Source organism: Cygnus olor, chromosome 2, assembly GCF_009769625.2.
Source record: "Cygnus olor isolate bCygOlo1 chromosome 2, bCygOlo1.pri.v2, whole genome shotgun sequence".
NCBI classification, from domain to species: Eukaryota; Metazoa; Chordata; class Aves; order Anseriformes; family Anatidae; genus Cygnus; species Cygnus olor.
Window position 1 is genome coordinate 97,874,048 of NC_049170.1, and position 72,089 is coordinate 97,946,136.

The window sequence follows — 72,089 nt, forward strand, 5'->3', positions numbered from 1 at the left end:
GTGTCACAAAGATTGAAATTGCATTTGAATAAGAAATATCAATGAGTTCAATCATTTTCAATTGACTTTTACCAGCCTGAATAGAGTATCATACCTCCTGCATTTAGGTACTAGAAAATGAAAAATTTTTTTATATTAGTTAAGTTTTCATAAGGGTATTTTCAACCTATAACAACATCTAGTCATGAAAGTCTGTTGAGTATCACATACACTATTTTTTTTCTGGATTTTTTTTCCTGAGTACACCGCTTGTTTTCAAATATTGTGCTAACATTTTGTAAGAAAACGGGCTTGGTATTTCGTATTATGGAGAGAAGAAAAAACAATACAGATCTATTGAAAAAATCACTTGAAAATTCAAGCAAGGTACAGTATATCTTAGAACAACTGCATGTTACTTTACATTCATTATACACTGAAACAAACACAGAATTTTAATTTCCTGGTCTTCAACATTTGTATGTGTACTGAATATATAACACAAGCACAAGCTCTGTAAGGTAGAATTGGATCTTTTCTCTAATTTTATCTTTTCCCAAAATACAACAAATACCATTAAGTACAATGTGACACATCATACTGTGAAGAAGCCATGAAGATAATGATGTTTAAAATAATGCATTTCCAACGTTACTTTATATAAAGATCCCTCACTTTCCCCTACAATGTGGAATGTAAAGTAAGATTTATTTTACTGTAACATTAAATATACAAAGCTTTATCTCTTGGAGAAAATGACTTTTTTTTTTTTTTCAAATTAGTATATAATATATTATAAAAAGAATAATAATAATATTTTAAGAAAGAGATGCATGTGTACAGTGAAAGTGAATACATACCTTGAAGCATCTTAACTTAAAATGTCATTAAAATGTCTTATCTTTGGAAAAAAATAAATGTTTTTGAAATATATGTTTTTCTCAATGTTTAAATTTAGAAGAGACTTCAGAACAATTGGTAAATAATCAATGATCCAATTAATTTAATCATACAAAAGGCTGAAAGATCTTTAGCGCTAAAGATGGGAACACAACTGTAAAATTAAAGTTTGCTCCTTATACAGTCGTAGTAATTTCTTGCATGTAATTTCTGCCAGTTTTGTCAGGTTTATTGTTTTCATATTCTTTTGTTACCTACCTTAGACACAAGAAAATGCTAGGAACTTCTCTATTTTTTGATGTAAGAAAGAAATTTTAAGGAATTCTGAATGTTTCCATTATTGCATATCATAAATGTTTAGTACATACTTCTGACTGAAACCTATACGTAATTTTATGACTCACATAGAAGAGGCCATTAAGTGTTATCTTCACTTTGAACTAAAATTATCACCTCCTTTTGTTAAAATTTGCTAAATGGGTGATACATTTACCTGTCAAGTTAGGACAGCTGGATATATACGAGAGAAAGTTCCCATCCTTTTTCGTCATGTTTGTAGATGACGAATAATATGTTTGTTAAGTGCTGTTATTTATTTATTTTTTTTCATTTTGGATATGGGTTCCAAATCTTGTTTATGTATAATCATACACAGTGTGCATATGGATCCTTACATCTTGAAGACTGCACTTATATCTTGAAGGATGTAAAATGTATTTTAGGCTGTATTAGCTGAAGAAGAGCATTGCTATAATTTTTTGTTCAGCTGACAACTTTTATTGTACTTTAAACACTTACTCACAAATAGGTAGGCTAACCTTGAATGAAGAACCTCAATGGAATTGTTTCCTGACCTCCTTAAACATAAATCTTTACAATTTCCAAGTTCCACTGATGCAGTGTTTTAATGAAATTTTCACATCTTTTTAAGGCAACAACTGTTAAAAACAACAACAACAACAACAACAAAAACAAAAAACACTGAAATTATAAAACATAAAATGCAAGGTTGGCTAGAAACCTGCTGAAATGTCCTAGTACAACCCCAGAAGACGGACAGAACTAAGCTCCTCTACACCCCCTGCTAAAAGTGTGCAAGAAATGAGACATTCTCACGTAAGCATGAGGTGCTACAGAAGTGCTACCATTCCATGGGTGTTTAATACACTCTGCAGAGAAAACTGTGGAAAGAAAAGACTTCTGTTTCTCTACTAAAGCACAGTTTTAAGAAGGACTGAACAACTCTTGCTACTTGATTTGACGGGATATACTATTTCTATCATCAGTGTTAAAATGCATAATATATTTTCAACTTTTGGAGATACTTGTGAAACAGCACAAAGAGGTAGTATTTTGACAAAATACATAAAATAAAATTTTAGGGAGTGTATAAATTAATATATGAGTAGCTCTTTCTATTTGAGGTCTCTAATTCTCACAATTTTTAAGTATCATTTAAGACATTAGTATAAATTTAAGTATTTTTTAAATTACACATAAGTACCCTGCTTTAGTTTCAGAGGAATTAGAGAAATCATGCCTGTTATTTTATTATTTATTTTAATTTGTATGGAATAGTATTGTCCCATTAATAGAAGAATATGGTGGAACTCACTGAGATTATTGATCTGAGTGGAAAATTCAGTCCTAGTTAGAGAAAATATCCAAGCAGGCATTTAGTCATCAAAGATAATTAGTGCCCATTTGCTGATTTTCTGCCCAAATTAGCTATATTTCTGGCACAAACCCCTGCTACTCAAGGGTTAGTTGCAGTTCACAGCATACATTAACGCCATTTTTACATTAACATCCTCTGGGTCACAGCTGAATACATCGAAGCCATGGTAGAGACACTGATTAAAAAGGAGTGTGCTTTAGTCAAGAAACCGAGTTTTGGAGTGGCAGGTGCTTGTTAAAGTTTCTCTGAGAAGAGAGGCGGAAGTTTTACTGGCACTCACCAAGAATCAGGCAGGGTTTCAAAAGTAAATCTTACTGCAGGCCTTCCCCACTCCCTCATCCTCAGAAATTCAAACAGATGAAGTCCCATTGCTGACTATCAAGCAACTGTGTTTAAGATTATTTACAACTAAGAAAAAAAGACTTCCAGATGAAACCATAAACTCACAATGTTAACTTTATATGATTTTTATATTTACATTTTATTTTTTATTTAAAAGTAAAAGAAAAAAAAAGCGAAATTTAAAAAGGAAAAAATATATAATTTTCAAAGCTGTGGAATCACCTAATATGTTATAAACTCATTTCAAGTCTGATAGTGATTTAATAATCTGATTAGGACATGAAAAATCTGAAAGCTCAAAGGAACTGCAAAATTGTGCTAGACTGTTTCCTAACCTCAAATTTAACCCAGAAAATGGCTTGCTGCACAGATAAGCCCTTCTTCTCCAATTAATTTTTTTCATATATTTTGTGTTCCTAGCAATAACATCATACTGTTTCTTCATATGAAGGAATTGACACAATCATGCATGCAGTATTATTCCATTATTTTTAATTCAACATCTTCAATTTTATTTTACTGGTTCCAAGCAGATAATAATTGCATGTAAACATAGGCATTTTCATGATATGGAGAGACTGTCCCATAGTTATCTTTCACCACACCAAACTATTTTTTTTTTTAAGCAAGTTTGTGGAGAAAAAAAGAATCTGACAGAGTATCTTTTCGACAATACTTAACATCTTCATCAAAAACCTGAACAGGGAGCAGGAAATGCTCAGCAAGTTTGCAGATGACACCAAACCTTGGCAAGTGCTAGATACACTGAAAGGCAAGACTTCCTTTCAGAGGGGCCTCCGTAAGCCAGAGGAATGGGACAATAGTTATCAAATGTATAAAGTTCAACAAAGCCAAATCCAGAGTCCTGAAACTTGGGCTTGGACTGACTGAATGTAATTCTGCAGAAAAACACAGGGTCTAGGGAAGCGATTAGTCCCCTCTACTCAGTGCTGGTGAGACCACACCTGGAATATGCCGTCCCATTTCAAACACCCCAGTATGTGAGAGGGATGGCTGCGCTGGAGCAAGTGCAGTGGAAGGCCAGGGGGCTGGAGCACAACAGATGAGATACAGAGCGCCTCATTTTTTCAGGTTGGTGACGAGAAGGCTGAGAAGAAATTTAATTGCCATCTTCGATTACACAGTGATTGGTTAGAGAGAAGACTCTACTGGATTGCACAGAGAAAGGACAGAAGGCAATGGTCACAAGTTACATCATGGGAAATCTCAGCTGCACATGATGAGGCAGTAGCAGGCTGACCAAAAGTTGTTGAATTGCCATCCTTGGAAATTTACAAAACGTGCCTAGATAAGGAAGTGATCCAGATCTGAAGGCAGCCCTGTCTTGAGAGGATGTCCAGAGGTTCTTTCAGTTTGATTTATCCTATGATTCCATGGGTCATTAATATAAATGGTAAATCACATCATTGTCCAGCTAACAATAATGTTCTCAAAGTACTGAGTACTCTTCCACTATTTCTTTAGAGGTTTACTGCTTAAGGACATGTTAAGAACATTTATAAAATTGCCGAAATCACTCATGATATTTAAGAATTTTCAGAATTCTGCCATTTACCTTCTATACTTTGTATTGATTTTAATACATCCTTCTGAAATTTTCCATTTTAGAGTTTCATGATATCAAACCCCTCTTAGAACTTTTAATGGATTGCTGTTTTAAAACACTTAAACATTGCTTGGAATTTCTTTATGGAACATAGTATTTTAATATTAATACAGATATTGCACATTTAAAACTGTAGCTCCATCTCAAAGTCTATAAAGTTAACAAAACATGCACCCCTACACACGCACACACACGCAAAAACTATAGAAAAGCTTCCCTCAGACAAATCCTCATTTTGGTACAACTACATACAGGCCATAAACAAAACCTTATATAGCGTACACAAAAGTTCTGTGTATGCAGTAAGGTAGGCATACAAAGTAGTAAAAAGTTCATCATCACTCAGTGTTTTACATTAAAAAGACAGCTGAACAGATAAAATCAGCATTGTCTCTCTAAAGCAGTTGCCTCAAGTTGTACATGGGTTATTTCAACTCAGCATCATAGCACATCTTTACTTTAAAAAGAGAAAAAGCATTGTCAAAACAATCTGATGGAGATAATGAAAGTTTTCCTCTCTGAAATCATAGTACCACAGTATTTATCATCTCTAAGTCAGAAAATTCAGCCATCTCTTCACTTCTACAGGGTAAGATGTCGGAAAGTTAAGTGACTTGTCCATGTCAACGTATCCTTGTATATATACATGAATGTTTATAGAACTTATGCTTAGTGAATAAGAACGCAGACATATCACCAACATTTTTACTGAAGTATCTTTTAAAGGTCCAGGAGCTTTATTTGGCAAAGCTAAGATACAAAGGACCAGCTCAGTTTTCTTTCATACCAGTTTCATGAAAGTTTGCTACAAATGTAATTTCAGTACATTAAATAGCTTATTAGCAATTAGCTTTATCAAGAAAAAGCTAGGATAAAGCTCATTGTGCTTTGTTTTCTAGAAGTCTTGATCACACAGCTGAAGAGCCAACGTACAGGACTTTCTGAAGTTCACATGTGTGTACAGTTGGTAGTTGGTGGTGTATCTATCTGGCTCTTATTTTCTTTAGCATCATTCAGAGGTGATTCATTACCTATCTGGCACTTGAAGACTTGTTTGTAGGCCTTCCTAAAATTTTCAGAGAGAAATGCATATATAATCGGGTTCACAGAAGAATTGCTGTAAGCCAGGCAGTGTGCAATTACCCTGAAGATAAATGAAGCTTGAGTCAGTGGAAAAACTCCAAATTCAGCCCAGAGATGAATCACGTGATGCGGCAGCCAGGAGATGCCAAAAACCACTACCACCGCCAACACAGTCTGTGCTGTCTGAGACAGGGAAAGGAAAACACAAATGTCTTATAAGCACTCACAGAATTAATTTTAAACCTGCTTTAAAAGCATTGTTTATAGAAAAAAAAAAAAAAGTACACAAACATAATACACTCTTAAATATTTATTAACAATAATATTTATTAACAAATGAACCTCATTACCTATATGGCTTTATTTTGAAGTAATGCAAGAAGAATGCTAGCCTTGAAAATTCTGCAGCAAAAGGGAAATGCATCACCTTGCTCAAAAATAAAGAATGATGTACCTCACACCCTACACAAAATCCTAGCCTTTTCTGATGTGCATACAAGCCTGATGTAACAAAATAATAATATAGGTCTTTGGGGACTCTCATTCAGATCTAAGTTATATTTTAATTGGGTGCACAAGGATTTCTGACCAGAATTTCAAGAGAGATGTATTGTACATGAAGGCAGCTAGTGAAAGAGCTTAGAGCAGTCAGATTAAATGTTTGCTGAAGAATCTAAAGAGGAGCAGAATTATTTTGAAAATTTGAACATAAAATTTCCATGGGGGGATCATCCAACAACGTTCTGGAATACAACAATACAACTAGGAAAAAAAAAAAAAGACAAATAAGGAAGGAACTTGAAATTTCTGGTAATTGTATATTGAACTCAAGGAGCAAAATATCCTTGGTGCTGCCTCATCTTTCAGTATTTTCACAAGAAAGAGATATAAAGCTCCTTAGATCCCTTCTGACAGCCACAACTGACAGTATCAGTCATTATAGACTTTTCAGGTGCTGTAAGTATTTTTCTAAGGCAAAATGAAGTTTGATTGTTAATGTTTTCTTTACCTTTTGCTTACTTCAGAATCAGCTGTTATTGCTTTGCAGTTGCTGAAAAAATTAATACATGTATGGCTCTAACAAGTGCCACTTTCCCGATAAAAGCCTAATAGCAATTCCAAAGCATATTATGTTATTGGTCATTATAATTACTCTATTAACACTTCATAATTCTGCAGACAACTTCAGCTCTTCTTCACAGGCCAAACTAACCCACAATGTGATATATACTACAGTACAGACAATGCCTCCTGGACTTTTTGCTAATTTATTGACCCTAGTCTATACTTTCTTGAATTGATTAATGCTTGGTACTAATTCTTTGACCTAAACAATCACCACGTGACTTAACATAAAGAAACTTGCAGGGAAAATCTTAATTTCTGTGGCAACAGGCTGAAATAATCTATGGGAGATATTGTGGCTGGTTAGCAAAATCTCACAACAGAAACCAAAGGACATACCTGTTGTAAATATAATTTTAGTCTCAAGGGTTCAAATGTCTTCACAACCTTTTTTTTCTATTTAGCCCTATTTAGTTTAAGTCAGCTGATGCTAAAACAGCCACACAAATATTTTCTCTTTCAGCTGTCATCAGGAAAGTAGTCTTCCTTGTGCTAACAAAGAAGTATAAATAAAGAACAGTTCATGCTCTGATCCATTTAATGCATTAATATTCTGGCTGAAAACACTCTGTCTGGATATTGCATGCACAGTTACTTCTTAAAAGGTGTATTACTACACATTTTTTTTCAAAATTAAGACAAACAAACAACAACAAGCCTGGCACCAGGAAAATCACTGACTTTTAATAGACTGTATACACTGAAAGCTGAGGTTGACCATGTGTCTCTTGTAACTATTGTACTTAAGGTATTTCATATCAGCAGCATAAGTAGCTCTGCATAATGGATCCTCACAACTTCTGTTTTTTTCCCATTATTCCTCCTAAGCTGCACTTCAGAGCTTACCTTTCCACTATGACTATAATTTGCAACCAAGGTAACACTAAAGGGCAGCCCTTTTTTACCTAATGGCATCTTGCTTATGGTTCCTCATTAGCAAATAAAAACCGCCTGAAATGAATGATGCTAATATTGCTGCTTTGTGACCAAACAGCACAAAGAACAGCATTTAGGCACATTCATAATTTAAATTTACTTTTTTTTTTTTTTTTTTTTTCCAGACATATGACAAATTAATTTTAAGATTCTACTACTAAAATTTTATAAAGCTTTGAATAAAGCTAGAAATGTAGAACTGGGTCTGAAATGCATTATTGTTAACAAAATAGCAGCAGAAGAACACACAGTAACCAGATAGATAAAACATACTAATGAAAACAGAGTTGCTTTGAAAACATGAGTTATGGCCTTAGGATCAGAAATTTCTAAGTCAAAAAAAAAAAAAAAAAAAAAAGTTTTATGCTTCTTTTTGTTTGCCCTTTGGTTACTGAACCCTGAGGTGCCCAGGCAGTCTCGGACTTAGCTGCAATGCCTCAAACTATTAAAGCAAGTTCATAGCTAGATCTGATTTTTATTTGAAATTTCAAGAGCTAGTCCTTAGAGAAAATGCACAGATATTTCCAGTTTGAGAATAATGTACATGAGAATAGAGACAGCAACATAGAGAACGCCTTTGAAAACTACACCTTTGGCCTTGATGAGAGCAAGTGCAAAATATTTATATTAAGTGTTCTACTGATTCAGGGATGTAATATTTTTAATTCTAGAAATTAAAATCTATGACAAGATTTTTTTTTTTTTAATATAGAGAGTGCATAAAGAATAGATTATTTATTCCCTGTTGAGCCCATGTATATCTCATCTACATTGCAGATAGTCTGCATGCCCATATGGTAATAGTGATCAGATCAAATGAAGAGCTGTAGCCTAAGGGTTTTTTCTGACTCCACATTCATAAACCGAGAAGTTAGTCAAATGATTACTGTGGTCAAATCTGCTCAAAAATCAGGACCATATTATATTATCTGTCAAATTCTCTACATAAACACATCCTTCAAATATTGCTGTAAATTGCAAAGCTAATATTCTGCTTTAAAGACCCTTCACAATTTTACTTGTAGCCAGTATATAACTGAAGTCTTGAACTTAGAAAAAAATGTTTTATGGAAAATCATAAAATCATTAAAGTCTCTTTTTAGCCTCCTATCCAGAAGTACAATTAATGTCAGTTGTAAGTCTCATCATACAAGCTAGGAATTCTTCATTAAAAAAAATCAGCTAGTTTAAGAAAAAATATTTACAAGATAGAGAAAAAGGCTGGTAAGGCAAAAGAAACATTTACATTAAAGAGAGGTGGTCTCTCCATATCTAAATTTCAGATGTTCCAATATTTAAAATACAAGGATCTCATGTAATGGCTTGACCCACTATGGTAGAAAACCCAGATCAGAGAAGATTCCCATCCTGCTGAGTTCAGTGAGAGACTGAATATGTCGTTAAATACTTCATTTCAAATCCTCCTCTCAATTATGGCTTTGGCAACAAGCAATAGAATACCAAATTATCTTACCCATAAAACTAAAATATAAACAAATAGGAATTGTTAATGAAAGCAATCTACCTTTTTCTTGGATGCTTCTGACTTCTTTGACATGTTTCTCAACTTTTTATGCAGATGATTAAGGACCTGAAAAGATTAATTTGCATCTTGTATTTCACCATTTTCTAAAATTCAAAAACATTGTTTTTAGAGTATATTCTCCAGTACTGCATGAATTGCTTACAAACATCAATGACACAATTTACACATTTCAGAAGAGCATTGTATAAAATCTAAAGGAATTGTATATCTGTATCTGTGTGAATCAACAAATACAAAGCACATCACAGCTGAATTCTTGTATCAAAATACAGATGTATTACATAACAAATACACATTATGATTGAACAAGGCAATAAATTGAAACCTATCCTGTAACAAGAATTAGCAATCATTCTTCTTTCATAAAAATGTCAATGCTTGTTAATTTAGAATGACCTTTACTGCATGTAACATAAAAAGTGTATGTTTTGAGTCAGAGCTTTTCTGAGTCACCTGCATAATTTGCTTTCTTCAGATGGATGTTTGGTTAATATAATCAGGATTTTGGCACTATTTGAACTTCAAAAAAGCCTAAGCTTTTTACAAATAATTTATAATAAGATGAATCTCACATGAGATATGACCTTTATGAATAATTTGATGACACCTGTCATATACCTTTCACAAGTAATTTTTCACTATGTCTCAAAATGATATATCAACCAAGCGTAGGGTCCAAATTTTAACATAAATGTAATGATTTTCACATAAGGTTTTGGATAGTGGATGCATAGTGAAGCATGCCCTTTTTCTGTAGTCATTGTTAACTGAGTTTAATATATCCATATAACATGATTTATAGGTATGTGGGGAGGCAGGGAATATGCTCTTCAGCTGCATATATTTAACCAGTAGTAAATCATACAGAATCAAGAAAGGGAAATACTTATTAAACTCAAGTGTTTAATTATAATATGGTAAGAGAGTGTGTGTGTGTGTGTGTGTGCACATTTTTGCAAAAATTCAGAGTGAAGAGCTCAGTTAGATGATGACAATGTTACGGTTAGAGTTTACATAGCTCTAAGATGAACTGAGAGCAATTAAACAGATAAGATCATCCAGAGTTAAAGTAAGTATGCATTAAAAAGATCTTTTGAAGGAATATAGTACTATACGTTAGGGTTTCTAAGGAGATTTCCTGAGGTGTGGAAAAAGTATAAATTCTCTCTTTTCTCTGATTTCTGGAATGTTTTCTCTGATTTCTTTGGGATGCATGGCTAACCACTACCAGGACAGGACAACCAGAGAAGATGATGCAGAGATTTGATTCCACTGTGGCATTTAAGTCTTACAAACATACAGAATAAGCTAAGGAAAATAGGATGATATTTGTGAATAACCACGTATCACCAGTGGATTCCATTTTTTAAAAGTCTGCTCTTATCTATCAGCAAACCACAAAAATATACAAATAAATAAAATTGTAACATAACATTTGAAGTGCAGTTTTGCTTATCTGTACACAAATGTGTTTGTGTGTCAGCCCTGCACTCACTCCCTACTCTGAAATGCCAGCCTGGCTGCCACCAGGCTAACCTGAGCCCCAGAAAAGCAGGAAAAAAAAATGGCTTTGGCTGGATCCCAGATGTTCTTCCTTCTCCAGGACGAAGAAAACAAACAGAAAAGCATAGAAGAGCCCCTGAGATGCATCAGAGAAGCAGAAATGTGTCCCCCTGGCTCACACATTCTTTATTCGCCTGCTGTCACCATGTACAGCAGAGCTGAGTTGTTTACTCTGTGGTTGTAAAAACAAAAGAGCATGGGAGAAATACAGTGAAGTTCACTTCCCATCACTTCTGCTTAAATTATTGCCCCATTCACATAACTTAAATAGATGAGCTTTTTCTATTGGATCTTTGCAAATCTTGTCTCCTGCCACCTTGATACTGTACTAGACTGATTTTCACTCAGAGTGTAACACTAAAGTTAGACGTGCTCTTCCCAAAACTTAGAACTGCAAAATCTTCTTTTAAGGATATAAACTTTCTTTTTCTTTTGTTCTGAAACTTGTAACACAAGCTTTTGCATTGCATCTTTCTCCGTTCCAAAGAAAGATGCAGTAAAAAAAAGATATTATTGAATATTTTGGGATGTTGAAGATTTAGGTGATAGCCTTCCAATCAATCCTTCTCAAGTTTCTCTATTTCGGGTTATGTATGTATGTCATGAAATAAGGATGTACAGCCTCTGCAGTGAAAACATGCTGGCTCTGTGTGGTAGTGTACCAGATGGTATGCAGACCAGCAGGAAGAGAAATAGGCAGAATTTAATTACCTATCAACAGCCGTGGAACAGTACTCAGAGACCTACATGGAAAGCTGTAGAGCGATATTAAGAGCCATGTTTATGCACAAACACTACAAGGCAAATCAAAGACACCACTCCTCGCTGCCCTTTTCAAATTCTCTCTTCTTTGGGCCAAGGAATAATCAATTGTTCCTCTTACAGCCACTGTCACTTCACCTGAATGAATAATAATTCTTATATTCCTCTTATTTTATCTCAAGTTATTCTTCTAAAGAAAGTGTTCTACAAAATATCCACTAATGCATTTATACATGCGTATTTAACTCACAGAATAAAATATGACCCTTGCTAGAATAAATAAATAAGTCACAACCTGTTCTAATCAGATGTTACATTTCAAATAAAATAAAGTAAAATAAAATAAAATAAAATCAACTCTGTGGAAAATTAGCTCTTTACATGAAACTGGTAACTCCAGCTTTCATGTACCTGTTGACCAGCAATCATGTTTGGCTCTTGGGGAGGGAATAGCTTTCCTGTGTTCTGAAGATGAGGATGCGGTTCTGGGGGATGAGAGATATGCTGTTGCACCAGAGGGTGTAAGGAGTCTTGCAGGATTATGAAAATAGAAGAAGTTCCAGGCTGGTCTAGACTGTACTACCAAAACCATCCCAACGGCATTTGGGAGGTCCTTGCTTTTGCCTTCAGACTATTTCATTTTGCTCGCAGCTGTTTCAGAGACAACCTTCAGATGGTTTGAGAGTACAGGCTAAGGGATGATGACTAAATGAAGCTGGAAGAAGGATTTTCAAATAGGGAAAGGAAAAAATAGCCAAAACTACCTTTGCTTATTCAAACAGGTCTGCCAAACAATATAAAAGTTTGAAGTCTGCATTGCTTCAAAGCATGTTTCTTGTCTGGCTGTAAGCAATCGTTCCACTGCCTACACCTTCCTTATTTGTTAGTTTATCCATTTAAAATCATGCAGCAGGAAAGCCTGCCCAAGGTCATTATCTAATAAGAGTGAACTGCTTGTTTAACAGAGCCATAATGTGAGCATTACATTCTGAACCATATTTTATAATATGAACCCGATTTAAATTCAAGTGCCTTTGACTGCAATCCATTTTTTGAAGTAATGCTGCTACTTTTATTGTCACAACAGATCCTTCACCCTCTTTCATTTAATAGTATGTCACTAATATGTCATACCCTTTATTTCTCTTTTCAGTGTAGTTTAGCCTTCTCCAATAAAGTTTTCCCTCTCTGTTCAGCAAAATTTAAGATATATTATCTTATGCCAAGAACCATGTAAGCTTGCATTTTATCTTGACTCCTATTTTTTATGGCTTATTTTTAACCAACTCTGTAAATCATACGTGACTTTCATGAATTCAGAATGTTCAGAATGATAGATAATAATGGAAACATTCTTCAGGCAAGAAATAAATTGAAAAAGTAGCTTTTAACATTATACCTCTATAAAAGGAAACGTTTGCTAATGATTTTAGGTCTCCAACCTAGAGGCTTGAAAGAGGTCTGATGTTGAAGGACTGAAGCCTCATAATTGGGTACTCAGAAGCAGAGGCACCCAAAATCAGTTGTCACATTGCACTACCATGACAGATGTCAATTGGTAGAAGCTCACTGTGCATCATCTATCACTTTGCCCTTTAAGAGCACATTAGTGAGCAAACATATTCGTGTTATGAAACACATACTAAACATCTGTAACAAATAATATGCCAAGTAACACTATAAGCTATAAAAAAGAATACAGGCTGTCTATAAGTATGCAGTGCTGTAACTCAACTAATAACTATATAATCACCACTCCTCTGGCTGAAGTAGTAAGCTCCTTTACAGAGTAGTTCTGTGAGCTGTCTGGAGCCAGTTACAGCTGGCTTCCTAAGGATTTGTGATTTCTTGACTGCATGATCCCAAAAAGCCGAGCCTTCTCCACGAGCAGGCACTACACAAGACCTCTTCCCCATGTGGCTTGTCTGGTGTTCAACAACTGAGTGCGAACTGACTCTCCTTAAAGGACAGAGAAGATTGAGCCTCTCCATCTTCTGTGTTGGCTGTTGTTGTCATGAAACTAGGGAAATATCATTCCTTCTCAATCCCTCTCATATTTTCACTTCTGTTCCACATTTGGTTAAAAGTGACACAAAGGTGTTTTTTTTTTTTTTTTTTTTTTTTTTTTTTTTTTTTTTTGTGGGAGAGAGGAAAAGCAGAGCTGCACACACATGACAGAGCGTGGTCTCTGCCTTAAGAATGTATTATATGAGATTGCCAGTTCAGATTTTGTGGCATATACCATTATTTAAGCACTTCCGTAGTTTCCAACAGTATTGCTCTCCACTGGGGACAACACCCCCTGAAAATGAATGTCTCTTAACATAATTTAAGAGAGACTGGGAGAGGAAAAGAACTCAATCCTCCATTAGAGTGCCTTAAAAATGAGACTTTCAAAACTGAAAGTTCAATTGCAATTTGCTTAGAAAGGAAACAGAACTGCCTTAAAGGAGCCTGGAAAAGGCAATATATTCAAACAGAGAAATGCATCTCCTTTGTCTTAATCTACTGTATCAGAAAACTGCATTATTTAGCTGATCCACAGTTCATGAAAACCAGGGAAGTCCATAAGAAACTAATGTGTTTAGATTTGTAATACTTCTGAGACTATTACACAGCAACTATCCTCTAACCATGCATGCATTAAGAAGCCAAAATATCAGTTGTACTAGTGACATCAGGAAGAGCTCACAGCAGTCGCTTTGCTGGACACCCAGGAGAGCAGCAGTGACTTGGACAAATGTAAGACTTCAGCTCTGATTTTCAACTTTTATCATTCTTAATTTCTCCCTTGCTTTACCTCATGTGCCCCGCTATACTGCAGTTGGAGATGTGTCAGTGGTTCCGAAATGGGGGCAAGAACAAGCCTTTATGCTGCAGGGTTCAAACACCTTCAATATAGCCTCTTACGAATCATGGCATTTTTCAGCTTTATTGACACCAGTGGGAATACAAAACGTCTCCTAGAGTTCATCCTTTCACGTTGGATCCTCCAGCTTGGCGCTGCAGCAAGCAAGATTGTATATTCAGGCTCAAAACACATCAATCCTCAGACCAAGCAAGGGTGAGATCTCAGCCTGGCAACAATCAGAGCACAAGATTTTAGTTGTAACTTGGAGTGGCCTTGTTTTTATTAATTTGTTCTGGGCATGTATTTCACACAGGGTTGTTGTTTTTTAGCTACACATATTCATATTGATACTGAGATATCTACTTTAGTATAAGGGCTTTGTAGCATGGTGTGTTCTGCTTAGTATGCTTAAATTTCCTTTAGGTAAATTTCCTTTATTTATTTTTTTTTTCTATGCTACGCAAGTCTGTCATAATTTTTAAAGACTTGCTTTCAATTTTCAGTCACATAATTATATTTTGAAGGCTGGTAATCTATGCTGAAATTGAAGACACTTTGGCTTTTAAAAATAAAAGAATTCTTAATGGCTGGAAAGCTTCCTCTACACACATTCAGTAATAGTCTCTCTGTAATATTCATTATTTTCTTATAGCTCCAATGATCTTAGGCTACAACAGGTTTCTTCCCTCTCACAGCTCAGTCACATTCACCACTGCAGAAGAGATGCCAGTGTATTTACCGAGGGAAAGCAAAATTCAGTTTATGTATGAAAACATACCTTTTCTTCTCCCTTTGCTGGGTTGGACTTGTTTCACTACAAACAGTAGTTTAGAAGCATTGTCCTTTGAGTTCTGCATAACTCAAAGTTTTAGCAAAGTTAGATGTCATTCCAGCCTGCACTTACTTCCACAATTAAACTGACATAATGTGTATAGCACATACAACTGAATAGAACATAAAATTATTTGTTCACATTAAATACATTAACTAAACCTATTTAATTTGCTAATTAAAGTCATTTCTCAACACCTAAGCAGTCGTTATCTGCAAGAGCAGACCTATCCTCGTGAACACAAATTACTGCCCAAGGATGAATCTGGACTGGAGGCTGCTGTCACAGAAACAGGAGGATCTGGGAGGATCTCTGTGCAGCTCAGTAGGTCACAGCCTGTGCTCCGGGTCTTGTCAGAGAGCTGTGGATGCTACACTGAAGGCTGCAAATAACATTTGTAGAAAAACATGACTGTTCCCTGAGCAGAAAACCCTTAAGCACCTCTATTCAGGCAACCTTACTAATAGCTTTTTCCTACCCAGGTCCTCAGTCACTGCTTCCTAGCACATGCCCGTGCTGAATTCAGAGGTAAATCTCCCATTCACTTCAATGGGGGCAAGACCGGGCTCAGAGCGACCAGGCAACACAATGAGTCTTTTGCTCTTATCATGTATTAATTGGATCAGACCAGATTGGCAGGCTTGTGTCATATTTTCTCAGCACGTTGTACTTTAAGGAACTGAAATGCTGTGTTTGAAGCCTGAACAACTTGTTGCTTGGTTGCACATGACTTGAGTTAAACTCCTTATACAGCACTGCAAGGAAAGAGTAGAGTTGCATTCACAGAGAAAGATTCTGGGGCTTCTCGACACTTTGCAAGGAGGACGTCAGGCAGAGGGGTCCCCATAATTGCAGGAACAACACCCGCCACCTGTCCCCCGCCCCATGCAATCCCTGACCTTTCTGTGCCATACCTTGTCCCCCCCCCCCCACCATCCCTCAACTGTAAAACCTGCCCCATCCTTCTGCAGTGCAAACACCCCTGCCCCATCACCTCCTAACACTGCTGGCTCCTGCCAGTGCCATGTCCCTACATGTGTCCAGAGATGTCCCTGAGGCTCATGGACACCCACCACCGTGGTCACCCCCCCCGCTCCTTCCACATGCCCTCCACCACTACCTGCCTTGCCCCACCTTGGCGTAGCAGAAGGAGATGAGCAGCAGCGGGAGCAGATAACCAAAGATGAACGTGCAAACCACGTAGACCTTCTTGTGGCGTGGGTTGGGCCACTGCTCCCAGCAAAAGGTCTGGTTGCTGTTCTCAGGGTGGAAGAGGCGCTGGTGGTGAGCCACAGGTGAGGCCATGGCAAAGGAGAGCGCCCAGATGAGCCCAATGCCCAGCAGCGCGTTGCGGGAGATGCGCAAGGTCGAGGAGCGGCGGGAGTGCACGATGGCCACGTAGCGGTCCACCGACATGGCCGAGAGTGTGAAGATGCTCACCAGCATGGAGACGGTGAAGAAGTAGTGGATGAACTTGCAGATGAAGGCGCCCAGCACCCAGGCGGGCAGCACGTAGACCGTGGACTGGAAGGGGATGCAGAAGAGCAGGTAGGCCAGGTCGGCGATGCTCAGGTTGAGGATGAAGATGTTAGTGGTGCTGCGCTGCTTGCCCGGCTTGCTCCGAGACAGCACCGTGATCACCAGAGAGTTGCCCAGCACCCCCAGGGTGAAGATCAAGCCAAAGACGATCAAGACGATGAAGTTATCCCTGCCGATGCCGAAGAGGGGCTTCCCCTCCGCCTCCGGCAGCCCGGAGAGGTTCAAGTCCCCGCGGGGCGGCTCTACCCCAGCCCGCGACCGGTTGAAGGGCTCCCCGGCCTCCATCCTCCCCCGTTCCCCCCGGCCAAAGTTTCCTCGGGCTGAAGGCGGAGGCGAAGCCCGCCCCCCCCCCCCCCCCCCCCCCCCCCCCCCGGCCTTTCTCCCCCCTCCCCGCAAGCTCCGGGCAGGGCTGGAGGGGAGGAGGCAGAGGAGGGAGGCAAGGAGGAGGAAGGCGCCGCCGCCTCCTCTCCGCTCCGCTTCGCTCCGCGCCGCTCCGCCGCGGGGGGAGGCGGCTCCGAAGGCTCCCCCCGAGCCCCCCCAGATGCTCCCGGGCCCGCCCCGGGGGGCGGCGGAGCCTCCGCTCCTCGCCGCGATGGGAGGCCGCCGGCTCGGGGACGGAGCGCAGGGCGTGGAGGGGGGAGCAGAGGAAGGAGGGTTGGCTTTTCTTCCCCGGTTTAGCTTCTTAATCGCAGCCGCAAGCCCCCCGCCGTGGCTGCCGTGGAGCGGAGCCCACCTCGGGAAACTTCTCGTTGCTTTTTGGGTTCGGGTTTGGGAGGCTCGGGAGGCAGCGCGCAGGCAGGTGGCTGCTGCAAAGCCTCTCCAGAGGACATGTGTGGAGGCGCCTGCATGAACCTCCAGCAGCTGGAGGATAGTAAGAGTTGGTCCGGGCCAAACGCCGCCTGGTCTCGCTGTTTTCACCCCCCTCACAGGCTGCTGTTAAATATCCCGTCATACGCGCTGGTTCACAGGATGAAAAGTGGCTGTAACTCCATCCAGCAAGGAAAGAAAAGAGAGTTTGGCCACTTTTCACATTCACATCACAAAGAACATGCTTCCAAATTTCACTGCTGCTCTGCTATGTGTCTTGTTAGCAATAAACTTGGAGGTGGGCAGCTGCAGGGAATTCTTCAAGGTGCCAGAATTAGAGAATCTAAAAAGTTATTTTCTTCAGAGCTTGACAAAAACTCCTTCATAAGCTGGACGTGAGTTCTTGTAAATATGCACACACACACACACACACGTACACCTTGTCACTGAGACAGATTTCCTTGAGAGTTTTTAAAACATTTGTTTTCAATCGGTGTGTTACATCCAATGGTACTGTTGTTTTATCTCTCTTCTCAAGGGATCATCTTTACTGTTGTTAAAAATCCCCTCCATCGGTGTTAATATTGCACACTGGTGAAGGTAAAAACTGGGAGAGCTGTGGCTTTCTTCAAATAGCCTCCCTTACATATTCTATTTACTCAAGAGCTTGATGCTACTTTGCAGCAATTTTTATGTGGAAGCAGTAGGATCAAAGAGAACTGTTCAGATGTGCTTTTTAAAGCAACAAGCTTCTGTTTGCTCCTTTGCAATCCACAATTTTACATTTTTTTTTCTGCCTTTCCTTTTGGTACTTATGTTAAGACTTCTTCTCAGCAGATGTACATCAGCTGAGTGTAGAGCTATTGACTTTGCAGATCTAGACTTGAATTAAACCTACTTATCATCTGGTCCATTACGTCCAAAGCAAAATGTATTGGGAGAGCACAATTCAGTTTCTATAGATTTAAGAAACTTTGATTTAGGTTGAACTGCTTCATGGCTCAGTTTAGAAGTTACAGATATATTAAGTAAAAATAAACCAGTAAAGATTCCTAAAAGATTTGAGGATTTTTTTTTCTATGTGCATACCTTATCATTATGTTGACGTTTGATTACTGTCAAACTAGATTTGAGAACAGGTATTGTTAAACATTTTTAGAGTATATCATATACTGTGGACTTTTTGGAAGTACTCCAAGTAGATTGTGAAAATGAATAGATGCCTCCATAGATTTCCTTAGTGTTGCTGATGCCTGTGTTTACCACAATGAATTCCTTTATAAGATGAGATATAGGAAGCTGATGTTTTGCTTTTGAATCATGTCTCGTTGTCAGACATCACTCTTTTCTAGCATGTCAGGAGTGAAAGCCTCATGTTGCTGAGGCCAATGCTAACATTGCATTAATTGCAACTCTCCATTTGAAATATGTTATTAGCCCTCATTGCTCATGCCTCTATTTTCTTGAGAAATATGTTCACTTGAATAGAACAGTCTGAAAGGTGACCAAAGAATATTGGGTTGTTGTACAGAAAAATAAGCCAGAAAAATGGGTACAGAAACAAAAACAATTTTAAGTGAAAGCAACTTGAAAAATCACATCAGTGGTCTGTATGGAAGTGTTGCCTCTATTAATCCCTCAGCTGTTGTATTGCCAGTGTTGCAGCTCAAGCTTTGCTTGTCTGTTATGCATATAGTGTAACATATATGGTACTTATAAGTCACCTGAGCATTAGGGAAAACAAACAAACAAACAACAGAGAACACAATGATACTGTAGCTTTTCTGTCATAGGGAAAGAAGCTGACAGACCCACAGGCTTAAGCTTTTATACCAGTAAATGAAAGTTCGCATGTTGACAGCACTCATGATTCCTGTTAAAACTGATGTAAACAAACAGGTGTTGACATTTTAATCCACTGTTCTTGTTATCTAGACTGAGTAAACAGCTAAAATTTTCCTAGAACAGAAAGTTCCAAAGGGAAACTTCTTATGAAGTCAATATAAATAATAATATAAATAAATATGTAAATTATGTGGACAAATAGAAGAAAAAAAAAAGTCAGTACAAAACGTACATCACATTTCAGGAAAATAATTTCCATCTCTTCACAAAGGAGATCTCTTAAGCATGTGCCTCATGCATAGACTAGCCTACAGACTTCAAAAAGAGCAAAGCTAGAAGTGTTGGGCAGATAACAGGAAATTAAATGCTATTTTCTTCAGGTCCCACAGTCTTCTTTGTCAGGCGTTAATACTCACCTCCAACAAAGTATTTTGACCCCACAACTTTCCATAGCAATTAATGGGGAAAACAGTGCAAGAAATCTATAAAGGAGCTGGGAACCTAAGTACCTTCTTAAGTCCAGACTTAAATGTTTACTCCTTAGTGGCATAATCAGGAAGGTATTACTGAGAGAAAACACCACAAAAATGTCTGTCCTTTTGCTCACTTCAGTGGTTGGTTTGGGTACATTGATTTTCTTATGGTTCCAGTGATAAAAATATTTGAATTACATTGCTAATTTTTAATTTCAGGAAAGAGAATTGATTCTTTAACAGTCTGACAAATTGATTTAAAACATTCATTACCACTAGGCCTTGTTACTATGTAACGTGTATATAATAAAGCATATAATCACAACAATGTCACAAAAATGCATTTATATTTGAAAATATGAGCCATCGGCATGCCTTGGCAGCCAAGAGAGCAAACCACATTTTATGGTGCATTAAACACAGCACAACCAGCCTGTCAAAAGAGGTGATTCTTCCACTGTATTTAGCGGTGGTGCAGCCTCACCTTGAGTACTGTGTGCAGGTCTGGGTTCCCCAATACAAGAAGGATGTTAAGGTCCTTGGAAGCCTACAAAGGAGGGCACCAAAGCCAGTAATGGGGCCAGAAGACCTGTTCTGTAAGGAGAGGCTGGGGACACCTGGGTTGTCCAGCCTGGAGAAGAGGAGGCCAAGGGGCAACCTCATGGCGCTTTGCGACCTCCTGAGGAAGGGAAGCACAGAGGAGGCGCCGGTCTGTGCCCTGGGATCCAAGGGCAGGACGCAGGGGAAGAGCACAGAGCTGCACCAGGGGAGGGTCAGGCTGGGCATTGGGAGCCATGTCTGTGCCCTGGGGGTGCTCAGGCACTGCAATGGGCTTCCTAGCCAGCTGGTGGGTGCCCCATGCCTGGAAGTGTTCAAGGGGTATTTGGGTAATGCCCTCAGTCATACGCTTTAACTTTTGGTTAGCTCTGAAGCAGTCAGGCAGTTGGCCTCGATGGTCTTTGTAGGTCCCTTCCAATTGAATTATTCTAGTCTATCCTATTCCATTCCATTCCATTCCATTCCATTCCATTCCATTCCATTCCATTCCATTCCATTCCACTCCCTTCTATTTTATTCCACATTTTGATTATAAAACACAAGGCAGAGTAGGACAAGTTTCAAGACTTTTTTTTTTTTTTAATTTATGAAACATACTCAAGCAGAATAGTCACCCCAACTGTACTCCATTATTTCTGTTTGCTAAAGTTCCTCAAGTAGAAATTCACATTTTAAAGACAGATGTGAACTTTAAATATCATTCAAAAGCTAAACCAAAGTTCATGATTTACAACTTGCCTTTGATTCACCTGCTATAAAGTTATTAGATGGAATAAGTAGAGTATTTATAGTCATTAACTTGCCTTCTATCTATATTCTTGGGAATAATATAACCCTGAGGTCACAGATGTCAATTCATTCAAATTTGCATAGTGGAGATGTGTCACTAGTAAACTGAAGTTTATTGCTCCTTGCTGACATTTAGAGAGAAGTAAACATCTGCCCCATTTCATCTGAGACATTGCCATTCAATCACGGAGTTTGCGCTGAATTGTTTTCTCCCAATTCTCATTTCCCATTATTAAATGTCAGCTCTCAACCAGCCTCTGAAACAGCTGGGCATTGCTGGTAGCAGAACCAGCAGTCTGTAGGCTGCTTTGTTCAGGGTCAGCTCTAGGCACAGGCAAAGCAAGCAGTGGCCAAAAGATGTGAACATGTCAATGTCAGTAAAAAAGTAAGAGTTGCCAGAGACCTTGGACACCATGGCTGCTTTTTGGGCAAAGAGAGAAAATGGATGCATTTAGGGCACAGCAGCCAGCAGGAAGTGGATGGGAGACAATGAGAGAAAAAAAAAAAAAAAGAGAGAAAAAGGGTTTGGCAAAATTCACCGACTGCAGCACTGACACCTTGCTTCTGTGAGAACTTTAGTTAAGATCTATGTCAACTATGGACAAAGGCTTTTTTAGACTGTCTCCATCAAGTGGGAGAGGAGCCCTTCCCAACAGCACCCCTTCCCTCCCATCCATCCCACAGCCAGCAGCAGCGGCATCCTTGACTTTCTCAGGCTCTCGGCAGCCTCTCAGAAAGGGCTCGTGTGTCAGCCACAGCCTGGCCTTGCCTTGACCCCAGGCTCTTCCTCAAGGGAAGGAATATCTAATTTGCCTGCATTGCTGAGGAGCCTGGAGATAGCTCCAAACACAACTCTGCCAGAAAAATAATAGGAGGGAATTGCCTTTTTTCACCAGGTACCGTGTCACAAAAAGTGTGTACATTACGTGATTTTGATTGCCCTTGGGATATTGAAAGCTTGTTATATGGATGTCTGTGTAAGCAGAGCTTTATGGTTTCTAGGAAAACACTACAACTATACTTCTACAGCTATGCAAGAGTCTTGTGCAGATGCAGTGGAGAAAAACAGTTTTTTTTGTTTTGTTTTCTGCTGAGAGTCTTCACTATTTCTGTTCATTCTATGTGTCAGACTGTCATCTGTCCTGTGAGGCAGGAAGAGAAAGCCCAAAGGCAGACTCGATGGTCTCCATTAGAATTATGATTACATTTACCATCAGATCCTGAATGCTTTACAAAACACGTTTCCTGTCTTATAGCCTGACAAAATTAATTTCAATTACAAAGTGCTGGGAATGACTGTAAGTTTTTTTTTTTTTTTTTTTTTTTTTTAAAGTTGTGTATGCTGCCCATCACCTTACTACTGTTATGACTTTGGCCATGTCAGAATTCAAGGAATGGACGTTAAAACATAGAGATCATCATGAAAAATTAAATGCAGAAAAAAGCACTTCATAGTTGCCATAGATCTTAACTAAAGTTCTCACAGAAGCCAGGTGTCAGTGCTGCTATCAGCGAATTTTGCCAAATCCTTTTTCCAGCTTTCATTGTTTTTCTGATAGAAGAGAAACTGTTTTTATTTTCAGGTAATTAGTGAGAGTTTTTATTGTAGCAAGTGGAGGCAGCTTACAGTTGATTTTGTTGGAGCCAGACTTTTCTTCTTTATTGATTCTGGTAACTACCTGAGTTGGTGCTTATTGATTTAGGCACAGCTGCACAATATTTTAATTTGTTCTGGGATAAGGCTTCATTCAGAGCCCAAATTATTAGACTGAAGCTGTTTTTCATTGTTCTAAGAGCTCATTGGGGATGTTATTACTTATAGTTTATTTGCAGTTCACTGTATATCGTACTGAGATTGTCTTCCCCTCTCTCAACTCACAAGGCTCACTGGGTACAAGTAGAGCACTGTGAAAGAGAGTTATGCTGGAGGAATTCCTGCAGAATTAGAAGGCAAACAGAAATCAGAAAAAAAAAAAAAAAGACAAATTATGTACAATTTATCTTCATAAATAACTATCTATTTACTTTTAGAAAACTCCAGTGATGGAAACTCCACCACCTGTGTAGATGTTTTTGGTACTCAGCCATAATTTACAATCAGAAAGCTGTTTGCTATCATTTCACTTACATTTCTAGTGCTGCATTTTAAGCATGCTCCTTAAATTACCATTTAAGCATGGTATGTGAATATGGGAAGCAGTTTAGTCTCTTTCCTTTTGCAGACACTTTTTAGTATTTGAAGACTTGCAGCCCTTGCTGCAGGCAGTTCAGATGTACCTAGCAGAGATACTCAAGGGAAGGAGGTTGATCCAAAATGCAAAGACAGCCTATGCTCGTCCTTCTGGATATAAAAGTGCTATGCCTTCACAGCAGCAAGGCACCTTGGAGTAAGAGGATCATTTTTAGCCAGTTCAGAGCATCATATAAGCTGTCCTTTGGTCAATTCAGAGGATCATATGAAGCTTTGAAAGTAGGTGCAAGGGTGGAGCATATTGGGTACTTTCTGTAGGTGTCCCACTGTTCCTTTCACTCCTGTGTACAGCCCAGTCATGTTTGTCAGCATCCCTGAGCACGAAAAGCTGTGGCTGCTTTTGGTCATAAAAACTCCTCCTGACATTATTTTTGAGATGCTTCACTGTGGGGACTCACCACCTGTGAAAATCGGCATACAACCAAGGTAGTTTCAAACTTAGCGCTGAATGAGGGTATGCATCAGAGAAATCAGAGCCAGAAAATGGTTTGGAAGTATTCCTAGTCTTTTCCTGATGCAAAATAGAAATGTCTGTAAAACAAGTCTAATGCCCCTTCTTGCATGGTGAAAATCTGAAAATCTTTTTAAGTCCTCCTTGTTTGAGATAGTCCTGAAGAAACTTACTTACTTTGGTATCAAATAATTACCAAATAATTATTCAGATTGACAAAACATATAAAGGATGTGATTAATCTATAAAGTGAGAGAGCAGAAGCTTATGACCTCATAACCTTATGAGAAGGTTAAAGAATCAAGAGGTGGCTATGAGAATGTCCCCCTAAAAGTCTCTCTCTTGAATATCTACTGCGTTGGAATTAAATATATTTTCCCCAAAAAATTCTTCTAGATGAAATTTTTAGGATATTCATCCAAAAAAATAGGAAATGATACTCAAATGTTTTGTATTTTTAGCAAAGAAAAAATAAAATTTAATGATATGGTAGACACTGTCAGAATACAAAAGAACACCAGCATGAAGGCAATATGACAAATATTAAATTTTAAAGTAATGTTTAAGAAAAATATATTTTATTCAATTTTTATGGATTTTTTCACATATTAAGTAGTTAATTAACAGTGACAAAAGCTGTATCTGTCAGCAGAAAAATGATTCCTTCATTTTCTTTCTCTATTACACTGTTTTTCCATTGAGATTTATTTTTATTTTTATCATGAAAAGGAAGACAAATTAAATAATTTTAGATTCAGTTACCTGGTTTCTTGCTATTCCTTCCCTTCTTACTCCTTTTAAAGGCATTTTTGAAGCCAGTTTGTGAACCTTCTGTTTGGATCCTCGTGTTCTATCATTTTTGAGTGCTATTTTGCTGAGCTTCCAATCCTATCCCACGCAGCAAGCAGTGCACAGGAATGTTTAAGTCAGTCACAGCATCAGGCCCATAGATTATAGAATTTGTCTAACTTTGTGAGTCTGGTTCTATTTGTTTAGTAAGATTTGACTCTTAAGTTCTGTGGTTGAAATCTGTCAGTGATATAATTTGGCTCAGGTGAAGCTCTGTCGGTTTGTACCAATTTTGTATCTGATTTATGATGTTTATAACTCATATCTTAAAACAAACAAAACAAAAAAAAACAGCAACAAAACTTTATTTACATATTCAGTTAAAACTTTAATAAAACAATCATTGTTAATATGCAAGATTTTTAGTTTTGTTATGGTAACCATAATATTTCTAAAATAAAAATTTAAACACTGAAAAGAAAGAGAAAAGTTTGGATACAGAAACTAAGCAGTATAAACAGTTTTCAATGATTTCATTCTTATTCCTTATATTGTTTTAGTACATTTGTATTGAATACTTCCAACTGAAAAATAAGAAATGTTTGCATACAGAGAGTATCCATAGCTCTTTTTGTCTCTATGAGAACATGATGTTCATTAAACTGTTTCAATAGAAAAAGGCTGATTTTATTCATGAAATATGCTCTTTAGCTATTATAAAAAATCACATAGTAATTGAGACTGTAATTGTATTAGTTGCAGTTATTTGAATATTTTGCTAATGTGCATTTTAGGGGGTTGCTTCTATCATTTGCAGTTGATTTCAGGAGGTAGAATTAAGTCTGATTTTTTCAATAGAAAAAAAAAAAACACAAACACATATTTCACATATTTTCTGAGATACAGAGAATCCAGAGTAGTGTTGTTTAAATCCTCAACAGAGCTTATCCAAATTGATACTAATGAAACCAAAATACTTCAGGGATCTGTTTTTGCAAGATTACTGCATTTTATCTATTATTTTATATTGTGTTCTTCTCTAAGAGAGATGTTCACAATTATATAAGTTCTTTGCGGTGCTATGGAAAAATGCATCTGTGTTAGGCTCTTGTAATATTAATTTCTGTGCAAAAGTTCTGAAGGAAAATGTCAATGCTTGAAATTGTTGTTATGTTAGGGTATTCAAAAGAAATTAGTAAATTGAGATTTCTCTCTACTGCTTAATGATCACTAATCAAATTTTAAAAAATACAGACAACTTCATATAGACCAATTTAAATCAACTGACACCAAACAAACTCATGGTTGTTTCCTTTGACTTAGCACCCATATAAATAGTTGGTTTTTATATTTATTAGATCTCTAAATCAGGACTTCAGTTAGAAGTCTATATAATATATTTCATGTAGTTTTCTTCAGCAGCGTCAGCAGCTTGACCTCAGTCCCAAATAATTTAGTCTTATTTCTGTTCATCTGCAAAGGTGATGCAGTTAAAATAGACTTGTTAAGCATGTGACCTGTCATCTGTGGCTGCCTTCTGGAAAATTTCATGTACTTTCTCATATTTCAAATCATTCTGATTTAGTAAAAAGAATTATCATATAAAACTAAATAATGCTGACATTTCAACTTAAAAATATATACCTTCTTGTTCTTGTGCCTTTAGAAGTGACTTTTCATATCATCCATGGACATCCATTTTAAAATCTTTCAAAAATAAATAGCAATATTAAAATTGGCCACTTCACAGGAGTACCATATCTTCCAAGATTCCAGCCAAAAATCCTCCCATGCTAGTTTGCAGTACCCCTGGTATCAAGTGAAAATCTACATCCACACTCCAGGTACATGAGTTTGTCAGCTGAGAGACAGTAGGGCACAACTGGAATATGGGAAAATTTTGCCTGAATACAGCCAGATATAAAAAATTGCCTAACTGAAACTATAGCTTTAGATGTTCTATTTGGATCATTAACGCTGATATTATGTATTAACCTACTGGTTAATTATATCTTCCAGTTCACATTTCCCAACCCCAAAAGGATTTGAGAAAATAAAACAAAACAAAACAAAACAAAACAAAAACTAGTGGATTTTTCAAATGTTTTTAGGTCATAAAAAGTATTGTAATCTAGATGAAAGAACAGTAGGCTACAAACAGACTCATACTTTAATAATTTTATCGTATCTTAATTATTATTAAGGCAAGAAATTCTAATGAAATCACAGTCTGTAATTTGTCATTTAGTATACGATGTGGCTCTAAGTGATGGTTTTCTTAGGTATCCACCAGAGGGAGCCTGTTGAGTCGGTACAGAGAAAAAAACGTAAAAAAGTGACAAAGAAAATTTGTTGTATGTTTCTTTCTTTTTTAAACGAAAACTAATCTTTTATTTTTCTTTTTTTTTTTTCCCTGTACAAGAAGCTTTTGCACAAGCTGATGTTTTCACTGATTTCCATAATTAAATCTGTATGTCTAACCAGCTTCCTGACTGAAAATCTGCAAGAGGGCAATGAACATTGAATGATACATCCTCAATTCTTTAAACCACCACCATAGCTTTTTTTTTTTTTTTTTTTTTTTTTTTTTTGTAATAAGTAGTTGGTCGTTCTTTATATACACACAACAACTAAAGTGATTCCTTTCAAAAATTGACAACTTGCCCTAACTTCTCATAGGGGCTATCCTTAATTCAACATAGAGAGCAAAGTAAAGGTTATTGATCTGAAAACTCAAAAATGTGTTTTCTTCTTTTGGTTGCTGATATCAGAATGGTAACTAAAGAAACTAAGGTAGCACAGCTACATAAATGAAATTACAACATATATAGGTGAAAACTTCATTCTGGAAATGGTTTGACAATGATTCAATGTAAAAAACAACCCATGTAGTGAATGGAATAACAGGAAAAAAAATAAAGGGTTTATTCATGTCCTTTTCAGTAATTTCAGCAGTTATCTGGATTGCAGAATGAAGAATGCACTTCGTAAATTTGCAGACAGGTTTATTGTCATTACATTCAAGATCAGGCTTAGAATATAAAAGAATGTGAAAATAACTGAGCACCATTATCACTTCCTTTGTGGTAGAATGGTATGTACAGTAATGCAGTGACATCAGGTGAGAAAATGATGCTGTACAAAAATGATCTAGGGGTCACAGTGGATTTTAAGCCAGGCCATGAGTAAACAACACAATATTGTTATGAAAAAGGCAAATACATGCTGGAATATGTGAATAGATCTATCTTCTGGACTTGTGCAAAATATTTAACACTGTCCCGCACAACATCCTTGTCTCTGTTTTGGAGAGACATGGATTCGATGGATGTCCATCTTGGTGGGTAAGGAATTGGCTGGATGGTCACACTCAGAGTTGCAGTCAATGGCTTGATGTCCAAGTTCATGATGAGGGTGAAGAGGAACTGAAGTTGTGGATGCCTCATCCCAGGAGGTGTTCAAGGCCACACTGGATGGGGCTTTGAGCAACCTGGTCTAACGGGAAGTATCCCTGTCCATGGCAGGGGGGTTGGAATCAGATGATCTTCAAGGTCCCTTCCAACCCAGATCATTCTGTGAATCTATGATTCCAAAATTCTCGGCTAAAAGAAAACAAAGTATTATTTGGTGTCATTTTGTGTTTTATGAACAGCTGAAAATACATTAATAGAATAACGTCATTACTGAAAGCCTTATACAATTTTTTTTCCTTGTTTCAATCACGTAGGACTGCTATCGATGTGATATTACATAATCTTTTAACTGCATATTAGCTCACTGTATAAAACTGGTATTGGGGATAACTGCTTTAAAAATTTAAATATAACCCTTTTTAAGTAACTTAATATAATCCTTAACTTAATATAATCTTAATTTAAGTACTATTTTATTGTAGTTGTAGCTAATCCACTGAAAATACCCCACAAGAGCAATCATTGATTTATGAGTAGATGTGCTGGCATTTTGGCTACCACACAAAAGTCGAACTTCATAAAACTCCTAATGATTGCACGGTAAGAGAAATACGAGCACAGTTTATAAGAAGAATTGTACTCGTTCCCTCTCAGACATAAAAACTGTTTTTCATGTAAAACCGTATCCTCAGTTCCCAACATCAGACTGAATATTTATGCCTTATCCTCTGAAAAGTACAGTAAAGGTACAATATTCAGTTATGTATGTGATGGTTTCTCTGGCAATTTCTCTGTGACATTAGGTACTGAATGAAGAGTAATGTGCTGAAACAACAAGCCTTCAGAACTTCAGAAAACAAATAGAGTTTCCGTATGTGACACCCGATGTTCCTTGTGTTATGGTGCAGTCTCTCTGATTCACAAGTTGTTTCACAATGTGACAAGATCTATGAGAACAGAAGGGAATTAAGGTTTCTCTATGGTTAGAGTTCCTGCACTGTTGCGAAGAAATAGGGGAAAATAATAGGAATTCCCTTTGTTTGTCACAAACATTGTATGGTGACAAATTATTTGAGTTCTTAAACAGGGCAGGATGGATTTTTCAGCTTTGATGAACTGTATTTGTAAGTCAGGAAAAAAAAAAAAAAAAAAAAAAAACAGCTGCCCCTGGGAAATTGCTTAATGCTGGAAGTCTCGATATGAGAGATATAGACTCAATTCTTCCCATGGCAGCTTTTTATGCAATACTGAGGAAGTAAATCAGAATTTGTGTTTTCCTCCTTTGCCATTAGTAAATTCCCAAGGAGTTCTTCAGATGTTCATATGCATTGCTGGCCAGAGACATATGAATACCTAACATAGAAAACAGTCACAACATAATTTTTTTCTTCTAGACTTGATAGCAACGGGTAAAGTGAACTGTGTCAGTTCACTTGGTCATGCTTGTGAGTTTCTCTGCAAGTACACAAGTGAAAAGAATTGTTTCCTCATCTGTTCCCACAAAGTGAAAGGGAGATGATTAATATCAAGAATAGAAACCCTGAGCTCCAACTTCAAATTGCAGACTCATTCAAACATGCAGCTGTTTGATCTTTCTAAGCAATTCCCTTTTTTCAGCAATTCTAAAAACTTTTCTGGGTTCTATTGGTCCTAAAAAGGAGATAGCTTTCAACTTTTATTTACTGTTAAATTCTTAACATTTTGACAAGCGCCTGTGATCAAACAATATCTAATTACTTCACATATGCAAATACTTGATGCAGGAAATGCAAATATTCAATTGCTACTCAGACAGTCATGTGGAAAAAGCTAGCTATATAACCTCTATATATAGCATATATATAGAACTTCTATAACTTCTACAACTTCTTCTGTAGCTAGCTATATAACTTCTATAGATAGCAGTACCATGGGATATCTTATTGATTTCAGTAGAACCAACAGAATATCTAATTGTGTCCTTAGGTGTTAGTACCACCAAAATCTTGGAAGATATTTCATTAAAACCGTCACAGGTACAAAGCTAAAGAACCATGCAAAAAGGTTTTAATTTTCTTCTTTTTTTTTTTTTTTTCATTTCATTTACTATAAAAGCATGATATTGCTACACACACACATACACCCAAAAAAAAAAAAGGGGGGGGGGGGGGAAGAAAAACAGTTTCCTTTCAATCAGGACACTTTTACCACTAACAATAGTCAAACCATGGAAATGGAGTTCTTGCCCACTTGGGAAGATTTATAAAAGAGCACTTGTTGCCTTTCATGATTGGAAGAGCAAAAGCATTATGGCCCACTTCACAGATGAAGATTGGGCTGAGGTCAGTACTTACAGAAGTCAGCATTAGTTGTCTGCACTGCATTTGACATTACAACCTGTCAGGGATAAAACAAAAAGAAAAAGAAAAAGAAAAAAAAGAAAAAGAAAGAGAAAGAGAAAGAGAAAGAGAAAGAGAAAGAGAAAGAGAAAGAGAAAGAGAAAGAGAAAGAGAAAGAGAGAAAAAAAGAAAAAGAAAAAGAAAAAGAAAAAGAAAAAGAAAAAGAAAAAGAAAAAGAAAAAGAAAATGAAAAAGAAAAAGAAAAAGAAAAAGAAAAAGAAAAAGAAAAAGAGAGAGAAAAAGAAAAAGAAATAGAAAGAGAAAGAGAAAGAGACAGAAAGAGAAAGAGAAAGAGAAAGAAAGAAAGAAAGAGAAAGAAAGAGAAAGAGAAAGAGAAAGAGAAAGAGAAAGAGAAAGAGAAAGAGAAAGAGAAAGAGAAAGAGAAAGAGAAAGAGAAAGAGAAAGAGAAAGAGAAAGAGAAAGAGAAAGAGAAAGAGAAGAGAAAGAGAAAGAGAAAGAGAAAGAGAAAGAGAAAGAGAGAGAAAGAGAAAGAGAGAGAAAGAGAAAGAGAGAAAAAGAAAAAGAAAAAGAAAAAGAAAAAGAAAAAGAAAAAGAAAAAGAAAAAGAAAAAGAAAAAGAAAGAAAAAGAAAAAGAAAAAGAAAAAGAAAAAGAAAAAGAAAAAGAAAAAGAAAAAGAAAAAGAAAAAGAAAAAGAAAGAAAAAGAAAAAGAAAAAGAAAAAGAAAAAGAAAAAGAAAAAGAAAAGAAAAAAGAAAAATATAGAAACGTGACTAGAAGCAGGAGAGATCAGGGAACACCTCACTGATTACAACTGTGCACCCATTTCCTTAAAGACTTTCAATGTAGGGAAAATTCAGGGTCAATTTAAAGCTTTACTCCAGTGCAAATCCCTTTAATTAGGCATCCTTACAGCATTCATTAGAATTCTCCAACATGAACATAAATGGTCAGAATAAATTTCAGTTAAATTTTAACACAAGGACCATTACCAGTAAAGAAAGAAATAGCACCCCAAAAGTCAGTGTTAAGGAAAGCAAACATGGAGCCATCTTCAATTTATCAGTTGCCCTGAACTTTTTTGTAAGATCTACATGGGAGATATTGCCTATATAAATAAGCTCTCAGTATGTCGAAAGTGAAAAGTCATTTGATTCTGCAGTATTGAAGTCAAAGAGAATACTTTCCATCAAGTTGCTTGGAAAGAGAATCATATGCCAAAACAATGCCTTTTGGTTAAATGTGGTTTCCATATTTTCTGAAAATAAAGCCTAAATAATACTAGACAGGGTTGATTTTTACAGGGCTGATAAAGCTGATATATGTTTGTAGTAAATGGTTTTAACACTGCAATCCTTTATGCTTAGACTTAGGACATGCTACTTAAGAAAGACATGGTGTAACAAGATGTCATTTCCTCAGGAAATTCTAATTTTAGGTTAATGTTCCTGTAAATACCTGTCTCTGTATGGATTTCTTTTACTTGTGTAAATTATAAGCAAATAATAATAATAAATGTGCCCTTGCCACTAAGAAGGCTGACAGTATTCTTAGCTGCATTAGGAAAAGTATCTCCATCAGGCCAAGAGAGGTGATCCTTCCCCTCCAGTTAGCATTGGTGAGGCCTCAGCTGGAGGGCTGTGTCCAGTTCTGGGCTCCCCGGTACAAGAGAGACACAGGGCTCAGTCCAGTGAAGGGCTACTAAAATGACGAAGGGACTGGAGCGTCTCTCCCATGAGGAGAGGCTGAGGGAGCTGGGCCTGTTCAGCCTGGAGAAGAGAAGGCTTAGAGGGGATCTGACCCAGGTGTGTAAATTTCTGAAGGGAGGTTGCAAACATGATTGAGCCAAACTCTTCTCAGTGGTGCTCAGTGACAGGACAAGAGGCAATGGGCACACACTGGAACAGAGAAGGTTCCCTCTGAACACCAGGAAGCACTTCTGTACTGTGTGAGTGACAGCACAGGCACAGGTTGCCCAGAGAGGTTGTGGAATCTCCTCCTTGGAGATCTTCAAATGGTCCTGGGCAACCTGCTCTGGGTGGCCCTTCTTGGACCAGGTACCCTCCAGAGGTCCATTCCAACCTCAGCCATTCTGTGATTTTGCAACATTGCTACAATGCTTCTCTGGGATAAAGATTTTCTAATCACTGATTATTCATGGCAGATTATGTTACTGTTGGAAAGGAAACATCATTTACTATGATTTCAAAGGCAACATGAAATTTGAGGAAAAAGCAGCAAAAACTGTAAAAAGGAAAGGGAAGCTGCTTAAAAATATTGAATCTATAATGACATTAAACACTTCGCTGGTATTATTCATTTTGTGCAATGAAGGGATGTATGAACAGACAAGAGTAAGATCTGTAACAGTAGCGGATGAAATCAGGCTACAAGCTGCAATGCTAAAGGCTTAGTAGCTGAGCTTAACAGGTGCTAGAGTAGGCACTGACCTGCTGGAAAGCAGCTCCAGAGAAGGACTTGGGAGTCCTGGTGGACAGCAAGTTAACCATGAGCCAGCAATGTGTCCTTGTGGTCAAGAAACCATGAGCTAGCAAAGTGTCCTTGTGGTCACCCTCTGCAAGTTTTTGAATGACACCAAACTGTGTGATGTAGTCAACACGCTGGAGGGAATGGATGTCATCCAAAGGGACCTGTGGACAGGCTTGAGATGTAGGCCTGTGTGAACCGCATGAAGCCCAACAAGGTCAAGTGCAAGATCCTGCATCTGGGCTGGGGCAATCCCAAGCATACACACAGGTTGGATGGAGAATGGATTGAGAGCAGCCCTGATGAGAAGAACTTGGCTGATGAGAAGCTCCACATGAGCTAGCAATGTGTACTCGCAACCCAGAAAGCCAACCATATCCTGAGCTGCATCAAAAGCAGCTTTTCCAGCAGGTCAAGGGAGGCAATTCTCCGCCTCTGCTCTGCTCTTGTGAGACCCCACCTGCAGCTCTGCACTCTGCTCTGGGGCCCCCAGCACAAGAAGGACGTGGAGGTATTAGAACAAGTCCAGAGGAAGGCTATGAGGATGATCAAAGGGCTGGAGCACCTCTCCTACGAAGACAGGCTGAGGGAGTTGGGGTTGTTCAGCCTGGAGAAGAGAAGGCTCTGGGGAGACCTTATAGTGGCCTTTCAGTACCTAAAGGGGGCCTACAGGAAAGCTGGGGAGGGACACTTTGGCAAGCAGTGTAGGGATAGGACCAGGAGTAATGGTTTTAAACTAAAAGAGGGTAGGTTTAGATTAAATATTCAGAAGAAATTCACTAAGAGAGTGATGAGACACTGGAACAGGTTGCCCAGAGAAGCTGTGGATGCCCTATCCCTGCAGGTGTTCAAGGCCAGGCTGGATGGGGCCTTGAGCAACCTGGTCTAGTGGGAGGTGTCCCTGCCTATGGCAGGGGGTTGGAACTGGGTAGTCTTTAAGGTCCCTTCCAACCCAAATCATTCTGTGATTCTATGAAGAAGGCCAATGGTACCCTGGGGTGCATTAGGAAGAGTGTTGCCAGCAGGTTGAGAGAGGTTATTCCTCTCTGCTCAGAACTGATGAGGCCACATATGGAGTGCTGTGTCCAGTTCTGGGCTCCCCAGCAGAAGAGAGGCACGGGGCTCCTGGAGAGAGTCCAGTGGAAGGCCACGAAATTGATCTGGGGAACAGAGCATCTCTCCTGTGAGGCCCAGAGAGCTGGGCCTGTTCAGCCTGGAGAAGAGAAGGTCGAGAGGGGATCTTACCAGTTTTTATAGGCTAGACATCAGGAAGAGGTTCTTCACCGAAAGGGTGGTTGCACACTGGAACAGGTTCCCCAGTGAAGTAGTCACTGCACCAAGCCTGTCTGAATTTAAGAAGAGATTGGACTGTGCACTTAGTCACATGGTCTAAACTTTTTGGCAGACCTGTGCGGTGCCAGGAGTTGGACTTGATGATCCTTATGGGTCCCTTCCAATTCGGGATATTCTATGATTCAATGATTCTATGATTCTATGATTTATAAATATCTTAAGGGAGGGTGTCAAGACAATGGGACCAGACTCTTTTTGGTGGTGCCCAGCAATGGGACAAGAAGCAATGGGCACAAATTGAAACACAGAAAGATCCATCTAAATATGAGGAAAAATTACTGCGAGAGTGGCAGAGCACTGGAACAGGTTGCCCAGAGAGGTTGTGGAGTCTACTTCTCTGGAGATATTCAAAACCCACCTGGACTTGATCTTGTGTAACCAATGCCAATCTGTTAGCCATTGTTAAATGTCAACCATGGCCCTAAAATTTGTGTTAGAAACATTCGTTCTCATCAGAATGAAAGTTTCAAAATCTTTTTTTATTCCCAAACATGATTAGAATTAATATTAATATCTCACAACTGATGAGTGCCATACCTCAGCCATCTCTTAATTCTGTGCATTTTCATCTGAGAACATGATTCAATTTTTGGATAAAGCAAAGCTAAATGATATTGAGCTCTGTCAGGTTCAGGCCAGTACAAAATTATTTGAAGGACAAAAGGGCATTGCTCAATAAATTATCATTTTTCACTATGGGGGAAGACCTGGTATTTTTCATGTAAATGCAAAGGCAGACAGACAATGAATGGCTTCTCCTATATTTAAATGTATTTTTGAAGCTCTAAACATTTCCTTCTTTATGTGTTGAGCACACTCTAGAACCATATTTTGCTGTGAGTTATACTGATTCAAATTTTCTGAGTAAAATTTCCCTCTCATACACCAAGAAAGAATTAGTTTCAATTGCACTAGACCCTGAAGTCATTAACTTGAGCAGAATTATCAGTACAGGTCATATAGAATTGTCAAAACCCCAGCACAACAAGGGTTTGTCTTTATTTTAAATGCTAGTATTTCCTTGAATAACAACTAGGAGCTAAGCTGTTGGAAGGGCAAACCAGTGAGTTTCATTCAAATGAGAAACTGCGTAAAGAATTATAAGCAAAGAAAAATCCCCATAGCAGGGAAATGTCATGTATCCAAATACCATTGGATAAGGTTATTCACCATAAATCTACAGGCACAGTTCAGACACAGATTTGAGCCTGCATAAATTAGGCTCTGAAGATTTACTCCCAATAATTCTTGCCTAAATTATTTGCTGAAGATAACAGTAAAGGACATAGAAATCCTATAAATTAAGGCTGGATGCAAAGAAACCCCAGGGTTCATTTAGAGTATATCTACATTAGAGCTTTAATTTTGATCATGCTGCTGGTTGGGTTCAACAGACTGGCTCCCATTTTGCCATGCTATGCGGTACCACAACGCAGCCATAATCCAGCTCTTGCCTGAAGAGAGCAGTAATTACTCTGAAACACAGGTGAAATAATTGTTGAATTTGAGCCTAGGTTAGTTCCCTTAGAATAAGCAGAGGTACATTTTATACTAGGTATAATACTTCCAGCAGTTTTTGTTTCTGTGTTTGCTGAGAACGAGTATTAAGACATTCACTTAAACAACAGTTCTTTATGGCTGACATTTCATTAGTCTGCATATCCCTCCTGAACGGGTCTGCTCGAATTAATGAGTATGACACTCAGTAGTGGATCTGCCCTGCATCTCTTCTACCAATAGTAATGTGAACTAGTAGAATGAAGTTTGAAAAATAAAGAAGCCGTTGCACAAATCGTTTTTAACTTGCATCCTTATTCAGTTGATGACACTATTATTGAACATGTAAAAATAATAACAATCAGATAGTTGTCTTCTCTCATTTTAGTCTTTCATAACAAAAACAGTTTCATAAGACTAATCTTAGGGATTGAAAGTGGTGTTTATAAGTATATTCATAAGAAAAATGGATTTGAGCAGTGCTTGTCTGTATAAGCCTCTTAATCGTCCCTGCTGAAAGTCACTTAAGATTCTGTGTTAAAGAAATAAATCTCAGTGGAAAATGATGATGTTTAGCTACTTGCATTGCTAGAATCACTTAACGAGTTATTAAAAGTCAGGGCCATTCATACTGAACTTTATTAATCACATAAAATATAGATATAGCAATGAACCCAGATGCTATTTGCTTCAAACTCGTAATGACTTACAATAAGCCTTGTTATTCTCTAAAAATTAATAATTAGCTGTAGCAGTGGGTCTTTTTCTTTTAAAAATGCTAAATATCTTCCCTCTTTTCTTCATATGCATTATGCAATTGCTGTAAAGATGCAGAGAAACAATGAGCAGAACTGAAAGTGATTCAAATTAATTTCTTTGTCAGTTATCTAAAGCAATTCAAGTCTAGAAAATACCTCCTAGCTTAAGTGTATTGCAGGCAGTCACTGCATAAAGATAAGTATGCTTCTGTTTTAGTATCATAGAGCAGCAGCAATTTCATCATTATTCCTGAAGTATAGCTTCTTTAAAAACATCCAGTTTTATTTATTTCCCTTCTCCTTAGGCTATACTTCTTCATGACTGCTGATTAAAAACAAACAAACAAAAACTTTAAAGAAGTTAAAAAACTTTAAAGAACATTTAAAGAATCTAAATATAATGTGTCAAATCTGTTCTTTGATTTTCTACCTAAACTTTAAAACTTCAGGTTTTATGTAGTTAATTTCTTTATTAGCATTTGGGGGATGAAGAGTTCTGTCTGTGCATGTGTACATGTGTGTGCTTATGTTGCAGCCCAGGAAATGCTTTATGAAAGGTAGGTCCTGCTTGACGAACCTGATCTCCTTCTATGACCAAGTGACGCGCTTGGTGGATGAGGGGAAGGCTGTGGATGTGGTCTACCTTGACTTCAGTAAGGCTTTTGACACCGTTTCCCACAACATTCTCCTCGAGAAACTGGCTGCTCGTGGCTTGGACTGGCGTATGCTTTGTTGGGTTAAAAACTGGCTGGATGGCCGGGCCCAAAGAGTTGTGGTGAATGGAGCCAAATCCAGTTGGAGGCCGGTTACTAGTGGAGTCCCCCAGGGCTCAGTGCTGGGGCCGGTCCTCTTTAATATCTTTACCGATGACCTGGATGAGGGGATCGAGTACACCCTCAGTAAGTTTGCAGATGACACCAAGTTAGGTGCGTGTGTCGATCTGCTGGAGGGAAAGAAGGCCCTGCAGGAGGATCTGGATAGGCTGGACCGATGGGCTGAGGTCAACTGTATGAAGTTCAACAAGGCCAAGTGCCGGGTCCTGCACCTGGGGCGCAACAACCCCAAGCAGCGCTACAGGCTGGGAGATGAGTGGTTGGAAAGCTGCCTGGCGGAGAAGGACCTGGGAGTACTGGTTGATAGTCGGCTGAATATGAGCCAGCAGTGTGCTCAGGTGGCCAAGAAGGCCAACAGCATCCTGGCCTGTATAAGAAGCAGTGTGGCCAGCAGGTCTAAGGAGGTGATTGTCCCCCTGTACTCGGCTCTGGTGAGGCCGCACCTCGAGTACTGTGTTCAGTTTTGGGCCCCTCGCTACAAGAAGGACATGGAGGTGCTCAAGAGAGTCCAGAGAAGGGCAACAAAGCTGGTGAGGGGTCTGGAGAACAAGCCTTACGAGGAGCGGCTGAGTGAGCTGGGGTTGTTTAGCCTGGAGAAGAGGAGGCTCAGGGGAGACCTCATCGCTCTCTATAGGTACCTTAAAGGAGGCTGTAGAGAGGTGGGGGTTGGTCTGTTCTCCCATGTGCCTGGTGACAGGACGAGGGGGAATGGGCTAAAGTTGCACCAGGGGAGGTTTAGGTTGGATATTAGGAAGAACTTCTTTACCGAAAGGGTTGTTAGGCATTGGAATGGGCTGCCCAGGGAGGTGGTTGAGTTGCCATCCCTGGAGGTCTTTAAAAGACGTTTAGATGTAGCCCTTAGTGATATGGTTTAGTGGAGGACTTGTTAGTGTTAGGGCAGAGGTTGGACTAGATGATCTTGGAGGTCTCTTCCAACCTAGACGATTCTGTGACGATTCTGTGATTCTGTGAAATAGAAATGTTTCAGATCACATTAAGCACAAAGACAGAAAAGTGTTAATAAGTTTAAGATTCTAGACAGTATAAAACTAAATTTATGTATATAAACCTTTCTAACATAAATCTAAGGAATCAAAAACCACAGAAGTCTAGCTGCTTTGCCAAGACTCACACCAAAATTCAGTCTCTGAGTATAAGTTTAAGTCAGAATCCACATTACTAAGCTGATACTCACAATGCTAGACATCAGCTATGTAATTTTCCTATTAATTAATAAAACAACCCTGCATTTTTATGGCTTTAGTTTTAAGAATTCAAGACTCACTGGACCAAAATTTGATCAGTTGAGGCATCCAGTCTGGTATTTGCAAACCTCTATTTCATATTATTAGTCAAATTTATGATACGGTGTTGGTTTTCATTCTCAAGGAGTTGAATTTGAAAATACTGAGCAATGATGGGTTTTCTTTGTATCTCAAGAAAAGCACAGTCAGCAGCAAAGAATCCCATTCTTTATACATCACATCATTACTCACAGTAGTAAATCTAACAGGCAGAAAAGCGAACATTTTCAAGACACATTTGAAAGAGCTTCTCAGTAATTTATATGAATGGGGATATTATGATAAAATATATTCACCTGTACAAGGCTATGTTCTGTTGCTCGTTCTATTCATTTTATGTAAATCAACCATTAAAGATATGGTGACCGGGTAAAGCTTTTTAAAAGCTCTTGCTGACTTGCTCACCTTGGCAGAAAAAGATTAAAAGCAAATTCTGACCAGTATCTGCACTTACTTATGAGATCAATATACACTATTGAAATTTTAATGAGGAAGCAACATTTTTTAGCGCTGGGAAATGACCTAATTTATGTGCCTGCACTAGGGAATCTAAGCTTCATGTGTAAACAACAAAGATGAGTTTAGGTAGTCTAGAAATGGCCTCCAGAGGTCAGTTCTCTCTACTGACTACCACAGAAAACTAGATTACAACAAATGATCGTATGCACCATATGAAAAGTAAAAACATAAAGTTAAAAAAAAAAAAAAAGTTCCAATAGATTAAAAACATTATTCAACCCAATTGCTCTCACCTACATCAAAAATCAGCCAGTTTCTTGCAAACACATTAACTACAGTAAGGATGACATACAAATAGTAATGACAGTGCATTACATCAACACATTCCAGCCTGCTTTCCTACTCTGTATGCTTGCCTCATGTAATGTGATATCTAACATAGACGTCTCTGATATGAGTCTTTTTGATGGTTTACCAGAAGAATTTATTTCTACAGAGTAACTACCAAATAGCAAAGAGAAATAATGATTAATTTGTATAACTGTAAGAACTCAGTTATATGCTGTCGATGTTTATATTAAAATAATCATCTTATCAGTTTTTGAGTCAGTCCTAGCAGAGCTATACCAAAATACATGGAAGATATTCTTCAAACTGTCCAGTGAAGTCATTGGAGCACAACAAAAGTAGATGAAACTTCCTCCAAGAAAATTCATATTTAGCTTTTCTTTTCTTTTCTTTTCTTTTCTTTTCTTTTCTTTTCTTTTCTTTTCTTTTCTTTTCTTTTCTTTTCTTTTCTTTTCTTTTCTTTTCTTTTCTTTTTCTTTCTATTCCCCCATTTTATTTTATTTTATTTCATTTCATTTCATTTTATGCATTTTTTTAGACATATCCTTTTGTTTCTATGTTATCCAAATGAATGTTATACTTTTACTGATAAACAACTTCTGTTTTACACACAAAACTTTCATTTTCACTCTCTCCAAAAAATAGTGTTCAAGTAATTGCATACTTCCTAATAAATACATGATTAAATTCACCAACAGACTCTTAGGTTTCAAATACATATATACAAATCCATATATTCCTGGTCTCTTCATTCAGTTTGGCTACATTGGTCCATATCCCCCAGAAGAGCCATGGGTGACCTGTGTTGCCCTTCTCAGAGATACATCTCTTTCCAAAAAGACAGCTGAGGAATGGTTAGCAGAAAGTTTGTTCTGGATGATGCATAATTGTGCAGGACCTGGGAATCTTTCTGGTAGGTAGAGACAGCTCTGTACTCAGGCCCGGCATGGTTCTGTTAGCAATACTGAACTATGCTGATAAGCTTTTATGCAACAAAACGTTTCCATGCAAAATGGCTGACCCTCTAAGTGGTTTAAACCAATTCCTGAACACCTACTGTCTCCCTTGGCTACAAACTAAACTTTATTGACTTAATTTCAGGCTACAATTGTTCAGTTCTTTTAGAGAATAGGAAAGAACCCACTGAAGAGTCAACATTTCACTGTTCAAAGCCAAGACATTGTTATTTATTCAAATACATATGATAATCAGTAGTAGTGTAATTTTACTTTCTGTATTAGTGATATACTACGTATTTTTTTTTGTTCCAAAATATATTATAAACATTGGTAGTCAATTATTTTTGATTTAAACAAACTAAACAAGGTTCTTAAACTCCATGTTAACTGATTTTATTTTTTTTTCATAGATGTCAACATGTTAGCAGTGCTCTTCATATATTCAGTAAAGGCACTGGATTATGTGGTAGAGCTAAAATGGTAAAAACGTCTCTGTACTGCTGATGTGAAAGTGCACAAGAAATGATCTCTCCTTAGAGCACTGAAAAACTGCTGCTTGCAGAAGGATTTTTGTCAGAAATAAGCAAATAAAGCATTTGTTTCTGAAAATGTATCTGGAAGGAAGTTATTTAAATTAAAAGGGAGGTAGATCTGACAAGGGAGACTTCCTTTGGTTCAAGGCATTTTCTGCTTTCTGTGCATTCAAACTCAGAGGCTGACTGTACTGCTGGTGATTACTTGATTACCCACAAAAGTAAAAATGAATCTTGTTCCAAAGTTTTGAAAATATTGTATTTGAGAGATGTTGAAATTTGAGACCAAGCTTTACAGTCTCAATTTTGTTTTTAACTCTGAACTATTCTGATAAACCCAATAAATATATATATTTTTTTTTCCCTTGGAAAAGATCAGAAGAACTAGTACATAAACCTCTCTCCTACCTGGCTAAGAAAATCACTCGTTTGTGCTAAATCAGTAGATTTCCTGTGTACTTTATCCAATCTTATGAAGTATTCCGTAAGATTTTTTGAATATATGGATAATGTATATGGATAAAGTGCTATTGTGGAATGGTAACATACATGTAATTTAAGAGGCTGCTTCCATGTATCCCCTCTTAAAACCAGATGAACATTTGTGTGAATTGCCATTCATGAAATTCATTTGCCTGTATCAATCCTATACCACTTCAACTAAATGGTCTTTACTGTTTTTTTAATTTATTTTTTTTTACTTTAAGACATTCATCTGACCCTAATTGTAAATTGTGCAGATCATCTGACACCCAAAGCCACTCAAAATAATATTGAAACTTACATTAGAGTCCCCTGTTTGCAGAATCTTTTTCTTCCTTTTTCCTTTCTTTCTTTTTTTCTTTTTCTCATCAAGACAAGTAGGAAAACAGTGAGGAGGTCTATGGAGCTCTTGGAGCTTTCTTGGAACTTGCTTACACAACAAAAAATAATCTGAGAATTTTATAATCCTACTGCCTTAAAGAGTGAGAGTTTTGTGATTTAATACCTATAAAAATGTGTTTATCAGGGAGGAAATGATTTTCCATCCATATCCATTAACTCTGTGATAGCATAAAGACTCGAGGAGAAATCAATGTCAATATTACCTGGTGGCACTCCCTTGGCAAGAGAAACTATAGATAGTCTTCAGTTTATTGTCAGAAGTACAAACTTGCAATTGTAAGGCAGACATAACTTCAAGTGCTATTTTAAACTTGGATTACTTTACAGTATCTCTTTTTTATCAGTTTTCGCCATTTTTATTCTCATTGTATAGCTTAGCTATGCAATGTGTATCTCTTGTGTATGATGTATAATTATATTTTTTTCAGGTAAAAGCAATGCTGAAGAAAAAAATAAAGCACAGAAAATCAAGACTTAAAATCAATTACAACTACTTATTCTTTAAAGAGTATAAGTTCTTCTGAGATTTCCTCAAGCAGGAAGTAAAATTAAAAGACCACCTCAATCTTCCCAACCTTCACCTTGCAGAGTCAAAAGCTGCTGAAGAAGTGGGCATATCTCCCTTGTTCTACAATTGTGGACAGTAGTATGAAAATCATTCATGAAGTATTACTATGCATTTTCTATTTTATTTCAGCACAATACTTTTGTGTGTGTAAAGATCATCAAGTGTATGTTAAATACTACTGTTTTCTGTGGTAGCAGCTGATGAGTTGAAGCCCCATGGCCCAACATGTGATTGCTACCCTAGGGCTGAGAGGCTTCAATGGCAATTTGCAGAAGTCACTGACCTTCATTCTTCTTGTTAATGGGGCTGCCTTCTAGCATCAAAGGTCCTGTGGTCTTTCACCTACCTACCTGAGAGGAAAGTTGGATCAAATTTGGTGTTTTGATGGCATTCTTCCTCGCCACATGATTCTCTTGGGTTGTAAAGAGTTTTTTTGGGACTCTGTTTATAACTAAATAGCCATTGCAATTTCTACTTGAAAGTATTTTTAATGAGCATGAAAAGCATCTGTGGTAGTTATGACTGCAAAATACCAATTTCAGCTTCTTCTCATCTTTATAATTATTTTGTTCACTCTGTCTTGTTTGTTGGGTTATAGTAATTGCATTATTAATATGCTTATGCTGATTCCTCGTGCTGCTTAGTGGGCTGCCTTTTCTCCTCAGACAAGATTTATCTTAAAATCAATATATTCCCCTCAGACTGAAAATGAGGAATTTCTCATTTAAAATTCAAGTACAATATTCACGATAACACACCTAGTGTTTTATGTCAACTTCATAAAACTATGGTACTAGAGAGTCAATTCCTCAGAGAAGATGCAGAAGCATGAGCAGTTCTCAGCCTTCTCCCCAAACACCATGTGTTCAAGGCAACTTTCTTGTTCTGCTGAAAGTTTTGTCATTGTTATTTAAACTTAAATAACAATCAATTAAACTGAGATGAAGGTTTTTTTTTGTTTTGTTTTGTTTTTTTTAATTTTTAGGTGTTTCCTGGTATGAGAGGCCTCAAGGATTTTGCCATCACAGGCTGCATTAAAAAAAAAAAAAAAAAAAAAAAAAAAGCAGTCCAACATAAGATTTTAGGTTCTGGAAACCAATCCTAAAATCTCTGTTTATTCCAAAGGTAATTCTAAAAGGAGTTGAAAATGCTACAGATCTATGATGCTATGAATCTATTGTAACTGAGAGACTTGTGGCTGCCTTCCCACCGTACCTAGCCTGTGTGACAGCTCTTGATACGCTTGTATGGTAGTGAGGGATTTGAGGACCAGGCCACTGGAAAGGATGCTTTCTGAAGAAACACTTGACTTTCTTTTAAAAGCTTTGAAGTGGGCACTTAAGAAAAAGACATAACTGTTGGAAAAATATTAATTTCACCTATAAACATCTACATACATTAGAATTTTGGGTTCCTGCTGACCTTGAAGTGAGTGGTCCTGCTGAGCATATTTGGCCTTGGGTCAGAGATATCTAAGGAAGCATCTTCCCCCCAGCCCTCCCTGCCCCATGCCATATTATGGAAATCAGTGCAGACACTCACAGAGAGGTGCTTATGCAGAGCTGCTTATCTTGTTGAGTAGCCAGTTATTGGCAATAAATTCCAACTAGAAGTAGCTTGATTTGCTGGAATTATTTTTCGCTGAGTTTCACAATCTTTTAATTTGATTTCTCTGGTGACTTGGAGGAAGGAGGGCGTGGGGTGGAACTGGGAGGTATAGGTAAAACAGTTTTATTGGGCCTGTTTTAGAAAGTCTCTTTATGCAGCAGGGAGCAGGAGTCAGGGTAAAGGAAAGGAAGGGCAGAGACAGAGCTTATAGGGTTCAGTCTACATCTTAAGTTCCCCTTAACTTCCACTCCCAATGGAAAAGACATGCTGTGACTGATCTATGGAAAGACAACCTCTGTAACCACCTGTTAATCTATTACTATTTAAGATTTGCACATTAATATAATATAGGTGATTTCTGATCTGGGTGAGACGAGCCAGAAATGGCCACATTGCCTATGCTTTACAAGTCATGACACCTTATACAGTGATTCATTTTATTAAATTTCTTTGTGTATTTTGTGTGTTTCTTTTGTGTAGGAGGATGAGAGTTTAAAAAAAAAAAAAAAAAAAAAGCTAATATACCTTGTTACCATAGATTTTAGAGGTTTTCAGCACATTTTACCCAACTGCTAAAGAGACATGACAAAGACATGATATAATTTTTAATTTACTTTACCTAGTTGAATATCCTTGAACACATAAAAAAAAAAAAAAAGTGCAATACTTTTGAAGGTGTTTTATACAAGTTATTCATAGGAGGTAAGATCATTATCCTTATAGTCACATGAAAAAAAGCATCACTAGTGAATTTCTTCTTTATTAATTATCCATTTCCTTTGAATCTCTGTGGTGCTAGAAAAGACTTTTGTATGATTCAGTTTATAAAGGCCTCTAGAGCAACTCTCATCCCCTATTCTGACTGAAAAATGTTTGATAAAAAACACCAACTCAATTTATTTCAAAAAGTATCTGGCCTAATAACCTAACAACTCCCAGTGAACCTTTATTGTTGTACATAGGAGCAGAAGAAAGATATTTTTCTGTACTTGACAGTCCGACATATGGTGTTTCTGGGTTTGAGGACACTGAAAGAGAGAGTCAGTCTATAAAGTTAGCATAACTACTTTTGGACACAACTGGATATTAGACATTTGGTTAACTGGTAATGCAAATGTTTGTCATCCTTGAAGTGTAAAGGAAGACTATGTCAAAAGGGAAAACAAAAATGCTATCTCTTCATAGGTAGATGTAACCTAGCTTCTACAGATGGAGGTGTAGCTATTAATGATTTTCCTTCTGAGCCCTACTAAAAGCTGCTGCAGGACCAGCAGAGGCATTCCTAGGGAGGAGGAAGGGGAAAAGTCTTATCAGAAATGGCAGTGATGTTCTGCTTTAAAGGATGAGAATTAAATGTCCAAAATGGAAGAAACAGTGACTTTCATGACTTTTGGGCAGCTTGCTTTCTAGAAATTCAGTAAAATAATTCATTATTTTTTATTTTAGTTGACAGAACTACTCCAAAAGAGCTTAGTTACAACAAACTGCAGATGTCATGTTTAGAAACTCATACAATAGCCCTACTTTTGAACCATCCATTCTCCAAGCCTTTGAAACAAAAGAGGAGGCATGCAATTGTGTATACTAAGCATGTTTTCCCCATACTTAATGAGAAGAGTAAACTGTCAGCATTGAAGAACCTAAAATTTCAAATTTTATGAACATTTACCATGTCAGAAAAGGTCTCCAAACCACATTCATTTTAGTGTACCCTCCAGCCCTTAATTTCAGATGTATCTTGTTTTTATGACATGTTAAACAGTTACAGATGTATTTTTCTGCAGCTTGATCCCTTTTGAGTCAACTCTAGTTTTCATCTCAAAATGCCCAGTGTCATATGACTTTAGTTTCTCTTGAAATCAGAGCTGGCTCAAGTGCCTCACTACAGGTCAGCAGGCTATGGGAACAGTTACGGGCCTGACTGATAGATGACTTGTATGTCTGAACACACTGTCTAAGGTAGCCCGTGTCTTTGAAAGACCACGTAATGCAAGTGCCACACTGTACTTCCTCCTGCAGTTTTTTTTTCTGTGTCACTTTGAAAACTGACTCACTTTTTATCAATGTGAGATTCTTCAAACATTCTTCAAGTATATGTATGTATCACAGGAGTCAGGACAGCTGTTTCTTTCTGGAAAAGTGTTCCTATTGTATTTTAGCTGTAAGCATTTTGCTGTACCACCTTCAAAGACAGAAGGAATCTGCACTATTTACTTTCTTCTACCAAAAAGCATATTACAGGGCTTATTAAAATATAAATGAAGATGAGAAGGTAATTATATAGAAATGTTGGAAGTTTATGGGGGAGTTATTTTGCAGGAAATCCCAGGTAGTACTTCATAGCAAGTCATTGCATTAAGGTCCTATAAAAATGTTTGGGACAAAACCTTTTAAGATTTGAAGTAAAAACTGTAGAAAGTCATTTTACAAATCATAATTTAGTGAAGAGTAATAGACAACAGCTCTGTTTATATTTCTATAAAATGAAAATGAAATGTGTAAAGATAATGCCATTGCCTGCTCTGAGACCATGCGATTTACCAGTGAGAATGTTTTGGGTGGATTATTCTGTACAGTGCTTCTTAGATATGAATGATGGAAAAAAAACACAGCTTGCGCAACCTTTTATGCAACCATCCATAAGAGATGACAGGACCTTTGACATGGTCTGTGCCTTCGTGGTTTGCTGATGGCTGCCTTTGCATATGTGTATCACAACCAGCACTCTACCTCCCGTTCCTACTGCCCTGAAGTTAGGGCAAAGTTAATAAGTTAATAGTGCTTTCAGTGGCACAAGGAACACCAGAAGCCTTGCTTAAGGCCACTCACTCTTGCACTGAAACTTACCCATGGGCACCTAGCCAGGATTTTGCCCTTGTTGTTACTTAATGCCAATTTACCTTGTATTTAATCCTTTTTCTCCTTCTTCAGATACTTGTCATCATGAATCCAAGGCTGCAAAGTAATCCTAAATCATACCCCTGATATATTTTTCATTATTTCTGCCAGTATTTTCTACCTACTGCAGGTTACATCGTCAAGAAAAAAAAAAGTCTCAGCATGTACTATTTAACAGTGCACATAGCAGCTGTTTCTCTGGAAGCATTGACTGCCTCTTGCCTTTGACATTTGCAGTTTTTGTATTAAAAAAATAGTTGAAAAAAATTAACTATGTGTGATTAACATTCTAGATTAATTGCAGCAATATGTGAGCTGAAAAGTGCTTGAGATGCAATGCATTCAGTGATTATATTGTCTTCTACAAATGTGCAAGGAAATAAATTAATTTTAGTAGAGGAAATGGCTTTATGAGGAAGGGCACAGTTCTTATTCAAAATGGAATAATTTCATATGGCTTACAACTCTTACTTTAACCTCATTTGTAACTTGGAATGCCTGCAATAACTTGATTTGTCACCACAAAGCTTTAAATCTTTGTCTTGTTTTTCCTTTGTTCATTCTAGATAACATTTTGGAAACAGCCAGAGGGTTTGTTCAAAGTCTGAAGTACGTTAGAAGACTATGCACCCATTCAAAGTGCCTGTAACAAAAATATTTTCTATAAAGTCCCAGTAGGAATTACAGCAAAATAAGCCTTTAGCTTCAGAGATAAGGAAGTGTATGAATATTTGTTAGGGGACATCAAAAATAAATGTTATAAAAACTAGGAAAATAAAATCAAAGCCACTATTCTCACTGACATCTTTTAAAAAAATGTTTAAACAGAAATAATTGTTTTCACACAGACTAACAGCCTACAAATGCCTTTTGAGTTCACACAGAAACATGGACTGCATCTTTTCTATAAGAACAATATATTTTCTTTAAGAAGAATGCTTAATGTTGGAAATGCAGTCTTACAGTTAAAGCAAGCATCACTCGGTGCAATGGCTGCAGAATCATGAGCCAGTAACATGCTGCATCACTGTATTGGCTAAGGATATCAAAATTCCTGAGCCATTTGCATGAAATTTCTTCTAATTTTTCAGATGAGATCACAAGGATTGCTCATTTTTGCTGGATAAAATAAAGTTTCATTTTTCTTACCTTCCTTTACTTTCAGATAAAGATAATAATTTCAATAGAATGTTGTGGAATTTAATAGACCTTCTTATATAGGCATTCATGAATGTGGAGTGCTTTTTTTTTTTTTTTTTAAGGATTACTGACATTAAAATTGGTCAAAACAGATCTTTTACTTCATGATTTTTTTTACATTCTCAATTCCTTTGTAAATAGAAGCAAAGCCAAAAATATTTTTATATTGCAACAAAATACGATGTATTTTCAAATAGATAATTTAACTTCAAAAAAAAATAAAAAAGCATTGCACTTATAATGTGCTGCTTTTATTAAAATATTTCATACCATACTGCAGTACCTACTGCTGCTCCCAACATCTTCATAAAAATTTTACCACATTGTGCACTTCTACCACATCATGTAAGAATGAAATGAAATGACATTTGTTTTGATATAGTTTCTCAAGTTTTCCAAAACAAATGCACTTTCATTGAATGAACCTCCATTTGTAATTTCTTGTTTGTTGTTTGTGGGAAATTTTGCCCAAATTGGCACCACTTTTCATGGAAAAAGACCCAATCAAAATGATAGTTTCAACCAAAAACTGCTTTGCTGACCAACTCACCTGCCGTGCATTATCTTCAACAGAGAATGCCGTGCATGATCTTCAACAGAGCACTGCCTGCTGCTTTCAGGTCAGCAGCCAGGTTAAGTGGGTGGCTTAGCACAGCAGATAAGGAGCACAGCAGGGCCCTGGAAGTCTGCTGACAGCAAGGCACTCACCCCTCTTACTAGCCAAGTGCACAGTAAGTGCTATCCTTTAAAATGCCAAACTGTTTATTTTATTCCTCTTATGCATCTTTTTCCACAGAATATTTCTATTTGTTTATCATGTTGGCAACATGGTGCAAAGCTGAGTAGGTTTCTATCAGAGCTTAACCCATTTCCAAACAAAGACGCCAAGATTTTTCCAGCATACTGAGTTTTGTTTGAAAGAAATCAAGTGAATTCACACGTTCTGTAAGCACAAAGGCTAAAATCTATTTTCAGACTACATCATCACAGAGAACAACATGTTCTCATTTAATGTGACTCTAGTGCCTGTAATAGAAGATAAAACACAAAGTATTTCTTTAGAAGGGAAGCTCTATTAAAAGTATCATGAAGATAGTCTACATAATTGTATTCAAGTTATCAAGTATGTGATGTCTTACAAAAAAAAGTCATTCAAGCTATAAGGAAGATTATTTTTTCATTGTTTAAAAAACCTACACCAGTGGAGAGTAAGGCTTGTAAGGCTTTTATCTAGCTCCATAATGTCATAGAAGGAAGGTGGATCAAGCCCCAGGTCTGTATCAGATGATGGGGAAACATCAAACAGGCAGGGAAACACTGAGTATCTAAGACGTGACATATGGTTGTAGGACTAGATCTGCAGAATGCTCATGCCCACTTACCAGAGACAAAGACAAACAGTAATGATTCCCTCTCTACAACTTCCTGTGGAGAAGCGGAGAGGGAGGCGCTGGTCTCTTCTCCCTCGTATCAAAGGACAGGATGCATGGGAACAGCACAAAGCTGTGCCAGGAGAGGTTCAGAACAGATATAAGTAAAAATTTATTTACCATGAAGGTGACCAAACAGGCTGGAGTAGGCTTTCTAGTGAGGTAGTTTGTGCCCTATGCCTTTCAGTGTTCAAGAGGCTGTTGGATAATACCCTCAGTCATGTGCTTTAACTTAACTTGATTAGCCCTGAAGCAGTCAGGTAGTTGACCTCAAAGATCCTTTGTAGGTCCCTTCCAACTGAACTACTCTACTCTACTCTACTCTACTCTACTCTACTCTACTCTACTCTAATCTTACAAACAAAAAACAAACAAATTTCCAGTGATTTTCCTAGAATGCATGCAAGACAATTTACTTACAGCACCTGTTTCATATACCTATTCTATTCCCCAGAAAGACAGAATTTATCTAATGAAACTACTCTGGCTAAGTTGAAGGCTCATGCACTGAATATTCCAGAGTATTCTGCAGCCATATCCAACAAGTCTGGTACGGCCCACATAGTAGAGCAGTATTTTTTTATGCAGAGCTGTTTTATCTGATAACTTTTGGCCTGCTCCTAGTGTGAAAGGGCAAATTCTTCGTTCCTCATTCACAAGGTTATTGATATAATGAGAGTGTCTCTTAGTATGTCTTCTCCCAGTAATGGAAAATAAAACAATTGATACAAAATTAACTTCCTATTATCGCTCCTGCTGTTGGTACAGAGCCTGTACAGTCCTTGAATAAATCTCCTGTGCAGTACGACTGCATTGTTTCTACTGTCTGAGAGATCTGGTAGCCCATGAATATAGGCAGGACGATATTAGTATCAGTCAGCAGAAAATTTTCTTTTAGGTTCCCTAATCTGCAAAAGTGCCCAAATAATAAAGTTCCTTTATTATTTAAAGAGATCATAGGAGAGTAATACAGCCAAGAAGAACGTTCACTGTGAAGTTTATATCTAAACTGGTGGACCCACAATTATTTTTGAGTCATATGCTAACCTTGTGTCAGAGCAAAACACCTCAACACGCAGTGATTATAGGCTGTCCACTATTATCTACCTTTTCTGAAGATGAAAAAAAAACATATCCAGAGACCCGGATTTGTCTGATCTCCAGTTGGTTTTCTATGCAACGGCACTTAGTACTTCTTGTTCTGTCCTCTCCCTCAGCTGTCTGCCTCTTAGCCATTAGGGCATACAAAGAGAGACAACCTCATCTATTCATAATGTGCTTGAGTGCTAACCTAGTATTACCACCTTTTACAAAAATTATCAGACATTATAAGAGAATGTTTTTTAAACAGTATATGCTTTTGCTAAACAGCAATTATTTAAGCTAAACTGCTCCATTCAAGTATCTGTCTCAAGCACGGAGTTTTGGAGGAGGGAAATCTCAGCCCAGATGGTTCAGCTGCTTCTGAGAACAGGGAGATGCATACTATTTATTCAAATTAAAAATAAGTCTGGTCACCCCCTCAGAATAGTGCCATATTTATATTTATTCCGGAGAAGAGAGGAAGATCTTTGGCCACTACAAAGCTCTCTGAATTCTATTGGTTTCCTGCATGGAACCAGTGCAGGCACAGAATAGGAGAGAGCAAAATCAAATGTCTAAAAATTTCACATTTTCTTGCCAGAAGAGCTGACGTTGGCCCATTCTGAAACTACTTTTTGTGCATGGAATTACGGACCATTTCTGACACATGGAATTAATTTATTTCAGCTCGTATGCAAAATAAATAAAGAATAAAATAAAATGTGGATCAGCCTAATATCCCTGGATTGATGGAAACTTTCTTGATATCTTGGTTTACATTTCTACTGTGTAATATTATTTTGTGCTGCTGCTCTGTAAAGCTCAGCATCCCTCCTCTTAAAATGAGCTAGGAATTTAACATTAATATGAGATTCTTCCTGTCTACAGAAAGGAAGCCAGAGAACACCTCTTTGCTAACACTGGCCCTAACAAAGTAAGAACAAATCCAAGGGGTTCAAAAAGCATTCAGCTAACACAGAGCAGGTAGTAAATGAAACAGTTAATGAAGTTTTAAAGGTCTCATATACTTAATTATTTTAAACTGTATCCTGCTCATAGACTGGTACTGGAGGAAGTTAAACAAAGTTAATTAGCAGGTATTTTGGCAGTCTGTTCAGTTTAATTCTCTTGCTACTTCCTGCTAGGTCAGAGTATCCAGAGGGTAATCATGAAAAAGCTTCAGAAAATTCTCTCTTGTTTGCATGGCTGTACATCATAAGTGACTGCTCTTACACCCTCACTGCACATATTATTTTAAGACCTAGCTGAGTGGATTTTGATGTTAGAGATGCAAGTACCCACATTACCCACATTAGTAAGGTTAGGAAATAGAAGAAACAATTTCTCTTTCTCAATTACTTAGAGAAAACCACAATACAGCCACAGCCTTCAGGTAGTATTTTATTACCTGACTCACCTGATGCTCTTACAATAAGGTGTAAAAATACTGCCTTAACAAATTACGATGATTTCTCAGGATAAATGGGAACACTACTGTTTGAAACCTATACTTATATAGTCCTTGGAGTGGACAGCATATTTGGTAGAAAGAGGTATCACTACTGCAAATCCAATGCGTGATCTTCTTTTTAGAATATGAAACCCATCTTTTGGGTGACCCTAAAAGACCGGTGTTAGACTCTTAAATTAGAAGCTCACAGTGGTCTTGAGAAGCAGGTTCACATAGTAAAAAGCCTAAAACACCAGATGTGTTCGGTGCATGTGTTTTAACTGTATTTCAGTTTTGAAGAAACACCAGAGGTAAATGGTGTGGAGCTGTGCTTTTTCCAAGCATCTACAGACATGCAATGGGAAAGCTGTCCCAGATCCACAATGAAAAACTGCAGAAGACCCAACGAATGGGAAAACCTCTGATTTGCAATGTGACTTCATGCCCTGACATTATTACATCAAGTTCTAACTCTAGGGTACAATGGAGCAACTGCTTGTTGCAGGACGAAACACCCAGAGCAGGGAACAGCATGACAATTACAGCCTCTAGAGCCCTTCAGCCTGCTTTTTCACTAGCACCAGCATTTCATGGCTGACAACACTTATGGCAAATCCATGGGCTCCTGTGGAGCTGCATTCCTTGTTCCAAGGAAATGCTCCTTCCACTGTACACTGTTTTATTTTCTTGTGAGATGGAAGCAGCTCCTTGCTGGGGGCAGTGGGCTCTATTCCAATTACAACTTCATACATCTCAGTTTCATAGTCACAGAGTTCTCATGCATTTGAGCACCTGCACAGTAGCCTTTACTGGGGATTTTGCTGGCTATCCCTAAGGTCACAGAAGGCCAACATGTAGCACATAGGGCTAGGGAAGTAAAGGGGCACATGAGAGGAAGCCACAGTGGTCTCTTTTACAAGGAAACAGCCTCCTTTTTTTTTTTTTTTCTTCCTCCCTGTGTTCCAAAGCAACACAAATGCACATATATACAACAAACACAAATAACAACTAAATATTTTAACCTTAGTAATTAGTGACCCATAATAATCTTATTCTCTGTAGTGTTTTTCTCTTAAACCTTCATTACTTTCACACATATGCACAAGTCCACTGCAAAATCTTATAAGATCAGGTAAAAAGCACTAGCACTGCTACCGGAGAAGGTTAAATCTAAGTTGTTGATGGGTTCAGATTTAAACTTTTCTTTATCAAGTAGAAGTACGAATTAGTCTCACATTTGTTTCTGAAGCTTAACTCTTGTGCTAAATGTCTTTTGAGTGATATACTATATACAGAGAAAAAGCATATCTTGAGGCCTGTGGTATTTTTTTTAAAAATGTAAATATTACACAGTACAGCCCTTGGATCTGCATAGCATCACCAGAAACATCTGCAGAACTTCAGTTTCCTCTAATCTTATTACTTTCCAGACAGCTATAAACTGATGCCTCAAAATGCAACACTTACTATAGGCATAAAGGTTTCTTCTCACCAAACAGAACTCCTCTGCTGGAGAAGCAGTCCAGTGACAACAGCAGTGGTAAGCTAGGGTTTGTGGCCTTGTTGTGATGAAGATTAATATGAAGTCATTCACAATCCTTAATTTTTTTAAGTCTGTCTTCTACTGTGACCCTTCAGATACTAGCATGTTTTTTCCTTAAATCATCAACTAATCACATCACTTTACGGCACCTCCTACAGAGCTATTTTTCCCTCTGCAGATGATTTAAAAGACAGAATTCAATGAAAATATATCCCTACTTTCACTGTTTTAAATCTTTGCAGTTTTTAAATCAGTTGCATGACTTCAGGTGCTGCATAGGCAAGATTTCATTCTGACTTTTAGAATATTTGGGCTTGCAATATTTTAGTAATTAGAAAGCAGTTTAAGTGCATAGGGATAGTCTGCTAGCCTTTTATCTTTATGGAAGACCATTCCATGCAATGATGGCTGATATGTGTGACTTTTTACAAATTATATTATTTCTGGAAATTTAAATAAGAATTTTTTAGCTTATTTTTAGCTTAATATTTTTAGCTTAATTAAGCTGGTTTAACCATTATGATTTTATCAATTAAAGGTTGGTTTAGCTGAAACTAAGGAAAACTGTCATTATATTCGATCTTTATTCATGGAAGTCGAGCTCCTAGAAACATGTATAGAGGTGTTTTAACTGGTTTTAGTGGTAGAACTAATGCTATGGGCTGAATCTTACACAGGAGGTAAGAAAAGGTGGTAATAATAGTCCTTTTAGGCTTAGCCTTGAAAATTAGTCTTTACATCAATGCATAGGGAAACAGATGTGCATTTAGAATGATAGAATCACTTAGGTTGGAAAAGATCTCCAGGATCATCAAGTCCAAACGTTAACCTAGCACTGTCAAGTCTACCACTAAACCATGCTAAGCACCACATCTACATGTCTTTTGAATACCTCCAGGGATGGTGACTCAACCACTTCCCTGGGCAGCCTCTTCCAATGCCTCACAACACATTCAGTGAAGATTGTTTTCCTAGTATCCAACCCAAACCTTCCCTGGTGCAACTTGAGGCCATTTCCTCTCATCCTACTGCTTGCTGCTTGGGAGAAGAGACCTGCCCCCACCGTGCTACAACCTCCTTTGATGTAGTTGTAGAGAGCAATTTGAGCTCCCCTTGAGCCTCCTTTCCTCTAGGCTAAGTAACCCTAGTTCCCTCAGTTGCTCCTCATAAGACTTGTTCTCTAGCTTCTCTGAACATGCTTCAGCACCTCAATGTCCTTTTTGTAGTGAGGGCCCCAAAACTGAACACAGTATTCAAAGGTACAGCTTCATCAGAGCAGAGTACAGAGGGACAATCACTTCCGTAGTACTGCTGGCCACACTGTTCCTGATACAAGCCAGGATACTGTTGGCCTTCTTGGCCACCTGGGCACACTGCTGGCTGTTATTCAGCCAGCTATCCACCAATACCCCCAGGTCCCTTTCCGCCGTGAAGCTTTCCAGCTGCTCTTCCAGCCTGTAGCGTCGCATGGGGTTGTTGTTCCCCAAGTACAGGACCTTGCACTTGGCCTTGTTGAATTTCATACAGTTGGCCTCGACCTATCAGTTCAGCCTATCCAGATCCCTCTGCAGAGACCTCCTACCCTCAAGCAGATCAACACTCGCACCTAACTTGGTGTTGTCTCCAAACTTACTGAGGGTGCACTTGATTCCCTTGTCCAGATCATTGATAAATATATTAAAGGAAACTGTCCCCAGTGCTGAGTGCCGGGTACACCACTTGTGACCAGCCTCCAACTGGATTTAACTCCATTCACCACAGCTCTTTGGGCCCAGTCATCTAGCCAGTTTTTTACTCAGAAAAGCATATGCCTGCCCAAGCCATGAGCAGACGGTTTCTCCAGAAGAATGCTGTGGGAAACAGTGTTAAAAGCTTTACTAAAGTCTAGATAGACAACATCCGCAGCCTCTCCCTCATCCACTAACTGCGTCACCTTGTCATAGGAGGAGATCAGGTTAGTCAAGCAGGACCTGCTTTTCATAAACCCATGCTGACTGGGCCTGATCACCTGGTTGTCCTGTATGCTTTGCATGATGGCTCTCAAGATGATCTGCTCCATATCCTTCCCTAGCACTAAAGTCAGACTGATGTGCCAGTTGTTCCCTTGGTCCTCCTTCCAGCTTTTCATGCAGATGGGCATCACATTTGCTAGCTGCAAGTCAACTGGGACCTACTCTGATAGCCAAGACTGCTGATAAATGATAGAAAGTGACTTGGCGAGCACTTCTGCCAGCTCCCTCAGTACCCTCAGGTGGATCCCATCTGGCCCCATAGATTTGTGAGGGTCTATTTAGAGGCATGTAAGTGGTGTAGCAGGTCATTAATCATTTCCCCTTGGATTAGGAGGGCTTCATTCCGCCCCCGTTCCTACCTACCAGCTCCAAGGACTGGGTACCCAGAGAACAACCAGTCATACTAATAAAGAATGAGTCAAAGAAGACATTAAGTACCACAGCCTTTTCCTCATCTCACGTCACTATGTTTCCCCCCACATCCAATAAAGGATGGAGATTTTCCTTAGTCCTCCTTTTCTTGTCTATGTATTTATAAAAACATTTTTTATTGCCCTCAATGGCAGTAACCAGACTGAGCTCAAGTTGGGCTTTGGCCCTTCTAATTTTCTCCCTGCACAGCCTCATGACATCTTTGTAGTCCTCCTAAGTGGCCTGCTCCTTCTTCCAAAGGTCATTAGCTCTCTTTTTCTTCCTAAGCTCTACCCAGAGCTCTCTGTTCAGATAGGATGGTCTTCCCCGCCAGCTTGTATTTCAGCACATGGGGACAGCCTGCTCCTGAGCCTTTAGGATTTCCTTCTTGAAAAATATCCAGCCTTACTGGACCCCTTTGCCCTTCAGGACTGCCTCCCAAGGGACTTCACCAACCAGTCTCCTAAACAGACCAAAGTCTCTCTGGAAGTCCAAGCTGGCAGTTCTGTTATCCCACCTTCTTACTTTTCCAAGAATTGAAAATTCTATTAATTCATGACCACTATGTCCAAGACAGCCTCCTACCTTCACATCACCCACAAGTCCTTTTTCTGTTCACAAGCAAAAGGTCCAGCAGTGCACCTTCCCTGGTTGGCTCACTCACCAGCTTTGTCAGGTAGTTATCTTCCACATGCTCCAGAATCCTCCTATACTGTTTCCTCTCTGCTGTGTTGTATTTCCTGCAGACATCTGGTAAATTGAAGTCCCTCACAAGAACAAGAGCTAGAGATTGTGAGACTTCTCCCAGATGCTTACAGAAAACTTAATCTGCCTCTTCATCTTGGTTGGGCTTTCTGTAACAGACTCTTACAATGACATTTTGTTGTCTTTCCCTCTGATTCTTACCCATAAACACTCAACCATTTTGTTGCCATTATTAAGCTCTAGATAGTCAAAACATCCCCTAAAATACAGGGCTAGCCCACCACCACTCCTTCCTAGCCTATCCCTTCTGAAGAGTTTTCATTTTAGGTGTGAACTCTGTCCAAGATCAGAAATGAATTGGACTGAAACTTCAAAATTCATCAACAAACCTTTAAAATTATGCATGTGGAGCAAGATCAGCTAATCAAAGGAAAACTGAAGTTGGATAAAACTTCTGAGTAAATTCACATGCTGAAAGCCAGTTTTACTGGAAGTAGTTCAAATGCTCTGAAGTCTCGTAGCACAACTGCAAATATCCTGTGTAGCATAAAGAAATGCTCATTCTGATATTTTCAGTCCCCCCTAAAAGTGTTACATGAAATATTCCCTCATGAGCAATATTGATGTTGCCCACAGATTTGCAAAGTTTGCAAAGGAAAGGAGCCTTTTCTTCAGCCAAGAGCAAAGAGAATTTCAGAACACTGAACTTTGTGTCTTTCATTTTACAAGTGAATGACCTCTTTCTACACTCAATGAATAACAAATACAGGAAGAAAAACTATCTGCTGATTTCTTCTCTTATCTCTTTAAACCCATTTATCAGTGAGGATATGTTCTTCTAGTCAGATGTAACAGTTAAAGCTTGAAAACACAAGAAAAATATAAAAAACAGTGAAGAAGAAGTCTAAATATGCATCAGTTCTGCCAATTTAAATTAAATTTATCTTCTATTTTAGTAGCATAAGAAGATTGGTGGAAGAAAATGTTGATTTATGAAATGCGATTATAAAATATACCAGGCCTGGATGCTTGATTAGATTCAATCTACAAATCCCATTCCATATATTCACATATAATTTAAGGGTAGATGGTTCTTCCTTCTAAATCCAGAGGCTGTCAGGTGCAGATGATAAACAAGAAAAAGTACAGTGCTTGTTACAAAATGTGAATGTACTACTCTGCGGTAACATCATTTGACCTGTACGTGTTAGATAACTGTTCAGTGATTTTTGACAAAAATAAAAATTCAGCCTGTGAGCAAAACGGCCTTTGCTGCTTCAGTTGTATGATAAAGTGAATTGTTTTTGTCTGGTTTTATATCGTGTCATATTTAAGGTCCTGATAATGTTGCAAATTTTGTGCTATAGGCTGATTGCATCATTAATATAGTTCTAACTGTAACTGTCATAAAGCCAGTTTGTAGCCACTATCCCTGATGTGCATGACTGCAGTTATAGTAATCTAGTCTCCCATTTCAGCAGTATAAACAGCCTTATGGAATAAGAGGCTTTTTTTTTGTTTGTTTGTTTCCATAATCACACATTAATGCAAGCTGCAATTCTTATTTAGAAAATCTGAGAACCCATCAACATACAGGAAATGTACTTACAGTGGGGAATGCAGTTTCGTTCTACATCAGGGCTAAAAATTTTAATCTAAATTCAATACTGGTTATAGGATAAGAGGCAGCCCTGGCACAACCCATGGTGCTGCACAGCAATGTCCACCCCACGTAAACTAATAGAGTTCTTCACTACTTCTTCTCTATCAAAACCCCTGGTTGGGTGACATCCATGCAGCTGATGCTGGAATCTCTCTGGTTACCTTATTCCTTATCTGGTTGACAGTTTCTTCTGACACAATCTCAGATCTATGTAAATGTCAAATCCCCAAGATAAATTGCCATGAGGACAGAATCAAACTTTTAAGGGACTATCTTGCAGAAAAACTTTTTGCTTAAATGTAAATCTTGCATAGCAGAGCTGCTTAAATCTTAATTCAGTAAAACCAAGTGTGAAAAAGTGTTGTTTTACTCCCCAAGCTTAGAAAATCTCATATCCCCAAGCTTAGAAAGTCTCCTTTAGGAGAACAAGAGAGACAATTCTAAATCCATCCTCTTTTCTGCTGTGGTGGCACATGTGCAAACTAATAATCTCATTACAGTACCAAAATGGAAATGGAAAACGACTGCAACTTGTCCTTTTAGATCTATCTACAAACTTTGTTATAGTTCTTTCTCACTTTCAGAAATATGTGACCTTCAGTTTGCAACTTTGCATTCCATGTTTTTGTAATAGGTTCATTTTTTTTTATCAGAGACTTGAGCTAGACCAGTCGTGCCATCTGAGACTGAAACAAGGAGAATATGGAGGTTTCTTCATAATGTTTACGAAAAAGGCAAGAAAAACTCTCGGATGGTAATCTCCAATCATATCTTCTCTGAAGAATACCACACTGCACTCAGTGTCACACTATAGTGTGGGGTAGGGTGACAGAAGAAGCAGTAGCAACCTCAGAGTTTCTTTAGGGAATTATTACCTGTGGCCACAAGAAGCTCTTGTAGCTGTCACTGTCATTCTTGCAATCTTGACTGCTTTTCTTGTGGGCATACTGTGTGCTAGTTATGTAGAGAGAGAGTTTATATAATCACACTGTTCATGGAAGCGTAGTTTCTCTAAGTGAAACTCCTATGGGCTAAATCAAATTCTCCTATCCTCTATTCTATAAATACAAGCTAAATCAAGGAGACCTGTATTTTCTACATTTAAAATGTGACACTAGAGCATTTATAAAGTATTTTGAAACTAAATTGCAGACATTTCAGACTGGGTATCTAAATTAAAAGAAATTTCTGTCTTCAGTTTATGACTGTATGCTTCATCTTGTGAAAAAGAGAGACTACTATATCTTTGTATCATGTGAGGTGAAGGTTGTGAAACACCCTAGAGCTGCATTTACAAGCAGCATAAAAATTCATGAGAGGATAAAGAATTCTTCCTTTAGAACTGCATTTTTACAGTATAGGCTATATATGATAAATAAGGCATAACAAGGCATCACCTGCATGTTGATTAACAGTAAGTAAAACAGACAAAGTAGTGAATAGCTGTCTATAGAACACCATCCAGCTTGTGTGCTGAACAAGGCAGGTGTCCTGCTGGAGAATATCATTCAGTTATGCAGTTAGACAGTGGCAGTCCTTATCCCTGCATTTCTTAATTTTAGAAACCCTGACTTAATAGCTCTCCTATCTTTGGGTAGTTGATCCACATGTCCTTACTCAGCACTCACAAAATAATGACTTTTTTCATGTCTTCTAATAATACTTCTAAAGAAAGAAACAGAGGAAGATTCAGATATGTTACAGGAGAATCTAACGACTTTGCAGTGTTTATCATTTCTACATTTTTTCCCTTTTTCTTCTTCCTGCAAACATTCCTTTAGTCTCAGTCTTTTCTGCTTCTTCTGTCCCAGATCTGTCCCACATCTATCCCAGATGGACAAGATATATTTCATCAAATGGCATAAATATGGAACTAAATTGTCATATCAGCTTCAGATCATCTAGGCCAATTTCGTCTTTAGGGAGCATATTCTTCACTGATGAAGAAGAAAACAGGCAAAGAAGAAGAGGAGCTGAAGTGGGAATTTACAGGAAGAGTGTAAACTATGGCTTTGCTGCTCTGTCAGTTCAGGGCTGTTTTTGTTAGTGGCAAGGGAACTTTTGCATGCCTAGACAGAAGGAAAAATGACCAGGGTTATGGATATTCTTAAAGAACAAGATAGGTGTATGGACTAGAGTGTACTAACAACCCCATATTCTCGTGCAGGAAGAACCAGGAACTAGCCCACTTCTTTTGCTACAATACTGAATCTGCTGAGGTTAAGGTACATCCTGGTGCATTCTCAATAGTTATAGCTGTTGCATAGTTTGCAATGGAACACATCAAATTAGAGCTACTAAAGGAGTTACTGTCCTCAGTAGGACTGGACTGTGAAAGCCCCTACCCCGATGTGTATTTTACTTTAACTGGAGTAGAGGATTCAAGACATTATGACTGGTGTCTTCCCAAACCCTGCGTTACTCACAGAGAGAAGCATATGCAGAAGGTGCTATTGAAATTAGTCTTAAAAAAAAAGACATTACTGCTTTCAACAAGCAACAAAAAAATAACCAAGTAAAGCTAGAGGTAATGTTCTCATTAATACAAAGTCCCTTTTATTCCTACGTCTGTCTAGTTTTCTGAAAACTTTTAGAAATGGATAGAACTGATCTGTAGCTGGCTGGGTTCAAGGTGTATGTTTGTTCTGTATATCTGCAAACGTGTTGCAGCCAAGAAAGATTTGATTATTTGAAAGAAAAAAAGGAAAAATTAATTTTAAGGAATCTCCTAAAATAAAGTTTCTTGCTACAAAAACTCTCTTCTAACTCCCCACTGTGAACGTAGCACAGAAACATCTACCTACAGCTGCACTGCATATAGCTTGTGTTAGCATAAATCACCCACACCCACAAAGGCATACAAAACTACTTCCAAGGCATTTGACTTGTGCTGGCATTGTGCCATCCGGGAGTAAAGACCAAAAGGAAAAATTCCTTTCAGTGACATTCATTGACCTAAGCCAGAAACAAGGTACAAAGATATGCTTTTCTCTTTCATTCTTGTGAAGTTAGAGGCAGCACCAATTTAAACAGTGACTGAGGCTCTGCAATGATGCAAGTCTATCTTACTACTTCAAATTCAGTGATGCAACCTGAGTTTACATTAACTAACTTTCAAGGATTCAACCAATTTAAAGTTTTTGGACAACGACAATTATTTGAAAACGTTCCTACAGGTTTATTTTCTTCATTTACATTTGTTTGCTGTCTCCATCTCATTCAAAGCAGACAGGACTGGTTTGCTTCTCTTTTCTCTGGAAATTTGCACTAGGAACCATTGTTAGAATCAGAATCCTGATCTAAGAGTATGATGAAAAATGTTGCGCTCCAAGTTGGAAATTGGAGAGGAAAATGTTCATGTATACGTAAGAATTGTACTCAAACAGCTGATTACACCTTTTCTTACACCTTAACAGATGCTTACACCTTTTAAGGGAAAACTTTAAACCTGAGAAGCAACAGGTAGTTTCTACATTTCCCTTGGGGATAGTGTACTCTTCTGTATCTTGCTTCTATACAAACAGTTCAAAATTTAAACTCATGTTGCCAGTCATGCAACCAAACAACCTTGCATGGCATTACATGTCCCCCCCATCCCCGAGATAGATCAAGCCCTGAATGCAAGACCAGACAAGTAAATAATGCCAACATGTAAAACTAACCCGTAAATACATTACTTTTTGGCAGGTTTTTTGGCACTTTGTGGGGCTTAACTGTACTTCAGTGAGAAGAATGTTTTCTGGTGTGAACTGAAATTATACCTCTATGCCACAATGTCTTTTTTCTTTGTTTTTGGGTGGGGTGGGGAGGCATAATTCCTTGTGGACACCTGAAGGAGTTGCAAAATAATATAATTTAGGCGAAGGAAAAGTTCCTTCTCTTAATTTTTGTTGTTATTGTTGTTGTTGTTTTCTTTTCCATATGGTCTTAAAATGAAGGTCACATTTTCTGGCCTTTGGCAGATTGTAAGCATGCTGGAACACTTCACATTATGTAGATCATATTTGTCTGAAATAATAATATCATACCTATAGTCTGGTGCAGGCTCAAAAGTAGCCTATGCCTCAGGTACTGTTTTATGCCTTTACTTTTTTTACTACATCCTTGTAAGTCTTCAAAAGGGAAATGAAATTATCCTATACAGAACACCACCCAGAAGAAACTTCACTTGGTAAGGCCTGAATTCTTGCTGAAACCAAAGGCAGGTATAGAACCATAGAATATCCCGAGTTGGAAGGGACCCATAAGGATCATCCAGTCCAGCTCCTGGCACCACACAGGTCTACCCAAAAATTCAGACCATGTGACTAAGTGCACAGTCCAAATGCTTCGTAAACTCCAACTGGCTTGGTGCAGTGACTACTTCCCGGGGGAGCCTGTTCCAGTGTGCGACAACCCTCTCGGTGAAGAACCTCTTCCTGATGTCTAGCCTAAACCTCCCCTGCCTCAGCCTGACACCATTCCCGTGGGTCCTATCACTGGTGACTAAAGAGAATAGATCGGCGCCTGTCCCTCCAGTACCCCTCGTGAGGAAGCTGTAGGCCGCGATGAGGTCTCCCCTCAGCCTCCTCTTTTCCAGGCCAAACAGGCCAAGTGACCTCAGCCGCTCCTCATAAGTCTTCCCCCCCTAGGCCCTTCACCATCTTTGTAGCCCAGGATCTTACTGACTTGAAGAAAGAGGCTTTAATCTATTCTGGTTCATTTACTAATGAAGAAGCGTGAAAGAGACGTGTGTCCTTGTATGTGAAGAGGAGGTGAAGGAACAGCTAGTGCAAGGAACACAAAAATCAGTTGTGCCAGACTAATATGTGGTTGTATCTGAGCTTGGAGACTGCAACCATCTTCAAACTTCCTGATCTAGAGGAACGCTTTGGCTGCAGCCTAAAAGCCACATGTACGTAAGCTCCCCCAAGTCAGCCGATCTTCTTCCCATGACCTGCCAGGAAACAGCAATGTAGGCATGTAACCAAATTAAAGCCAAAACTTTCAGCCCAGTCCTTGACCTGAATAGGGAGTGAGGATCCGGATCCTAACATTTATACATGATAGTTTATATGCAGCCGAAGTAAATACTGTAGTCAGAGGTGGGGGCTAGAGTCTGAAAAGTCCTACATAAAGAAGAGATCTCAGAAAAGCAAATTTAAATAATATTAATATCAGGAAACGTAATTCTGATTGCTATATTCTTTATCTGTCATGACTAGACAGATGAAAATCTATGATAGCAATTTTGCCTTTAAGGTCATTTTCTTTTTTCTTTCATTTATTTCTTTTATTTCTTTTTCTTTTTTTAACAGGCTCTGTACTAATTTTCCTCACAGAATGACTAACAGAAATATGACCCTTGTGTACCTTCTGTAGTTAATTAATTAGGTTAACTCTAACCACAAAGCCCCTTGTCATGTTATTTCTATTATTGATAAGGAACAGTTGACCTTAAAACATTGAAGCCAGGTGGATCAGCCTATTCCACAAGGTCTCTTGGACCCACCCTTGTTAAGTGAAATCTGCCAGGTGTGGATCGTTTGACCTTTGCTATATAGGAAGCATGAGGAGTTAGAGGGGGAATTGCCTCCCCAGGGGGAGTTTGAGGCTCAGGTTACTCAGGGTGCTTTTTCTATCATGGCAAAATGGACTTAGTGTTTCCCAGTAAGCTGCTTTTTCTTCTTCACATTTATCTACCATCTCTGTGAAATAGTTTTAGAGACTCTATGAGCATGTTATGTTGGAGGTGCCTTTTCAGTACGGTAAAACCCTGGTGGTCCTACTTCACTGTGAAGTAGTTTATAAGCGACTCAAGTTCAGAAGCTGGCAGGTAAGTGTTCCTGGGTTCTACAGTTGTTTAATGTTGAGGAATTTGAGTACTTCCTTGACCTTCTCTGTTTTCAGTGAAATTACTTACATGGATTCTAAGCTCCCTTCCCAGCCCTAAAAAAAACAAACACCAACATCAGAAGCTCAAGTGCATACAGGTAAGCCTGACTTTGAAGAATGTTCTTAAGTATTTGATAAGATTGAATGCTAGGCTGTGTGAAAAAGGTGCCTTAATGTGTATTCAAATTTTGCCCTGTGGTAAGTAGAAACCAGTTTGGATAGATACTGGTGGCGTTGTCATTACTTTTACTAAGTGGAAATTGTGTGAATGTACTGTTCATAAAAGAAATACTGTTTTCACAATATGCAAGTCAAAAGCCTTTCTATTACTAGATGTTATAGCTTCAAGGAGGTAATCTTAAAGAAATAAACTATTGTTGGATATCTCGCCCTGACACTTCCATAGATTGGTTCCCTGAAGGAAAAGGGTGAAAGGTGTAATTGTTAAGACCTTCTGAGGTAGGGTCAGGGGAAGATGGCTTTTCCCACTTCTTTGCTCTCCCTTTCTGGAAGGAAGACTTCGAAAGACCATGAGGAACCCACAGTGGATGAACCGGATAAACAACTCTAGCAATACAAAGAAAATCTCTCCTCTTCCCTACAGGCCTGTGTCTCGGCTGCGGAGAAATTCTCTGAAGAGGTCCACCAAATTAAAGAGAATAAAACTTCGTCCCCCCAGTACAAACCAGTGTCTCAGCTATCGGAGTAAGAGTCCTTCTGTGCAAGGAAGATGATAGAGTGAGTACACACGCCGTGTCACTCTCAGGTTTTACCCACCTGACCATGGAGAGGACAGGAGAAAATGACCTGGAAAATTAGCCTCAAAACTACAGGCACAGGTATGTGAGTAGCAAGGAAAAACAACATACAAAAAACGACTACTATGAGAAAACTTCTGCTCTGAATTCCACTGAGCAGTCCCTGGTCCCCCCGATCTGGTCCCCACAGAACCCATAGTGGCTGACTTGGCTAAACTACTCTGGCAGTACGAACAAAGTGTCTCCTCTTCCCTACAGGGCTTTGTCTTGGCTGTCGCTAAATTTTCTGAGAAACCTGCTGCTCCAACTTCCAGTGGGCAGTCCTCTGTTCCTGATCATCATTCAACATGTAATTAAACTGTACTGTAAGTCAAATATATTAGCGATGCACAGTAGATTTGTTTTATGCAGTTAATATTTGAATCCGTGCTATCTGTATGACAGTGACAGGTTGCCACAGAGATATCAGTCTTTCCTGACCCTGAAAGTACATGCCAAGGACAGTACATGAGTATCAGTGCAAGACTGGAAAATTTAGGAAGAACAGAGTTTAGTAATTACTATAGAGGCTACTAGTGTTCTTTCTTCTACTAAGAAATGACAATACTATCACCAGCACTAAGTTCAGGTGCACTTCTCAGGCTAGTATGTGAGTAATTGTATTTTAGTGTGTCACAGAACTGACATTTCTCTGGTCACCTTGCACCACCATATACCACAGCACTGTTTAAACCTTCAGAGAAAGGGTTCAGTGGGTGTAGGATGGAAGACCAGGTCCAGGAAAAGCACTCTAGCACTAGATGATCTGGAGGTGCTTATTTAGGGTGGTACACAGAGTGGTAGGAGAGCAGAGATGCCTAGCATTACAGAAGTGCATAATAGCACTGTGAACTAATCCTTTTTATATTCTCTGGCTTTGCACACATTTAAAACTGCACTACTGATTTAGTAAAATATTGCACATCTGTTTTAATCTTGAAACAGAACATTCTTGAAACAAATTTGCTTCCTTGACAGACCACGGGAGGATGTGAGGTTTCCACGTCTGTTTCTCTTCCTTTTTGCTCATATTGAGCTTCCTTGGCCTTTCATAGGAATTACCTGAACCCTTTTAGATTACACCTGCTGATGGAACACAGCTGCCTGAGAGCGTGCCTACTGTCTCCCTAAGGTGCAACTCTGACACAAAACAATCGCTGAAGATTATTGTAGCAAAATGGTATTGTCTTTTAGAGCATTAGCTATAACAGGTTTTATCTGCTCAGCCTTCATAAATCATGCCTGAATCAGCTGTTAAGTAAAAGACTGATTTGTCTCTGGATTCTTCTGCTCAGAGGTTCCTCCTTTTTACTACTGTTCTCTTAGTTTCCTGCTCTGGGGAAATGAGTGACATTATGGATAATGAATGTACTGACTGAAACTTCTGTTAGCCATTAAGCCATTAAATGTACTCCCTCTGTGTGGGCGGAGGAAGCTGGGTCTTGTTAGAGGTTCAGAATGAAAGATCAATGTATTAATTAATGTGTTAGAAAATGACAACCAGAATCTCTGGATCTGATTTCAGGCTGTATTATAGCTGTAATATCTTATACAACTCTACTTCTAGATGTAGGCAGAATCTCTTCCATTGGAAGACTGTTCATACTCACAGATTACAATAGATCTAATTTCCATTAAGTTCAACATTAATAGATGATATTTATCCTCAGAAAAAATGACATATCTGTTCATCTCTGTATATCACTAACAAAACGATAGTTGTATCAGTGTAAAAAATGTAGGTGAGAGCCAGGCAGAGTTATTTTCCATATTCTTGTAGTAGGGTAGCCACAATACTGAAAAACTGAAGTATTCCATTTATGGTGACTGCCTTTGTTTAGGAAAGGCTCACTATCTTTATTCTGTGGCACCCTAAATCTTGGTGAGTAAACAGGTGAGGAAATTTTGCAGTTCTTGGTTCCATTGCTGGACAAAATTGTTTTGTTTGTTTGGCTTGGGTTTAGTTTTTTATTACTAATTTTTAAAACATAGGAAGTCATTCATGAAGACGCATACTTCTTGAAAGGTGAAACTTTCTCACACAATGTGTGTATTGAAAATTAGGTTCAGGGTTTGGGATTCATTAAAATATTATTTATACAGGCAGCAAGGACACAAGGAGTTATATGGCTGTCAAAAACTACTGTACTTAGAGTCTGATGTGCCTAAACTACAATGTCAGATACTTATCAGGGTTGCAACAAGACCTTCATGAACAAGAACTACCCCACTTATTTGTAAAGAATTGCACTGTGTTGTGAAACTGTTAGCACCTTTCACTGAAATATTTGGAGGTGGATAACAGAAAATATAATAAATTTAAGGTGCTGGTGTCTGATATGGCATATGCCTAGGTGTTAAGTTTATTTTCTGATATTTTTTGTACATTGTCATTTCAAGGGTTCAAATTTCAGCTGGCAGCTAAAGGAACAAGACACAGTATTAGAAGCTAGCTAGAAACTTTGCTGTATTGAGTCATTCTTTCGTTCAGCTTTTGTAGAGTACCTCTGACTTTGCTTCCTCTTCCCCAAGCTTTCTATTTTCATGTTTTCCAGTGTTGTTAAACACTATTTTCATGTATGGGATTTAACTTTTTGGTTGGACAATCAATAATTGGAGTCCACAGAATATGGTAAAAACAATTGCCTTTCACTGTTTTTGTTAGCTTGCTTGTATACTTCACTACTTGCCTTTCTATTACCTCTTTAGATTATAAGATTTTTCAGGCAAAAGTATCTTTTCATATGTTCACTTGGTTCATTCTCTCTGAAATTTTAGTTCTCTTTAAATGTATTTTAGTTGGTAATCCCAAGACAAGAATTCTTTGTCAGTTTTACCTGTAGTTTTAAATTGTTTGTAAAATACTTGTTCAACTATAAGATTTTTTTCCCTATACAATTTTTTTCTTCAACTTGGAGAGTAACTGCTGCTCAGACTGCTACTTAGGTTCTAAAACTATTGACAGTTTGTTGCCACTTTCCAGATGTTGCTAAAATTCAATCTCATATTTAATGATTCTCATTAGAAATGAAATCAATTCTTACATCCATTAATTTAAATGTACTTTGGCAAGAGCTGTTTATGACACAGTTATTAATATTCTGTTCTCATATTGCTCATCTCTGAGTGACTGAGACTACCACCAAGTATTTTGGGAAGCATATAATTAATGAAAACCAGGAGTGTGCTTGGCTAACTGAAAAAATATTAGAGGAAGAATTAAATGTCCTCTGAGTAATATTATTTTATCTAAGGAAAGGACAGCTGATGTGCCTCTGATATTCACCTTAGCATCATTTAATTCTATGCATTCAGAAGGGATTTTGCTTTTCTTGTTAGAAGCAGGAAGGGTAGAACATTTTGTGCTATGGTGCATCACTTGGGATCCTTTGTTTACCTGCTGTCCATTGCAGTTAGTGTTTTCTCTCCATCTTTCCACTTCAACATTTCAGTGTATCGCAAGCGAGGTCTAGAAAGTGGACAGGAATAAACCTAGGGGTCTAAATTGTTGTGGATACATTTCAGCTGAGAGTTTCAAACTCACCTATGTTCTGTATTGAAGTTGAGCCTAGAGTCTCAGAAAATACATCCCCATCCTTCTGTTCAGCAAGAGCAGCTGAAGTTCTCCTGACATTTCCTCAGTATTTCCTTCCTTCTGGTTTTCAGGGCGCTGCAGGGACCACAGGCATGGGGGCTCCCCATGGGGGTTCATCAGGGCCAGGCCTAGCAGTGAGGGCCCATCCCACTGCTGGAGCTGGGCCACCACAGCAGCCCCAACCCCAGGCACTTCCCTGGGGATGGAGAAGAGCTGAGGACAGACCTGTCAGCAAGAGGGCCTGGCTTGGTGGGGCCCATGGCCAGGCAGGGCAGGCTGTGGGGAGCTGAAGTCTGGCCCTGCTGCAGCCTTGTTGGGGCAGGGAGTGATGGCCACAGAGCTAAAGTGGGGTCCTAGGTCATGGAGGCCAGGCAGGATTGACACCAGGCCTCATGACACTGTGCCATGACACTGCCATTTAAAACAAATGGATAATTTAAACTTCTTTCCCACCAAGAAGAAAACTTGTGTGTGTAAAGATGACCGGGAAATTATTTACATTGCTGCGGATGTTCAGCTACAGGTTACCCTAGTGAGCAAATGGCCAAACACACTTCCACACAAATGTTGCAGAGCACTGACATGAAGGCAGGATGTGGGGCATGTAGTGGAATGGTATTATATCTTTACATCTTGCAGAAGAGCCTGCTAAGGTGAAAGCAATAAAATAAATCATGAGTGAATTTTCAGAAAAATAGGTTTGGCCAGTAAGGGGCATTTTTATTGTTATAGTGCAGTCTTCTTTAAGATTCATGGTGCTTGCTTGAATACAAGTGGCACTACGCTACAGGCAACTGCAGAGAAGTGTAGATGATTGAGAGAGGGTGAACATTCTTCTCCTCTTCAACTCTCCATAATGTTCATATTTTATACTGATTTTAGTTAGATAAATAAGGTGACTTTTTGGATTTCCAATATTTCACTCTTAACTAGTCTCCTGAGAGTGGAGAAGACCAAACTTATCACACAACTAAGAGGAACTCATAAGTCACAAGAGCAGATTCTGATTCTTAGTGCAGTCACCACATGCTTCAAAATGATATATTGGGAAAGATTCCTAGAGTGGAAGTGTCAGAGTGCCAATTTGTTCCCAAATCTTGTCCAGAAGCTTTGTCAGCCTGCCATAATTGTATACCACTGGATGCAGTAATAGCATGTTGACCACAGGAGAGAAGAAAAAAAAAGAAGAAAAAATTAGGATTATATGTATTCACCTAGTTATTGTTTGCCTACAATACATTTTTTTTCCTGTTGATCTGTTCTGAAGGCTAGAACAAGATATTGGGTGCTAGACAGTAGAGAGTATACAATTTATGTGGGGTAAAAATAAACATATTTTATTTAAAACTAAAGAAAGCCTGTAACAGCTTGTCATTTGTTTTTTACCTCCTCCCCCCCTTACTCTCCAATAAATGGCATTGGAAGTTTAAGAAAGAAATTCTGTAACATTTTTCAGTAACTGTTCTCAACTAGGAGACTAGAGTTCTTCACATAATAAGCATGCAGGAATGCAAAATATTGTATTTTCCAGTTCATAAACTGGAATCAAGCTATTCTATTACTGATGTCAGCTCTATGACTTGTAGTTCATTTTCATAAATGTACAAGGTACATACTAACACAGACATGCTCATTGACTGCTTTTTTTGTGAAATGTACTGTCCCCATTGCATAGATCTCAAAATTAAGTTTAGAAACTCTTTTTTTAAAAAAATCTTGATTTCATTATCTTTTTAGTTCATATACAGTACTCAACCATGTGCACTGTATGCTAAACACTGTGTAGGGTTTTCTACCTCAGAACTGGAAGCTTCAAACTACATCACTTCAGATGACATATGGGAAATCTAGCAAATGTCTTGTTTAATTTTTCTGTATTTATAAAGAGTGACTCACATTCCCTGCCCACACAGATTTGCGCAAGTTTCTCATTACCCTTTAGCCACAGTGTGCCATGGTGTCTTCCTCCTGATTTGAGGCCTCAGCCAACACTTACCAGTTATGTAATGCATGATGCTTTCTCTTCACCATTGACCAAGTGTCTCAGGGACAATTTGCTTATAGGGAGTCATCTTCTGATTCGCAGATGAGTCTGTCTGTAAATTCATTCCTGCACAGAATGTCACAGATTTTCAAGATCTGGGGACGGAAATCACCAATTTCAAGGGATCTAGTGAGAAAAGGAAAAGCAGTTTAATAAAACAAATAAGCATGGGTTGTTACGCTGTTTAAATTTTTCCCCCAAATAACTGTTGTGTAGGACTTTGATTTGTAAAATTTGGGTGAGATTAACAGCGGATTTCAAACACATGCCCAGACTTTTTCAAAACTTGATATACTGCTAGATCTGACAGTTTGGTTTCAATAAGATGTGCGTTTTCTTCAGCCAGTCACAGATAAAGTTTGTGGGTTTAAGCAAGTCATTTCATCTTGTATGCAGTTGTCTCTTAATTTGTCTTGTTCACCCAGGCCATTTATTCCCCAGCAGAATGACCATTACTGTGTCTTTCGAGTCAGCGTTTATGACAGGCAAATATAATCTTGGCAGGCTCTTGCAATGTTGTCATAACAATAATTTAAAAATACAATAACTAATATATACTTGGAGACAAAACATTAACTTAATGATTACTTTGTTTTTATAAATGATTGCAGAACATAGAACCATTAAGGAAAAAGCCTTTTCTTTTTCCTTCTGAGCAGCAAAGTCCTACACTAAAGCCTACATTTCAAGAAAAATACAGAAAGGTAAAGGCAAAGTAAAAGAACAGAAGTGCAATTCCAGAGCATGGACTCTTGTGATACAAATAAATATGAAGTCTAAATGACAGCTAAATAGAGGAATTTTCCCATTTTACTTTTGAATGAAACAATATTCTCTCCTTGTCCTTTAGAAAATCTCCTGCCTTTGGGATATTGTTCCACAGCTCAAAAAGAAGAACCTGGGGGAAGGCAACAAGTTATAAAGATTTTGGAAATGTCCTGCTGCATTGGATGATGATGATGTAGACTGACTGGTTCATTGGATGTTTATGCCTCATCTCCTACACAGTTTTCACTCCAAAGTTATGGAGCAGCTTGTGTATCATGTGGTTTTATTCTATTTTTTAAAGCATTCATTCAGCATTTAATGCAGTGGAAACCAGTAATGATACTGTGATATTTTCCCTGCAAGCTTCATATTTAACCATCTCTTGATGTCCACAATGCTAGTCCTCCATCTAACTTGCATGGCTGAAAGCCAGCCTTCTTGAACTCTGGAAGGCTCAGTGCTATGACCGCTTCCCTGGGGAGTCTGTTCCAGTACTCAGCCACCCTATTGGTGAAGAATGTTTTCCCAGTATTCAGCCTGACCCTCCCCT

General features: G+C 38.2%; 1 protein-coding gene and 1 long non-coding RNA gene across 2 annotated transcripts; both read right to left on the minus strand.

Moving 5' to 3' along the window:
* Positions 1-3,314: 3,314 nt before the first annotated feature.
* GALR1 (galanin receptor 1) lies at positions 3,315-17,059 on the minus strand. The gene is made up of 3 exons (XM_040549468.1): positions 16,359-17,059; positions 9,196-9,261; positions 3,315-5,792 (listed from the first exon to the last, which is right to left on the minus strand). The coding sequence occupies exons 1-3, from the start codon at positions 17,046-17,048 to the stop codon at positions 5,475-5,477; spliced, it is 1,074 nt and encodes a 357-aa protein (XP_040405402.1). The 5' UTR covers positions 17,049-17,059; the 3' UTR covers positions 3,315-5,474.
* Positions 17,060-27,716: 10,657 nt separating this feature from the next.
* LOC121065636 lies at positions 27,717-42,308 on the minus strand. The gene is made up of 2 exons (XR_005817210.1): positions 41,790-42,308; positions 27,717-28,328 (listed from the first exon to the last, which is right to left on the minus strand). It is a non-coding gene; the product is annotated as an uncharacterized LOC121065636 (long non-coding RNA).
* Between the last annotated feature and the right edge of the window lie 29,781 nt (positions 42,309-72,089).

Excerpts from the sequence above, each read along its gene's own strand:
- GALR1 (XM_040549468.1), bottom strand. The coding sequence starts at position 17,048 with ATGGAGGCCGGGGAGCCCTTCAACCGGTCGCGGGCTGGGGTAGAGCCG. Across the intron at positions 9,262-16,358 it reads TCTCCTTCTGCTACGCCAAG|GTCCTTAATCATCTGCATAA; the intron begins GTGGGGCAAGGC and ends TAATCTTTTCAG. Across the intron at positions 5,793-9,195 it reads CAGAAGCATCCAAGAAAAAG|ACAGCACAGACTGTGTTGGC; the intron begins GTAGATTGCTTT and ends TCCCTGTCTCAG.